Source organism: Oratosquilla oratoria, chromosome 11, assembly GCF_046742065.1.
Source record: "Oratosquilla oratoria isolate Oo_2021 chromosome 11, ASM4674206v1, whole genome shotgun sequence".
NCBI classification, from domain to species: Eukaryota; Metazoa; Arthropoda; class Malacostraca; order Stomatopoda; family Squillidae; genus Oratosquilla; species Oratosquilla oratoria.
Window position 1 is genome coordinate 5049248 of NC_134787.1, and position 72089 is coordinate 5121336.

Below are 72089 nucleotides of genomic sequence, written 5' to 3' on the forward strand. Positions count from 1 at the left end.
GCAGTGGACAAGGTGCAGGGATGACCCATCATCCAGGAGGTGGTAAGATGGGAGAGGGGTGTGGAGTGTATTTGGGGGTGGAATGGGTGGGAATGATTTTATGCCTTTTCCTTTTTGGCTACCTCTCTTGTAAGGGGGAAAAAGCCTTGGTATATGTATGTATGTGTATATATATATATATATATATATATATATATATATATATATATATATATATATATATATATATATATATATATATATACACATACATATATTACACATATATATATATATATATATCATGGAAATAAGCATATATGCTTTTTGTGTTATCCTCGGCAATTTGCTTTTATTCATTCTGATCTATGTGTTCTTGTCATTATTTGCACCTCATGTACATTGATTCATTGCCAAATAAAGTCTATCTATCTATCTATATATATATATATATATATATATATATATATATATTTAAGGTGGGGCCCTTCACTGCTCTACAACAGTAGTGGAGTGGGGCCCTAGAAATAAACACCAAATATCAAGGAAGTATCAAGTAATAATCATGATTTCAAATTTCACTAACTATAAACACACACCTCCATAAATCATAATAGCTAGTTATGTTATTCGTACACTCCCATGGATTTCTCTAGAAAGAAACACTGTACTAATTTTTTTTTTATCATTACCTGATAAGAGGCAGAGGAGGAGGAGGAGGAGAAAGAAGAGGAAGAGGAGTAGTAGGAAGAGGAGGGGAAGAAGAGAATGAAGAGGAGAAAGAATAGGAAGCAGAAGAGGAGGAGCAGGAGCAGGGGGAGGAGGAGAAATGGAGGAGGAATGAGAAGGAAAAAGAAAAGTTGGAGAAGTGGAGGAGGAAGGTGGAAGGAGGAGGAGGAGGAGGAGGTAGGAGGAAAGGGAGGAAAAGAAGAGGTTAAGAGTGAAGGGGGAGAAGGATAAGGAGGGGGAGGAGGAGGAAGAAGGGAAGAAGGAAGGGGAAGGGGTGGAAGAGGAGAAGGAAGAGAAGGAGGGGGAGGGGAGGAGGTGTATGGGGAGGAGGAAAAGGAGGGGGAGGGGAGGAGGTGTATGGGGAGGAGGAAGAGGAGGGGTAAAAGGAGGGGGAGGAGGAGGAAGACGAGGTGTATGGGGAGGAGGAAAAGGAGGGGGAGGGGAGGAGGTGTATGGGGAGGAGGAAGAGGAGGGGTAAAAGGAGGGGGAGGAGGAGGAAGACGAGGAAGAGGAGGCAGAGCAAGAGGAGGGGAGCAAGAGATGAGGGAAGGAGTAGAGTAATCTGTTGTCAGCTCTTCTCATTTGAAAAAATAATGGAAATTTAGTCGAGTCGATAAAGAGGTGATCTTAGACTCATTTTGAGGGCCAAGTGGTAACCTCTTGGGAACAATACCTCCTAGTAAGGTAAATACATTCACATTTTCTCCAAACTCAATACCAGACCAACTGGCCCTCGCGAGGAGGGACAACAGGACTGGCAGCAGCGGTAGCCCACTACGACTGTGAGGATCGACCTCAGAACTTCACTAAGTAAACTAATTAAGTAAAGTAAGTAAACTAATACCCATCTGACGTGGCCACCTTATGCAGACTCCCATCATCGGTCCCAATGGGACCCCTAATCCACAGTAAGAAAATATATAAGTTTAAACCATGCACGAGGTTAACAATTTACTCCTATTTACACTTACCTGTAATGTCTTTCCCTCTTTCTTCAAGAGGCGTAGCTGTCGTTGAAGTTGCCTTCGTTTTTCTTTCCTAAGTTGATTTTTTGATTTGTGAGGAACTATTTCTTTAGGTTCTTCAAGTTCTTCAGTGTTTTCTGACTTAACATGATCACCCGCACTCTCCTGTTCTTCACACTTTTGTTTATGTATTGCACTATCATCACCTTCTACAGTTTCACCACTGCTCCCTTCTTCAATTTTAATTTGTTTACAATCTAAGTTCTCCTCATCTTTAGATTCTTTCAATTCTTCACTTAAATTCATGTCTTTAACTTTGATGACTTCATCCATCTTCATGGCTTCGTGATCTTTAGCATCAACTTTACTGACCTCTGCCACCTCCATGCCAGCATTATTTTTTGCATCTTCAGTTTCATTGACTTCAGCCACCTTCTTCTCACTACTCTCCTTTACATCTTCAACTTTGACAACTTCAGCCATATTTGTGTCTGCCATATGGCTTGACAAGGGTTGACAAAGGATTGATAAGGCTTGACGAAGGTCAACACAATTCTCCAAAATCGAACTTGTAGTTCTACCCAAAATTTTCAGCTCAGAAACTGGGCAGAATAGCACAAACGTGCTGGGCAAAATGCTAATACCTTGTGAATTATAACTGTCAACTTCAAAATTAATGTTACTTGCAACTAGAACTGGGCAGCCATAAGGTTGCCTTTTACTATGATCACAGGAATTAACATTAATGATATTCTTGAGTACCACAGAAAAGTTAACTACCCTGACTTCCAACTGTTCTTTACGGTTTCCAATGACAACTTTGAAGACCCATGTAAATCTCTTTTGAAAGTACAGAGACCTTCCTAAATTCATTAGCCTACTTCAATATTTGGACTTGTCTTGATCAATAAAATAATAGTTGAATTATCTATCTTTCACAAAAGTCCTGAAATTGTGTCTACTGTCTATTCTGCAGTCATTAGATAGTTCAAACACTAAATCAAACTGAATAAACGAGTTATCCAAGTTGTGTCTCATACCAACACTCGTACGACCAACTCGAATGTAAACAAACTCCATGCGACCCGTATGTGTTAGATGTAAATTAACGAAATGGTAAATAAAGTATGAAGCTACCATCCCACTTTTATATGATTATAATTCTTACAGATAATCACATCAAACTGTGTCATTTTTATAATATATATATTGCAAAAAATGTATAGTTGTTATGTATAACCGATTAATGTTTACCTATGAAATCTCAGAAAACCAAGAAGCTCAGGGGTAACATTAAATTTGGCACTTTGTTAATATTCCTTAATAATTTCTCCTGTATTTTTGTGATGTATCCGAGTGATTTTCACACTTGTACTTTTTCCTGCATATATTTTCCATAGTCCTCAAGAATCACTTTTGCATTTGTATTAATGCCATGATTTCATCCGGCACCAGAACTTGTTGCCTAGTTTCTCTGACTGGAATCCACCTCCACAGTCTGGCAACAATTCTAGAGCCCTCCCATAGATCTCTCTAGGAAGAAATATTGAATTGGTGTCTGTGATGTATTAGTGTGGATCAATTTCCTTGACATTGGCTTATACATACATACATATACCAAAGGCTTTTTCACCCTTACAAGGGAGGTAGACAAAAAGAAAAAGGCATAAAAACCATTCCCATCCCTAATACACTCCACTCCCCTCCACCCTCCCTCTTATCTTGGCACCTCCTGGATGACGGGTCATCCCTGCACCTTGTCCACTGCCCTGGGTCAGAGGCAGTGTCGCAAGACACAGCACATCCACAGCAAGGCCGCTTCATTAAATTGGTGACCCCCCCTCCGTCCCCTCATGCAGAAAAGAGGACGGGGAGAAATCCCTTTGGGCTGCGTCAAATTTTTCTCACACATACTACCTCACCCCCCACCCATTCCACCTCATGCATGACATCATCCATATACAACCATTCTCCATTGGCTTATAGTAATCGGAAAAGTGTAGTAGTTCCAGGTTGTCAATTCTCCTTATGTTGAAGTTTATAGATATTTTGGGGCCAGTCCTTAGACTGATTGTCAGCCCTACGCAGCTGCACCTTGAAATAGAGGAGTTGAAGTTGACATTCTGAAGATAGGTTGCAAGGAAATGATTCTTTCCAATGTTCATCTTGCAAGACTACCACTTACATCAGACTAAAACTAATTAACATAAATTATTTTGCTGAGCATATAAAAAGCCAGATAATATTACTCTTTATTTAATTTCTGTTTACATGATATGCAGAACTCATTATCAAAATTGTAGATCAAATTTCTCCTGTAAAAAGTCTATGACACCAGAGGTGCTACCTAAAACATTAAAATACCGCCTTTCAGCCCTTGAAAATGATTTTTCACACATATAGATGAGGTGATGGTGAAAAGTGCTGAAAGGGGTACCCGACGAGAGAGAAATGTTTACCCAGTCCTTGATGCAATTCAGAGGAGTCACATCATAACCTGCATACATTGCGGGGTTTGCCAATAATCCACGAGCCGCCATCACAGCTGTGAAAAAAAATATTTTCATTTATAATATCCAAAATAAGAATTTTTCAAATCTAGAATTCTGAAGCCAACTTACTCCTTTTGTACTGATGTTTACTTTTTTACTCTAGATGTCACCAGCACAATTTCATCTAAGCACCAAAAGAAACTTATCTTGATTAAGCCTTTCTTTACTGAATGGCACCTACCTTTTCATTTTTGGGTGCCACCAGGTTATTTATTCAGCTTTTGATATTTCTGAAATTAACCACCTTCATACACTGCATGGCATCTACTCGTACAATTAATCAAGAAATCCGCTGCCTCAGATCACTTGAACATGACCAGTCTCCCAAGGAACAACAACAACAACTTTGCCATGTTCACCAGATTTTCCCATAGTTTACTCAGGGAAGAGATTAACCTCTTTAATATGAGTCAAATTCTTGTGCACAGCATCAGATGCCTACAGTAAAATGCATCACACTACACACATTATAAAATATAAGGTTACTGCTGTATTGCTTGTTCTCTTTCACTCTGAGTAATAATAAACACAGAAAATGTGATCAAACCAGTTCACAGAATTCAGGGGTCACTCAGCTACAACTACAAAATAAATATTATCAAGACACTGACACCAGCATTCTCATATACTCACTCCTGCCTCATGATACTCATGTAGGTGTCTTCATATCGAAGAGGTTAAGTTGTGCTATTTGAAACGGGTGAGTGTTGACCATGTTAACGATCTTCTGTATGGTGACTACTTGTGGCACATATGGTCTGATACCAGACCTAATCTGAGTTGTTTATAAACTGCATCTGCTGAGCTGTGTTTGTGTGATGTGATGTGAGGGTTAAGTAGACTTTAGGGCTCTTGTATACAGTTATGTGTCTCATTCTTATGTGCAGCTCTATGTGGAGGATATCAGTTTCTGAATGTAGATGTTCTATTGGTGTTGTTTTAGGGTAGACATTTATTATTTTTAAGGCTTTATTTTGTGTACTTTATAGGTTTGCTTTCTTAACTGATGAACCCCCATGCTGTGGATGAATAATTAAGTGTATTTTTTTTTTATAAATCATTTATACACATTGATTAATGTTTCCTTCTACTGATAAAATTTTATGTACACAAATGTTCTAAGCATGCTCAATCTCTTATTGAGTGTGTGTGTGTGTGTGATTCACCATAGTCTTTGGATCATGTGTTGGACTTGTGATTGACAGTTATTTCCTTCCTAGAAGAGAGCTTAGATCTTGTATATGACTGATCTATGGGTAATGCTGTGACCTTACACACACACACACACACCCTCAACTTTCTGCCCATGAGAGTTGGAGTAACAACCCACAGAACAACAATACTGAAATTATTTCAGCTCTGGGCAGGATTCGAACCCAGACCTCCGTAGTGGCAGCCGGAAACTCTACCAACTGCGCCACAAGTTGTGTGTGTGTGTATTTACCTAGTTGTATCTTATGGGAAGGGGAACTATGCTCGTGGTGTCCCATCTGTATATCTTGCAGTGTCTAGTTAGCTCTTAAATTCATGTATAGTTTTTGCACACACTATTGTTTTATCCAGTTTGTTCCAGATATCCACCACTCTTTGTGGAAAACTGTTTTTTTCAGGTCTCTTCTATACCTATCCTTTTTTTATTTTATTTTTTTCATGTCCCCTTGTATTTCTCTTATCCCAATTTAGTAAGTCCTCTCTATTAAGGACTTCCATGCCTTTCATGATTCTGTAAATGGTCAACAGGTTGCCTCTTTCTCTTCTTTGTTCCAAAGTCATTAATTTCAATTTAGCCAGTCTCTCCTCATATGACAGGTTTGAAAGTGTTGGGGTCATTCTCGTGGCTGGTCTCTGGATTCTTTCAATTTTCTTTATAGTCTTCTTGGCACTAGGTGACCATAATGTCACAGCATACTCCAGTCTAGGCCTTATTAGTGTGACTAGTATTTCTTTAACAATTTCTTCATCTAAATAGGCAAAAGTTTTAAAGCCTTTGGCAGCATCAATATCGAGATTCAAGATGTGATGCACTTCTAATAACTCATAGCTTGATGAGAGTTTTGAGACAACTTTGTTTGTTGTGAAAGATGAACTAATGGAAGCCTGAGGAATGACCTATTTTGAATGTTGAATAGTTGGAGTAGGACTAGGAACTAAATACATTGGATTATTTGAGTACATTTTTGTCAAAAAAAAAAAAAAAAAAAAAAAAAAAAAAAAAAAAAAAAAAAAAAAATTTTTTATATTATAAAAAAAAAAAAAAAAAAAAAAAAAAAAAAAACAAAAAAAAAAAAAAAAAAAAAAAAAAAAAAAAAAGAGGACCTTTGAGGCAGTTCTGTTACTACTGTTGACTCCCATGAAGTTAATCTTTTTTTTAATAAATATTGTACCATATCTTATCATACCTGCAAGTTTAAAACCATGTTGCAACATCAATATTGCAATTATTAATTAACATTTCTGATATGCCCTGGATAATGCTGACTTAACCAACAACACAAGTTACGAGGCAGTTCATGGTGTCTCCAAGCTCGCATCAAGTTGTTGGTAGTGTATCACATCTTGCTTATCTCAATATGGATGTAGCCAAATGCTTTAAAAATTAGAGGTGATAAAGTATGGCACAAATAATTCATTCATGCCTATATTAAATAAAAAAAAATTAATATCATTGGAGTTATTGGCAGTTGTTGGTAATTAGTATGACTACAAATAAACACATAATCATACAACCATGCTCTAAATCTTGATACAGTATTAATATAATATTGTTATTACTTAAAAGAATGTTCAGTAATGTAGCCCTAAGTGTATATATGAGTGCGTGGGACAGACTAAAACAACTGAAGTAATGAAAGCATTTGGTGCTGTCACACTTCTGCAGAAATTTTCGTATTTCAGTTGAAATCTTTATTTTCCAAAAGTCCATTGCTTCAGTGTCTGTAGTTTCCAGGTTCTTCTGTACTTTGTTTTGTGTCACCTATAATTCTGACTTAATGAAGTAAATATGAGTGTTTTTGGATGCTATCTTGTAGTTCCAGTACTGGGCTATTATTGTTAGGTCACCTGTGTATATCAGAGCTTTGGTGTTGTGCTCCTGGTCTGGGGTAGGAATGAGTGGGGAAGGAGTATGTGCTAGGAGTTGCATAGCTGAGACCAAAGTCATCACTTTTACTCTATGTGCTTGGACTGTTGAAGCAGGTAACAGTCACTGCTGGAAATCAGTAAGATGTAGGGTACTTCAGCCCATGACTACAACGATGTGAAACACGCATACTTCTAATGACACTACCAGCATACTCAGGGGTTTGTGTGCAAATAGATTAACTAGTCTTTGTGATAGTACTGCTGTGATTTAGCCATCTTTTTTTGAATGATTTGGTTTAACATCACAAACTCCCCCTTATCAAGAGGCTAGGATGGTGCCCCTTACAGAGGACTTTGTAGCGTACAATTTAATGAACCATGCCCTTAGTTTAACTTGCCAGCGGCAGGTTTCGAACCACCATCACCTCAACCTACAAAACCTTTACCCACTTGACCAATGATCTTCCAAAAATAGTGGAACACTTCACAATTTTGCACGTTATTCTTGTGCAGGGGCCATGTTAATCATCTCTATATCATTCCAGTTTCAGTAGATGTGCAGCCTTTTAAAAAGAGGAAAAAAATCTTTTGGTATACATATTTAAGGATCCTAAACAATTCTAAACCCCCCCCCCCACCACCACCTTTTTGTGACGTCATTATTTAGCTCCTGAGCATTTTTTTTTTTTTTTTTAGATAGTTTTTCCTCATACTAGTGTATTGACTGCATAGTAACATGCAACCAATGCTATAGGGACTGTTTTAGGGTACTCCTACGGACCAGAGCCAGATATTATTTGCCTATTTTAGAGTAAAAATCTCTACTCATAAAGAAATGGTGCAACTTTTGTACTACAGCAGTTCTTCCTTTATGCTGTTCCCTGAAATTGTCCTTTACCATTTCTATGACTACCTCTTCGGTTTCCCACTATGGTGGTGAAATATTCTACCTCCACGTTTCCCAAGCATGTCGTAAAAGGCAGCTAAGTGAGATGATGTGATGGGACTAGGGAACCTACTCTCTGTATGTTTATCCTATGAAGAGTCAAGGCACAACAGGGTCGGAGGAGAAAGGGATACCAATAGTTTTTGGGCGGGTATGGGGTTGTACATCCCTTGGCTGGCTACCTATAAAGGGAAAGAAGCCTTTTGGTACATAGATAGATAGATCTAATAGTTTTGTTCAAACCATGATGGGATTATTTCACTAAGTACTAAAATATAATACACCAGCACCAGTCCCTCATACAATATGCATTTTCCCAATATGAAAATTAACACACATATAAATAATCTATTTCTACTAAGTCCTACTTTACTGCATAAAAATCTCACATGAAGTGTGTATGTGGTGGAAGGTGTGGGGTGGTGTTCTCATTTTACACTAAATTCTGAGCTGCATCAGCCTGACCAGCTATTTGATGAACATCCTTCCTGCCATATATTAACCCATTAAACTCCGATGACAAGATGTCTTGTCATTTGGTCAAATAAAAAAAAAAAAATCATAAAACACCAAAATGTTTGATCAAACACCAGAAAAATATGACGTCAGTCCTCACTTCGCTCGTGAGCGAAGCGAGGATTGACGTCATATTTTTCTGGTGTTTGATCAAACATTTTGGTGTTTTATGATTTTTTTTTTTATTTGACCAAATGACAAGACATCTTGTCATCGGAGTTTAATGGGTTAAGTCAATGCTGGGCGGTCAAAATGTGTGGTTATGCATCTTTGCTTTCTAGTCAGATGAGAGGGAGGGTGGGAGGGGTGTGGAGTGTATGTAGGGATGAAATGGGTGGGAGTGTTTTTATGCCTTTCCCTTTTTGGCTACCTCCCTTGGAAGGGGGAAAAAGCCTTGGTATATGTATGCTTTCTAGTCACCTGCTTTTCTTGTGATTTTTATATTTGGTGTTCAGATTTTGTACCCATGTTTTTTAAATGTCCTTTTTCCAAAACTAAGGTTTCAGGAAAACACAAGAGAATTGCTTTGACTCTGGAACAAAGTCTTGAAATTATTCAGAGGGCTCAAGTAGATGAAGGCAATCATGTGAAGGCTTAGTATTACAGCACATGTGATTCCACAACCCAAAACCTAAGGAAGAACGCCGATAAATCAAGAAGCAACTGACTGATTTGTTTAAGGTGTCATCCAAGATCATAACTAGTGTGTCACTCTAATGTGAAAAAAAAATTTATCTTGCACAATGAGCATCAAAAAGTGAACCTTAGTGGCAGCACTCTTTGTATGAAAGGTTTTAAAATTCATAACAGGCTGTGTTCTAATATTTGTGAAATGCTAAGTAAAGCTGCTTCCTTCAGTGCTAATAAGGGATGGGTCTGGAACTTTATTAAGGAGCAGTATCTTCACAACTATGCTGTGCATGGTTGTTCCAATTCAACCTAAACATATAGACAGCATTCATCCTAACATAACTTTGCATTTCTAGCCCTCCAACATAATCTCACTGATAGAACTCCTTGACCAAGGTGTACTCTTAACATTCAAAGCATATATCTTATGATAAGGCATCTCTCTGATGCTGAGTTATATATGACTGATAATTCTGGCAGTGAATCTACAGTCAGAGAATGGTAGTTGTTCAACATAAACATGCCATCAACAACACAGAAGTATCTTGGAAAGAAATCAATTCTTTGCCATTCACTTTGACTGTTGAATATTTTTTTAATTCATGGTGGTCTTAGGTGAACAATAATATTGGCAATTTCTGTTGGGGATGCTGTCATTCTGTTCTATCTTAGTCAGTCATAGTTTGTCTAGGTATGCTTGGATGTTCTTGGCAGCTGTCTTGTAGTTGTTGTACTGAACTATATTGTTAATTTATCAGAACAGATGACAGCTTAGATATTATGTTCTGGATCTGAGATGTGGAGATATCTCATAAAGAATTTAAATAATGCAGGTGTACTGCTCGTAGGGGACTCCATTGCACATATTCAGGTGACAACTTAATCATACTAGAGAGATTCAAAATCATGCAATATGGTTAGAAGAGATCTATGTTAGGATAGGAGCATTTGTGCACATGTACTATCCATTAGGTATGTTGGCAATTGCTTTATTCATTGTATTTGCATTGCATTGGCTATCCCCCCATCCTAGCCTTCCGATAAGGGGGAGTTTGTGACATTAAACCAAATCATCATCCCGTCATCCAGGAGGTGCTCAGATGAGAGGGAGGGTGGGAGGGGTGTGGAGTGTATTTAGGGATGAAATGGGTGGGAGTGTTTTTATGCCTTTCCCTTTTTGGCTACCTCCCTTGAAAGGGGGAAAAAGCCTTGGTATATGATGATGATGATCATCATCATCAGATTCATACTGACAGATCTGGTTTATTCCTCACTGAAGTATTATATTTTGTATGCATTCAGCTTTGTTTAACTACAATTCAGCCTTCATAAAACTAAATGTTGATTAGTTTACTTCAATGTCTCATAGTATGTGAATTGTATACATATACCAAAGGCTTTTTTCCCCCTTACACAGGAGGTAGCCAAAACGAAAAAGGTATAGAAACCACTCCCACCCATTCCATCCCCTACATACTCCACTCCCCTCCATCCTCTTCCCTCCCTCACATCTTGGCACCTCCTGGATGACGGGTCATCCCTGCATCCCGTCCACTGCCCTGGGTCAGAAGCAGTGTCACAAGACACAGCACATCCACAGCAAGGCTGCTTTATTAATTTGACGACCCCCTTCTCCATGAATTGTGAAAATAAAATAAAAATTCCATGTGGAGTTAGCCTTTTTGGCTCTCATAATTCTACAACCTAGTGTACTTAAAGATTTTTCCCCTTGAATCCCAAGCGTGGTGAGATGAACTCTCACATTTCACCACAACAAATATGTGAAGTATATTTCTTGGTTAACATACATACAAACCATAGGGCCTTTCCCCCCTTGTAACAGATATGGCCAAATCAAAGCATACATGCACCCCACACACATCTGCATCCATCCAAACCCATTCACTGCCTCTCCCATCTTAGCAACAGAATCCCAATGATCTGGAAAATACATACATACATGTATCAAAGGCTTTTTCCCCCTTACATGGGTGGGTATCCAAAAAGAAAAAGGCATAGAAACCACTCCCACCCATTCCATTTCCTATATATTCCACTCCCCTCCACCCTCCTCCCTCCCTCTTATTTTGGCACTTCCTGGATGACAGGTCATCCCTGCATCCTGTCCACTGCTGTGGATCTGGAAAAGAGCACGTAAAATCCTGAAACCCAAACAAACCACCTGAAGACTTGGCATCACATGAACCTATCTCTTTCCTATCCACCAAGTTTAAACTGATGGAAAGACTGATCTCAGGAGGAAACAAATGACAATTACTCACCTCCTCAAATAAACATGGATTCAAAGGGAATCATTTCACCAACACATTACTTAACAAATACTGGAGAGCTTCAGCAAAATAGTGCTACCAGATTAGACAGTAATGGTAGCATTAGACACAAAAATTTGGACACTGTTCCTAGAAAATATCCTGTCACAAAGATTATAAAGATGGACAGCCACAATACTGACAAGAAATGGTTTAAAAACCTTCTTAACTGACAGTGGTAATTCTCAGAACAACCATCTATTGGAAAACAAAAGATTGTACAATACAGTTTATCAAAGAGCAATACTGTCACTCATACTTTTTAACCTATTCATGAATGATCTCAAATCAAATCCCCTATGCAGATGAGCTGATAATCATAGTCCAGCACAGCAACTATAGAATAGGCACAAAAATCACACAAATATATCTTTACAATCTGGAACTGTGGCCCCAGAAATTATCAATGATACTGCTCAACCCAGACAACCATAAATCAAAGAAACACTCAATAGTCAGATTAAATGGCTAATTTCTATCTCTGGTAAAAACAAAAAATAATAATAATAAATAAAATTATTTTGATATACATGTGTCCTTCAGCCCTCACATCAAGGACCTCACAGTGAAAAACAAACATGAAAATAATCATACTAAGATCTGTAGCAAGCACTGGCCACCAGAAAAAAACACCAATCACGGTATACAAACAACTCATAAAAACCACACTTGCCTGCACCTACACAGCATGGCTCCTAACAATCAAGAGGACTATGGCATCTTAGAAACAACATAAAATAAAGTTTAAAGAATAATAACCAAATACACTAAAACCAACCTAACATAACATCTAAAAACACAAGTCAAAACCTTCCCCATACAACCTACCCATCTTTCCCCCCACATTACAGAAGCACCACCAACTGAATTTGACAAAAAATAAATCCCAGCATTATACTAGTCAAACATCTTCAACACTCTTACCAACTGCACTTCAATATCCATACAAAAACACATACACACTCAGATCATGAAACAAACACTCTAGGAATGACTCCCAAACTCTATACTCTGACTCCACAAGATGTTAGCCCATACAAGAAATCCCTTCCATGACAAACAAGAACCACAATGGGATCACTGTGTTCAGGCCTCTACCTAGCACTGAAGTGGTACCAACATAGACTAAATCTGGCCACAGGTTCAAATTGCCCCAAATGTAATCACCAAATAGAAGACACTCTTGCCCTGCCCAAACAACACAATATTTCTTAATTTGTGGGCCAGTCTAGTGGCTGTTCCTAATAAGCTGGGAGCAATGGGTATCTTTCAAGAAACACCTGGGGTAACAGATTGATTGATCTTAGCACTTCATGAATGAAAGGTCATCCCTGACCTTTGCTACATTATGTGACAAGACAGAGTTCTTCAACAGCAGGGACTGACAGCTGGAACTGGTTTATCACTGTTTCATTATATGGAAACCCCATTCCAACGGAACATACAAGAATATCCCTTCAGAATGTGTCATTCCTTCATCTGTTTAGAACCACTTTCCATTTACTTGTATACTTTGCACTATCTCTTCCTAGCTCAACATTCCTCTTGCAATCAATACCAATTTTACCCAATCCATCAACCTCATTGAAGTGGCCTCGCTGTGGATGTGCTGTGTCTTGTGACACTGCTTCTGACCCAGGGCAGTGGACAAGGTGCAGGGATGACCCGTCATCCAGGAGGTGCTAAGGTAAGAGGGAGGGTGGAGGGGTGTGGAGTGTATTCAGGGATGGAATGGATGGGAATGATTTTATGCCTTTTCCTTTTTGGCTACCTCCCTTGTAAGGGGGAAAAAGCCTTGGTATATGTATGTATGTATCAACCTCATTCTTGGTCCCCCTCTAAAATTCACTCCATCCACTTCCATTTTCCATACTTTTTTTTGTTGATCTTTCCTCACTCACTCTCTCCATATGCTCAAACCACCTCAGCATTATTTAATCTACTCTACCTGACAGCTCTTTCGAATCACACCCTCTGTCTTACCTCCCATTTCTCACTCTATCCTTCCTTGTGACATGTAGCATATTTCTGAAATAATTCATTTCAAACACATTCAAGTTCCTTTTTCTTTAAATTCCAGGTTTCTGCTCCATACTGTGCCATGGGTCCTGTCACTCCCTCAGGCAAACTTCTCATCGTATTCATCCCCATATACCTATTTTGAATAACACTTTTTATTCCTTCAGACATTTACTTGCCTTCTTTACTCTATAATTCACCTCTATATCCACTCCTCCATTCATTGGCATATGTGACCCCAAAGTAATGACAACTCACCACTTCTTTCTCCCTCTGAACCTTCAAATTCATATCTGACCTGCCATCATCTTCTCTCCTTGCACATGTCATCATCTTACTTTTGCCCACATTTACTTTTAACTTTCTCGTATCACACACGCTGCTTCAGTCATTCCTCAGTATCAGCCACACAAGCAGTGTCATCTGCAAACAACTGGTTCACCTCTCACTTCCCACTGTTCTCACTCCCAAACTCCAAACTTCAGCCTCGTACTCTCATGTTAAGCGGCCTTGCTGTGGATGTGCCGTGTCTTGCGACACTGCCTCTGACCCAGGGCAGTGGACAAGGTGCAGGGATGACCTGTCATCCAGGAGGTGCTAAGATATGAGGGAGGTTGGAGGGTGGAAGGGGATGGAGTGTATTTAGGGATGGAATCGGTGGGAAATAGTTTTATGCTTTTTCTTCTTGGCTACCTCCCTTGTAAGGGGGAAAAAAGCCTTGGTATGTATGCATCACCCAATTCATATTCACACCATGGGGCCATCATACAATCTTGACATAACCCCACCTTCACTTCAAGCCATTCCTTCTCTTTTTCCAACCCTCAAACATGCTCTATTAACTCGAGTAAAAACTCACTCATATGAGTTCTCCCTATCCCGTGTATCTGCAACACATTCTACAATGCTTTTTGTCAACTGGGTCATGCAACTCTAAATCCATGAAAGCCTAAAAGATATCTTTACCTTTTGCCAAAAGCTTCTCACATATCTGTCTTACTGCGTATATTTGATTTGCACACCCCCTCTACCTCACCTTGGGTCTCCTGCAAGAGATACCTGGGGCCTTAGATTGATTAATTGATCATCCCATACATCATATTAGCACGTTTTAACATCTTAAAAAATATCCATTCTTCCTCTACTAACACTTTTCCTTTAACTTTTGCTATATTCCATAACTCTCTCAGTATTGCCTAATGTTTGTTTGTTTTCTCTTTCTGCTTGTTTCCTTTCAGCACCTCTCTGCCTCCTTCCCTTTTCTTTTTCTTCCATTTTACCAACACTATCAAATCTCTCTTCTACTGGATAATGATAAAATGTTCCACCATTCTCTTTTCTAAATCTAATTTTTTTGGGCACCACTACATAATTCATTTATGCCCTCTTGACATCCCTTCAATCAACCACTCTGGCCCAAATATAAATGATTACTTTCTTCTTAAACAAGCACTAAGTTCGCTATCATTATTTCCCTTTCCATACACATTTCCAACATTTCTCCACATCAGCTGACGTATATAAAGATCACTTTGACAAAATGTTGTAGCACATATGCAATTAATAATCAAGAAGAACCCACAGTCAGAATAAAAAAGGAAACTTTAGAAGAATGTGTAACTTCTATATTTTGGCTAATAGCTATAGCCCTCTTCTTCGTGATTATATATAAAGATCTTTTCAATGGTGGAGTTGTTTTATTCTGGCTGCTGTGAGGTGACTGTATCTGCCTAAGAAAACTTTCTCACTATCCAAAATATTGATACATCATATATACATCTATGTATATATATATATATACCAAGAGTTTTCCCCCCTTACAAGGGTCAGAAACAATGCAGCAAGACACAGCACATCCACAGCAAAACTGTTTCACTTAATTGGCAACCCCCCTCCATCCCCTCATCCAGAGAAAGACAAACCTACAATCATAAAATAATCTTAATCCAGTTTTAACTTTAAATCTCCATCTTTTTGCACAAACCAACAAAGGGTATTTGCAAGGAGTGATCCTGCAAGAAACAGTTCCATACCAAGACAAAACATATAACAGTTCAATTTTTTTTTTCCAAAAAAGATCAATGAAAGGGCCCAAGGCCAGTTACCAGCCACTGTGGGGCTTCAGGTTTCTAGTCAGTGAAACTCAAGGTGACAACTATTGTCATCCTTTCTTTTCTATATGACCTCTAAAACTCCTTCAGTTTTTCTTAGTGCCTCATGGTCCTTAATACATGACGCCCAAGTTTCATTCCTAAATCTATGGGCTTGGAGCTATGCTTGTGGGATGTTCACTGGCCAAGAAGGTTTGAGGATCACTACTTGTAACGGAGGTTGAGGTATTTACCTAGTTGTATTTGCACACACTGTTTCTTTATCCAAGTTATTCCATATATCCAGCACTCTGTGTGGGAAGCTATTCTTTTTCCGATCTCTTCAATAGTTAAACCTTTTTGAGCTTTTTTTTTCATGACCTCTTGTTTTCCCATTGTCATTTTTTAGTAAATCATTCCTGTCAAGGATTTCCATTCCTTTCATGATGTTAAACCGAATCATGTTTGAAGGTATCTTTTTTTTTTCTATCATACCTAGTTTTAAATTCATTTACAGTTTTAGTTTGAACTACATCATATTCTAGGTTACTCCAAGAGTTGATATATCTATATGGAAAGCTATATTTTTCACATCCTACAGACATGTGGTATTTCTTTAATCAATTTCCATGACCTCATAACCTCCCATCCAAATTCAGGAGGTCTTCTCTGTCAGTTTTATCTACCTCTTTTATTCACTTAAGCATCATGATCATATCACTTCTTTCTTTTCTTGTCTCTCCTTGTATGGTTTATCTGCTAAGCTGAGAACCAAGTTAGTTACTGCTCTTTGTATTCACTTGATACTACTTTCACGCTTCTATTCTTTTCCTACTTCCAATTTCCTCCTTTCACATATTTCTCACGTTCATCAGGTATTCATCTTCTTTCCTTTTCTTACTCAACTCACTATCAGTACCTTTCTACCTCCCTTCCTTCTCTTATTTCTCCTCCTTACAACCACTCTTGAGGCCAATGATGGTCCTCCAAGATGGATAGCGGGGCTGCCCAATTTCAAAACCCGCCAACTCCCTAACCTCCATCAAGAAGTGCACCACTCACTTCTATCTTTTGCTTTCTTTTTTGCTTGAGAGACATTCAATACTTCCTGTACCCGACCCATCCACCTCATCCTTGATCTTCCCCTCAAGTTCCCTCTATTCGTTTCTGCTTCCCACACTCATGTTTCCAATCTTACTTCATTCTCTTTCCACATGCCCAAACTATTTCATCATTATTTGATCAACTCCATCTGCCAGTTCTCTTCCAATCCCCACACTTGACCTCATCTCTATATTTTTCACTCTACCTATCCTGGAAGAATAACAGTTCAAGTTGATAAAGCAAAATCTTGGGTCTAGTCTGAAGAGTGGGTGTAAGCACCTCCAGAATAAGGTGAGAGGAAGTTGATAAGTTTTGAAAATGGGTAGCAAGGAGATAATTCCCTCTGCCAGTCTTCTTTCAGAACCATCATAAACAGGTACCAATCACTGGTCCTAGCAACTATTGTATGCACATAGTAATTTTTCATCCCGATAACTACAATGTACAAAATAGTAAACAATATCACGGTAAATATTAATCTGCTAAAATATTTAAATCTCCACTTAACATGCCATTCAATCAATCAATCAATCAATCAATCAGCCATCCTGAGTCCACTGCTGAATAAAGGCCTCTTTCATAGCATTCTAAGACTCACATGACTGTGCCAACCTCTGACAGGTCACTCCTGCAGACTTCTTTTATCTTGTTTCTCCGCCTTCTGTCTGGTCTCCCTCTTCCACGCTCCCTATCTTGCAGTGTCCACTCAGTAACACATTTGCTCCATCATTCATCAAACATGAAACTTGCTCCATCGCATCAAACATAAGATTTTTCTTATAAGAAAAAGGGATACTCACCATTGACACCTGTAGTCTCTTGCATATGCACAGCATCATCAAGTGTTTTGATGTCACCATTTGCTATAACTGGAATCCTGAGAGAATTCTTGATATCAGCCAACACTTCATAGTTGACTGGATCTGAACGCTGGTCCTTTGTACGTCCATGGACTGTTAAAAAGGATATTCCTGCTGCTTCCATTTGCCGTGCAAAGTCAACTGTGTCTCTGTTGGAATCAAATATGAAAAATGAAATTTTCTACATACCTGAATACAATGGATGAACAACAACAATAGTAATAGTTGCTCTGAGTTTCAGTGATTGGACACCTGCAACCCCATGATGGCCAGTAATGGTCCTCAGGCCCACCTATAGATCTCTCTGGAAAGAGACATTGGCCTACTCTCTGTGTTATATTAGTGTAAGACTATCTCTGTTACATTGGAGGAAGAGGGATGAACAGTTACTAGCTGTCAACTCTCTTCGTGTGGAAAGGTAAATGAAATAAGTGTCAAAGTTGATGGGGACATTGGGCTGCTGCTCCTGAGGGCATTGACAGGTGAAACCATTCTTTCTGACATCCACCTTATAGGTGTATGTTTTTTTTGGTCCTCATAGAAGAACACGTGAGCACATTATGAATTACTGGTCTGTGAAGAGGTTGGCTAAACAATTTTATAGATCTGACTACTGCCACTTACTGACACAATTATGACTTTTTTTTGGGGTACCCTACACTCTTTTTGTACACCAGAGGTTGTTGTTGTTGTTGTCGTTCCCTAGACTGTCTGTCCGAGCAGTCCCGTCTCCCCAAGGAAGGCCACAGCCGAAACTGGGTTTTCCCACAAATCCTTTATAGAGTGTATGTTGTGTTGTTTGCGTGCATGATTGTGTATAATGCAGTCTTCCATTATGTGTTGTATGGTATGGGGTGAAGTGTTACATCCTGGGCAGCTGTTCACAACACGGTCGTCCAGCCTCTTCTGGTAGCTTAGAAGTGCTGGGTGGTGACCGCATCGCAGTCTGGCCAAGTGGACTCTGTCCTTACGTGGGAGAGAGGATTCAGAAGGGTGGATATCAGGGGGTCTGGCATGCAGCAGTGTGTTGTCTTTCAGTGTGTTAATGGAGCGGTGAGTGATATGATTATGAATATGTTTCCGGAGGCTGGTATTTGGTGGTTGTGGAGGAAGAGAAGAGAGTATCTGTGTGTAATAAAGGTCTTTGGGTGTAGTTTTAATGTTTCTTGGTGTGTGTGGGTGTTCTGCTATGTAGTGTAGCGGGTGTGATGTGTTTGTGGTGGCTGCAGCAAGTGTTTGTGTGCCTCTCATGTCGAGGTGGTCCTTGACTTTGAGGACTTTTGTTTCATGGTGTAAATGGTCTGTAGGTGATGTATTTGTGCAGCCTGTAATTGTTTTAGGGCTTTGTTTTGTATGATTTGAAGGGTGTTGTGGTGTGTCTCACTGAGATTAGGAGCCCATGCAGGACTCGCATAATTCATCACTGAGCGTATGCATTGTTTGTATATTGTTATATTAGTTTCTTTGTTTTGTCCAAATGTTGTTCCAGTGATTGACTTAAGTGCGTTAAGTCTAGGTGTGCATTTGTTTTTTATGTTTGTGAGGTGTTGTTTGAAAGACATGGATGTATCGTATGTTACACCAAGAATTTTCGGTGTGTTTGTGTGTGTGGTATTAGAGTGTTGTTGATGTAGAGATGAGGTATGTATTTGTGTTCTTTTGTCCAGTTGGTGAGAAGTGTTGCTGTAGATTTGGTTGGAGCTATTTTGAGTCTGTTTGTGATGAACCATGTGTTGAGTGTGTCAAGGTAAGGCTGGATTATTTCTGCAGCTTTGTCTGTGTTACGATGTGTGCATGTGATTGTTATGTCGTCTGCGTAGGAAGAGATTTGTATTTCTGAGGTGTCTGGCGTGGGTAAGTCATGCATGTATAGATTAAATAATGTGGGGGATAGAACTGAGCCCTGTGGTACTCCGTTCTTAATGTTTCTGATGTGCGATGATTGGCCATTATATGACACATGAGCATTCCTGCCTGCCAGATAATTGGCCAGCCATCTTTTGGTGTTATTGTGCATGTCTGTGTTATATATTTTATTTGTTAGGTTGTGGCGGGGGATAGCATCAAAAGCTTTACTAATGTCCAATGTTATAAGAAGTGTTCTGTGGTGGGGCCTATCTGAATTGATGCCATCTAAAATTCTTTGTGTGAGGTTTGTCAGAAGAGTGTTTGTGGAGTGTAGTGGCCTAAAACCGTGTTGTGAGTCAGCAAGGGGAATATATGGTGTGACAAGTTTAAGTATTAGGCGTTCAATGACTTTAGAGGGGGTGCAGAGAAGTGTGATTGGGCGGTGCGATGTTGGGATTGTTGGGTCTTTGTTCGGTTTTGGAATGGTGATTATTTTACCATGCTTCCAGATGTCGGGTATAGTGTTGTGTGAATAGCTGTAGTTTGCAATGTTTGTGAGTGCGTGTATACCTTGTGGTCCAATGTGTTTTAGGTGGATGTTGCTTATGTTATCAGGGCCACAGGCAGATGAGTGCTTGAGACTATGCATTATGAGTTTTGTCTGACTGTCTATGAAGGGTGTATAGTCTGAGTCTGTGGGAAAGTCTTTCTTACGTCGAATGGTGCGTCGGTCGTCAGGGTGAGATGTAAGATGGCTCGTCTGTGCAAAATGACGTATGAGTGCGTTTGCTTGTTGTCTGTTTGAGGGTAGATTATCTGTTGTTGTGATTATTGCTGCGTGAGAGCGTGTAGTGTTAGTGTTGGATAGTGTGATGCTGTTGAGTGTTTTGTACAATTTGCTGGTGTTTGTTTTGTGATCAAGTGATAAAGTTTTGCCAATTTTGTGTTTTTTGTTCATGTATTTTATTGGCAATCACAGTGTTTAGTGTTTGTATTTGGTCTGCTATGTTTTGAGGGATAGGTGTGGGGGTATCGTGTTTAAGTGTGTCACGTTGTCTGATGAGGCCTTGGATTTCTGGTGTGAAGTTGGGGTTGTGTGATTTTCTGTTGCCTCTAGGGATGTATCTCTTGTCTGCGTTTTGTATGATTGTATTAAAAGCGTGCACAGCATTGTTTATGTTTGTGATTGGTGTACTGTTAAGTGTTTCAAAATGTTGTTCTGTCTCTTCATTAAAGGCTTCCCAGTTAGCTCTCTTGTAATTGGTGTAAGTGTGTCTGTGGCCAGCTGGGGTGCATCTTGTTTTGGTGGTGATGATGATTGGAAGGTGGTCAGAACCAAGGGCTCCGACCACTCTCCATGATGTTGTTGGGGTTAGGCAGGGGGAGCAAAAGGTGATATCAGGAGAGGAGGGAGTGTAGAGGGCTTGGTATGGGATATGTGTATGATTATGCGTGTTGTTCATGATAGTCAATGAGTCGAATTGAGTCTGTATATCAAGCCCTCTGTCTGTGTCAGGGTTGTCGACAAACCAGGCAGACGACTTGGCGTTGAAGTCACCACCCATGATCAGGTTGGGGATTGAGGTTAGTTGGCTGAGTTGAGGTCTGAAGGTGTTTGGAACTGTGGGGGATGATTGGGGGGGAATGTACATGTTAACTATTGTTAGTGTTGAATTGTTGCCTGTGCGGATACGAATGGATTGGGTTTCTGTTGTGTTATCTGTGGTAGGGAGGAGAATTTTGGTTGTGGCACTTGTGTCCACAAAACAGATGGAATGGTGGATCAGGGTGATGAGTCCACCGCCATTGCCGTCAGTCCGGTCTTGTCTGATGGTGGTGTAATTATGAAATGATGGTGTTTTGTGTGAGTGTCTTAATTTTGTTTCTTGTAGAATTGCAATGTGTATGTTGTGTTGTTTAAGAAAGTGTTCAAGTTCATGTTTTTTAGTGTTAATACCGTCAATGTTGTGTTGTAATATGTTGATGTTGTGTGTTTTGTATGTGTTGTATGTTGCCGTTTGGGGTTGAGGTTGGGGTGGTAGTGGGGAAGGTGTAGGATCTGGGTCAGAGGGGGGGAAAGGAGAGATCGGGGACAAAGGAAGGGGAGTACTAATCGGGGGTAAGGGCAAAGGGAAATTGGGAGTGGGTAAGGGTGTTGGCTGTGGTTGGGGAGGTGGGATTGGGGTTACTGGAGGGCAGGTAGAACATGTCCAAGTGTTTGTGTATTGGTTTGTGTCAGCAAGTGTTGTACAAGTGAGGTGGGCCCAGTTTTTGCACATATTGCACTGAACTGAGCCCTTTGTCTGTCTGCTCGAAGTAATGGGTTTAGAGCATGTTGGGCATGTGTATTTTGTGGTGGGCCCAGGATTGCTCTCTACATCTCCGGCTAAAAGTAGAAGAAGAGGGGTGATCGCCGGAAAATGACCCCTCAGTGCAGAAAAAACGTAACATTGTGTGTTGGAAAAAAAAGGATTGTGGTACTCCCCCAGGTAGGCGTAGCTCCTCCTTGGGGATCGGTGCCATCTGCGTAGAGCTGATGGCCAAGGGTAGTTGCTGCTGTTTGGCCCCCAACACCAGAGGTTTATGGCTGTGGTTTAGGCAAAGGGATCACCAGGGTCTTAACCCTTTCACTCTGGGCCAAAATCTCGCAGGCAGCGTTAGCTGCCAGACGTGCGATGTTGCGTCATAATACTCGCATTATAAAAAATAAAGTTACTGCTGTATTGCTCGTTCTCTTTCACCCGTGAATTTTGATAACCATAGAAAATATGATGAAGCCAGTTTACAGAGTATGGGGGTCACACAGGTACAACTACAATATATATAATCAAGACGCCAACATCGGCATCCTCGCATACCCACTTGCTCCTCATGATGCCTACATAAGTGTCATCGTATCGAAGGGGTTAAGAAACTGATTTACATTTGTCACTCAAAAATGACAAAGAAACTTGTGACTGATTCACAACTGAGACTCATGGTAATGGTCACTCCAATTCTGATGGACTATGGGTCAAATAAGTGCATTAAATGTGAACTTTCTCATACATACAGAAGAACCTCACTTTATGAATAATGAAATTCATGATCAAAAATTCATCACAGAAATTGACTGTTAATCAAGCATGCCCTAGAGTATGAACAGCTTTGATAAAGTGTACATGCATCACATGTAAGGGATATGAAAATACTATGAACTATCCAGTTCACAAACACATGTTTGTCCCAAAAATTGCCCCATTGACAAAGCTCTTATTGAATAATGAGCAGCATGTTTAAACATGAAAGTATGTTGCATGTATGGGGGGATGGAGAGGGGGGTGCAGGGATGACCCGTCATACAGGAGGTGCTAAGACAAGAGGGAGGGTGAAGGGTGGAGGAGTGTATTTAGGGATAGAATGGGTGGGAATTTATGACTTTTCTTTTTGGCCACCTCCCTTGTAAGGGGGAAAAAGCCTTGGTATAGCATAGGTCGAGGTGAGGGCAGTTCAAATCCTGCCACCAGCGAAGTTGAACTAAGGGCATGGTTCATTAAATTCCATGCTACAAAGCCCTCTGTGAGGGGCACCGTCCTAGCCTCCCGATAGGGTGGTGTGTGTGACGTTAAACCATATCATATCATATATGTATGTATGTATGTTGCATGTGGGTCCCAGAGTGTGAAGAACAAAAGGAGCAGTCAGTATGTGGTTGCATCCCACCAAGAGAATGTCCACGCTTGTAAGAGAAAGGCAACTGCTGACTAGTAATTAAGAAAAGCACCATGTGATGGCAAAGTCTTTATTGGTACAATGCTTTGCTCATTCAAGCTTTATCAAATACATAATAAAGCTCAGATGAGCAAAATGTTGTAATAATAGACTTCATCCTCACATGGTGCTTTTCCTGATCCACACTTGAATTCTTTTGTAAGAAGATTGGCCAAATCAAAGCTTATGCCCATTGAGAACCCATTCACTGCTCCTTCCATCTTGCATCTCATGGATAAAGGGTTATCCCTGACCCTCACCCCATTGTTTGGGTCAAAGGCAATGCAATAAAATGTAGCATCACCACAGCAGGGCCTGTCAACTAGATCTGGTTTATCTACACTTGAAAAATTTACAAAACAAAGAACATACCTTTTGACTGTTTCATTCCCTTATCCATTTAACCCCAATCTTCATCCACTTCTACCTCTTACACTCTCTATTCTTTGCTCAACAGACATTTCTCTTGCATCCAATGCTTCCTTTATCCTGTCCATACACCCTATTCATGGTCTTCCTCTCGAGTTCACTCCGTCTACTTCTGTTTTTCATATTCTTATTGCAAGTCTTCCCTCATTTATTCTTTCTTTATATTCAAAACACTTACGTATCACTGATTTACCATATGTGATAGCTCTCTTTCCATATCTATTCTTGTATCACTTCCACATTTCTCGTTCTGTCCATCCATGCAACACCTATCATACATCTCAAACAAAGTAAGGTTCTTCATTTCTGCCTCTCTCAAATTCCAAATATCTAGTTTACACAATGCCATGAGTACAATCACTCCTTCATACATCCCTATCTTTGCATTCATCTTGATATACATTTTCATAACACTTCATTCCCACCCAGATATATATACTTGCCTGACTTGAAACCTACAGCCCTATAATTGCCAGCAAAAATCTTTAGGTCATCCCACAGATCTCTCTGAGAAGAAATCTTTAACTGCTGTCTGTGTTGTATTAGTGTGGACGTTTCTATGTCACTGGTTATGATGAATAGGAGAAGGAGGGGAGCAATCACCACTTATTGGCTTCTTAGTGAAAAAGTGAAGGGAAAATAGGTGAAGTTGACTGACAGACATCTTGGATCTAGCCTAGAGACTGAGGGCCAAGCCATACACTACCAGATGGAGATGAAGATATTGATAGATCCTAAAGATGGAAGGCAGGGGGATGATTCTGACAAACAATTCACTGAACCACCATTAGTCCCTCTAACTGGGACATTTTGTTGGAGAGATAGAGAGATAGAGATAGAGATAGAGATGGAGAGAGAGAGAGAGAGAGAGAGAGAGAGAGAGAGAGAGAGAGAGAGAGAGAGAGAGAGAGAGAGAGAGAGAGAGAGAGAGAGAGAGAGAGAAAGAGGGCTGTTGAAAGAGTATTGGGATGGTTTGGACATATGGAAAGAATGAGTGAAAAAAGATTAGCAAAAGAGGCGTGGAAGGCAGAGGTGGATGGAGTGAACTTGAGGGGATGACCAAGAATGAGATGGATGGATGGGTAGAAAGGGGTTTTGAACAAGGAAGGGTGAAGGCAGAGGATAGGGGTGAGTGGAGAATGGCTGTGTATGAATAATACCCATGTACATTACTGCAGGCCAAAGGGATCCCCCCCCCTCCATCTTCTCTCTTTTCTATGTCTGCTGAGCAAGGAAGGGAGAGGCCAGGGGGAGTGGTTGTGTTTGGATGATTTTGGATGCAGCCTGAAGGGATTTCTCCTTATTTTCTCTAATTTCTGCAGGAGGGGACAGATATGGGGGGGGGGGGGGTCACTGATCAAGTGAAGTGGCCTTGCTGTGGATGTAATGTATCTTGCTGCATTGCTTCTAACCTGGGCAGTGGGTAGGATACAGGGATGACCCTTCATCCATGAGGAGTTAAGATGAGAGGGAAACAAGGGTGATGGATAGGAGTGGAATGGGTGGGAGTGGGTGTGTGCTTTTGACTTGGCTACCTTCCTTATATGGGGGAAGACACCCTCACTATATAGACAGCTTGGGGTCAGGGATGACTCATCATTAACAACGAGAAAAGATAGAAGGGACAATAAATGAGCATTGGATGGGAAATGAGTGAGTGTCTGCTTTGATTAGACAAAATCTTCTTTATATGGAGAAAAGGCCTTTAGTATATGTATGTATGTATGTACATAATCATATGGTATATGTATGTAAAATAAAAAACTTACTTGTTGTCTTTGTGGACTCTTATTTTAATGGACACTGTGAAATCCTCATCTGGGATCATTCTGCGAGTCTGCTTCACCATGTCTGCAACTAGCTCTGGCTTGTGGATCAAGCACGCTCCATAACCTTCTGCCATGGCCCAACGTTGAGGACATCCACAATTGAGATCCACACCATCACAAAAACTGAAGTAGTTATACAATGGCAACAAAAACAGAGTGAAGAAAATTACAATAATCACTGAATTATGAAAACAAACTAGTTTTATGAAATAATGTGTATACTTACGGTGCAACTAATCTTGTTGCATTGGCCCAGTCTTCTCCATTACTGGCAGCAAATTGGACAATCAAAGGGCTGTCACCTGTAATTCATAATCAGGTATAAGAATATAACAAGCTTCCTCCATACCTATCAATAGACTCTTACTATCCGAAATGGGCATTGCATATAAAATTTCACTTCTACAGCTCCAAGCCTACAAACACCCTCCCTTACTTTCTGCTACAGCAAATTCACAAACTCTTTGACTTATGCTGTTCTACAAACATATAGGAAAGGAGCTATGCTTCGAAGGTAATATCTATTCTCCACTGATCAAAGTTAGCTTTAAATCTGTTTTCTGTTTCTGACTGGATTATAAGAAGTACAATAGGGGTTACAAGGATGGATACTGAAAAATGTAGAGGTGATGCAGAGAGCAGGGAAAGAGAGCTGTCAGATAAGGGTAGATCAAATAGGGCTTCAGTGGTTCGGGCAAATGGAAAGAATGAGTAGAGAGAGAGAGAGAAAAAAAAAAAAAAAAAAAAAAAAAAAAAAAAAACGTGGAAAGCAGAAGCTGATGGAGTGAACTTTGGAGGAAGACCAAGAATGAAGTGGATGCAAGGGGTAAAATGAACATAAGAGGAATATCTGTTCAACAAGGAAGAGTGATAGGAAGGAATGGAGAGTGGGTGCACATGAATGAAATAAATTACAGCCTGACGGGATGCTCTTGTCTGCACCTTAATTTTTTTTTTTTGGTGGATGAGGGGGAAGGGGGGGTCACAATAAAACTGTGGGGGTAAACTAGTTCTCACTGTCATGTCCTGCTTTGGATGGTCTATAATTTGGTGCAGTGCCTATGACATAACCAGTGTGGTGAGGGACAAGGATGACTCTTCTTCCATGAGGTGCAGATGGGAGGGGTGACGAATGGATTCTTGAAAGGTGTAGGATGGGTACTGGGTGGGTGCATTATCTGACTTTGCCATTCCTTTATGAGATGGAAAGGCCTTCTGATATGTATGCCGAGCGGGTTAGGGCGTCGTTACTTGCGGCGAAGGTCGAGGTGAGGGCAGTTCAAATCCTGCCACCAGCGAAGTTGAACCAAGGACATGGTTCATTTAATTCCATGCTACAAAGCCCTCTGTGAGGGGCACTGTCCTAGCCTCCCGATAGGGGGGAGTGTGTGACATTAAACCATATCATCATCATCATCATCCATTTACGGATGCATCTGCATGGAAAACTAGCATGTAGTCTTTTTTCAGTTTGTTCCCATGACCTCATGATACCTTCCTACCCCAAAATCAAGAAATGTTGTGTCAATTTTAGCCACTTTTTTCACTGATCTGAACATTGTGACCAGCCTTTTAATGATAGCAAGTCCAATACTTCAAATATTTCCTCATATGGGTTTGTCTAATAGGCTGCGGATAGATTTGGTTACTGCTCTTTGAATTCTCTTGATCATATTCATATCCTTTATTTTGTGTAGGGACCACATCACTAATGTGTACTGTATTCTACAGATTAGGTTCTCTAACAACTTTCTTCATTATTTATCCATCAGTAGAGTGAGAAGCAACACACGACTTGGTGGCATGGTTGGTAGAGAGCCAGACTGTCAGTATGGGGGTGCTGGTGGTGCCTGGTTCAAATCCTGCCTAGGGCTGAAATTACTTCAGTATCGCTGCGCTTCGAGTCATTACTCCAACTCTCGTGGGCGGGGAGTTGGGGGTGTGTGTGCGTGTGAGGTCATAGCATTACCCATAGATCGGTCATATGAGCTCTGAGCTCTCTTCTGGGAGGAAATTAGCTGTCGATCATGAGTCCAATACGTGATCCAAAGACCAAGGTGAATCTTACATCTGTCAAGAGTCTGTATGCTTCACTCACAATCTTGCCGATTTGGACGAGAATCAATCTCTGATCCTCCTGTTTCACTTTTGTAATTGTTTTGCTTTTTGATGAATAAATCATTGATAGTCTTTTTACCCCCTTTCCAATACTTTGCATTTTTCTATCCCTTGATTTTTTTTTAACACTCAGTCTTGGTCATATATTCTGTGACAGAAGATCACAAATGAATGTGGGCAAATGTAAAGTGATGTATAAGGAACAATGAGGGCAGATTGAATGCGAGTGTGAATGGTGAAAAGAATGAGGGAATGGAGGGCATGTGGAGGAGTGGGGATAGAAGTGAATTACAAAGGAAATGGGTGAATGTCTGGTGGAATGATAAGTGTTACAAGAAATAGATATTTGGAATGAATATAAAAAAAAAAAAAAAAAAAAAAAAAAAAAAAAAAAAAAAAAAAAAAAAAAAAAAAAAAAAAAAAAAAAAAGGTAATGATTGTACCTACAGTGCTGTATGAAGCAAAGACCTGGAATATAAGGGAGGCACAAAGGAAAACTGAATATTTCTGAAATGAAGTGTCTAAGAAATATCATAAATGTTACAAGAATGGATAGAATGTGAAATGTGGAAGTAAGGCAGAGAACAGGAGTCACAAGGGAGATGTCAGATAGAGTAGAACAGTGCTAAGTGTTTTGGGCACACGGAAAGAACGAATGAAGAAAAAGCACCAAAGAAAGTGTGGAAAGCAGAAGTGGGTGTAGCGAGTTTAAGAGGAAGACCAAAGGGGGCCTTGGATGCAGAGAGAATGTAAAAGATAGGAGTATGTGGAAGGAGAATGAGAATAGATGAAGGGATGCCATGGTCCAAAATAATGTTCTCATCTGTTTCACAATTAATCTGAGTGGATGGGGAGAGAGTGGCACCATATGGTGAAGAGGTGAGTTGAAACCAGCTCTGACTGTCAGGTTTTGCTGATGAAGAGCGGTGGCTTGCTGCACTGTTTTTGACCTAAGTACAGTACTACCTCTCATTAACGGACTAAAAGGGGGGTAACGGTGTCCGTTGATGTGAATAATACATTGATTTGGAGTGGTTTTTGGGTGGCACAGTGATCGCACGCACTAAAAAACAGCACCAAAAACATAGCAAAAACACTGCAAACACAGCTAATTAACATCCATTAATGAGAGGTCTCACTGTAGTGCAGCTGGGGACAGGATAACCCTATGCCTCTGAGGTGCTGAGATGGGATGGAATATTGAATGGATTTTATTTATGGTGTAGGTGTGACTCAGCCACCACCTCATAAGGTGATCAAAGGAACTTGTAATTCCAGACGATGCATCCTGTCACTATAAACACAGAGTAAATAATTTCAACATGACGTGTTCTGGAATAAAAACATTTTCAATTCTAAATTTAAGTAAAAAACTACATTCCATATTACACTATCGCAAGGCAAAATTCATAGAATGCTCATTGCACTAATTTTTTTTTTTTTTATTAGAATGCAGAGAATGAATTAAAATTCAATACACAGATTTAACTCACCTTTTGCTGTGGTAAAATCTGAGTGTCGTGCACGATATGACTGCACAAAACAGTCTGATATTATCATTGGTGTGAAGCATATATCACACCCATATTTTCTTACCAAACTTCTGAATGCGAGCCTGAAATTACAAAAATAAGATGTAAGAAATTACATTAAATCCTACTCAACCTGTTCCTTTACTGCTGCATTGGTGGCATAATTGGAAGCAAGCAGGTCTGGAATTCTCCTATCCATGGGTTCAAGTCCTACTCTTTTCTAAGATTCTCAGCATTGATTGTTAACTGTCCATACAGTTCAAGTACACAGAACAAAGATGAAGGCTTCAGACATAGCTACATGCATATCAGTGGGGAAAATTCAACTTTCAAGAATATATGTCTTGCATTGGAAGAGCATGTACCCTCTACATATTCTGTTCTGGTTAATACCTAAATGATCTTATTCAGCTGAGAAATTGCTGTCAGATGTAAGAAATTATTTTTACAGATTTCAATCACTCCCACTCACTCACTCAATGAAAAAGATAATTCATATATACATACATACCAAAAAACCTTTTCCTTTTCATAAGGGAGGGGGTTGAGTCACACAGAGCTTTGTAAGTCTCTTGTCATACTAAGTCTGTGATGTGTCAAGCAGTGAAAGTTAATTGACAAAAAAGAAAAAGTAAATTTCTAACTTTATGCAGTATTTTCATCTAAATAAGAATAAAACTGGTGCGGGTGTGGGACAGAGGTTCAATTTGACTTGGCCATCCCTCTTCTATGGGGTAAAAGGTCCTCTGATATCAACTAATTAATCCACTGATTCATGTCTCTTGTATGAGACCCATAGCTGCCAAGAATATCAGCAACAGCCATTGGTTTGGCCCATAAGTTACTCATGGAAGAGATATGTTGTTGTCTGAGTAAGACTAGAGCAGGGCAATATAAGATGAGGTATTTAGTGGCTTCTGTGTAATGATGCATCTGGATCATTTTGCATCTGTGGTAAGACATATTGTGTGTTGGTATTGTTTTAAAGGTGGGTGATGATGGCCTGAATGATGATGTACTAGTGTGGTTTTTGCTTGCTGTGGAAGGGGTTTTTCTGTAAGGCTGATTGTGTGTGTGTGTGTGTTTGTGTGGGGAGAGGATCAATGGAGTTGGTAGTTCAGTGGTCAGTCTTGGAGTGCTTGTTTTGAGATTTGAGTGTATATGTGCTTTTGTATGGATGTATTGAGTGGTGGTAGAGGTAGGATGTTGGAGATGTTTCAGTATTATGTACCTGGAATATTTAATGGCAAAATAAAATTCAGGGTGCATTATATAAGGTTCAGACTAGTCTAAGTGGATTTACCTTATATGAACTATCATTGATTTCATGTTAAATCAAATCTAGGTCTGCATCTGTAGTAATTCTTAGGAATCTGCCTCATGACAGAGAAGTAACAAAAGGAAATCAACTCGAGATAAACACCATGACACAATGTAAAGATATCCTATTTTTCTAGTATAGTAAATGAGAAAATTAGTTTATGCAAACTTGTATAACCAAAATAGTGGGGGTCTCCTCTATAATGTTTTTACTAAAAGTGATCAGTTTCTAAGATGATGAGATTTATCATGTTGAGTTTAGCATATGAGGGTGGTGTGTGTATTTACCTAGTTGTATTTACCTAGTTGTATTTTACGGGAAGGGGAGCTATGCTCGTGGGGTCCCGTCTTCATATCTCATTTTATCTAAACTATTTTTAAATTCATGTATTGATTTTGCACACACCACTTTCTCATCTAACTTGTTCCAACTGTCTATTACTCTGTGAGGAAAGCTGTTCTTTTTCAAGTCTCTTCTATAGCTGTCTTTTTTTATTTTCTTTCCGTGTCCTCTTGTATTTCTGTTATCCCATTTTATCAGATTCTCTCTATCAGTAATTTCTATGCCTTTCATGATTCTGTAAATAGCTATCAAATCTCCTCTCTCTCTTCTTTGCTCTAGTGTCTGTAGTTCAAGTTTTTCTAGTCTTTCTTCATATGATAGTTTTGAGAGCGTTGGTGCCAGTTTTGTAATTGCTCTTTGTATTCTTTCAAGTTTTTTTATACATTTTTTTGTACTTGGTGACCATATCGTTGCTGCATATTCCAATCTTGGTCTTATCAGGGTGATTAGGATTTTCTTCACCATTTCTTCATCCAGGTATGTAAATGCAACTTTGATTGTTCTTATTAAATTATAAGTTTCTCCAAAAATCTTATTTATATGTTTCTCAGGTGACATATTATTCATAACAATGACTCCCAGATCCTTCTCATTTTCTACTTTTTTTATTCCTTCTTCTCCCAATTTATATGCTCTTGTTATTCTGTTTTTGCTTTTTCCAAATTCCATTATACTACACTTTTTTGTATTGAACTCCATCTCCCACTTCCTACTCCATTCTTGTACTTTATTTAGATCTCTCTGTAGTGATTCACAATCTTCTTCAGTTTCCACTCTTTTCAGTAGTTTTGCATCATCTGCAAAGAAGCTCATATAGCTTTCTATTCCTTCATCCATATCATTAATATATATATAGCAAACATTATTGGGGCCAGTACTGTTCCCTGCGGAACACCGCTTATTACTTCATCCCATTTTGAGTGCTTGTTTCTTATCACTACTCTCATTTTTCTTTCTTGCAAAAAGTCTTCCATCCAATTTAGTAGTTTTCCCTGTATTCCTCCTTGAGTTTCTAATTTCTTAAGCAACTTCTTATGTGATACTTTGTCAAAAGCTTTTTTTAGGTCTAGAAATGCACAGTCCGCCCATCCATCTCTTTCCTGTATTATATCTATTAGCCTTGAATAGAAACATATTAAATTGGTGACGCATGATCGTCCTTGTCTGAATCCAAATTGCCTTGGATTTAACACTGTTTTTTTCTAAATATTTTACCCATCTACTTTTGATAATTCTTTCACAAATTTTTGCTATTGTACTTGTTAGAGAGACTGGTCTATAGTTTGTAGGTTCTTCTTTATTTCCTCCTTTATATATAGGTACTATATTTGCTTTTTTCCAATCTTCTGGAACTTTTCCTTCTTTCAAGGAACTGTTTAGTATGCTATGTATTTTGTCTGCCAGTTCATTCCTGCATTCTTTCAGAATCCAGTTTGCTATCTCATCTGGTCCATGTGATTTTCTGACATCAAGATTACTCAAGTGTGTCAATATTTCATTCTTTGTTACTTCTATTTCTTCCATAGGGGGGACTTTCTCTTTCCATTCAATCTCTTCAGGTTGTATGTTCTCCCTTGTAAACACTGATTTAAAATGTTTGTTCATAATTTCCGCCATTTCCATTTCCTCAGTGTATTCAACTCCCTCTTGTCTTAATTTCTCCAAGTCTTGTTTGTTTTTCAGTTTATTGTTTACAAATCTGTAGAATAGTTTTGGTTGATCTTTACACTTTTCTATGACATCTTTTTCATATTTTCTCTTTTCCTCTCTGCACGTTTGTACATATTCATTTCTATAACCGGTATATATTTTCCATTTTTCAGGTCTTCTGTCTTTTTTCCATCTGGTCCAGGCTTTGTCTCTTTTGTCTTTAGCTCCCTACAACTTTTGTTGTACCAGCATTTTACATATTCTTTTTCTTGTTTTTGTCTTGGGACATACTTTTCCACTCCTTTTTTGTAAATTTTTGTCAAAATATTCCATTTCTCTTCCACTGTTGTTTCTTCTTTGTATATTTCTTCCCAGTTTTCTTGTTGAAAGAATTCTCTTATTTTATCAAAGTTTGTTTTTTCATACATCATTCTTCCTTTTCTATATTGCTCATTTCTTTTCATATATTTTTCTTCATTAAGTTCCAGTTCAATCAATATGTGGTCACTTTTAATTATTGGTGTTTTATATTCAATCTTGTCCACTATTCTAGGTTTAGATGTAATTATTAAGTCTAGTCTCGATGGTTCTTCTTCATTTCTATACCTGGTGTTCTCTTGTATCCATTGTGTCATTGTATGGTCAGTAATCATCTCAGGTAGAGCGTTTCCCCATGAGCCGTCTCCACCCTTTACTGTCATTTCTTCCCAGCAGATTTCTTTGCAATTAAAGTCGCCCATTATAACTATTCTTCCTCCATCTTCCATTATTTTATTTAATGTTATCTTTGTGTCCTCTAACATACTTTTATGTTCACTCTCCTCCCATGAGGCTGTTTTCGGAGGCACATAATTTATCACAAATTTTCTGCTCTTATCTCTGTCTTCCACTTCTATCATAATCATCTCTACTGTATTCTTTCCATATATGACACCCTTCACGTTTATATCCTTCTTAGTCAGGAACATAACTCCACCCCCTTGCTTTTTCTCTCTGTTTTTAATCCAATAATTATATGCATCTTGTCCTACACTGTTGGGTGGTAGTGGGCCTTTTAATTTTGTTTCTACAATTCCCATTATGTCCGGTTCTTTTTCTTTCAAATAATCATTCAGCTCATTCAATCCTGTTATTAATCCATCTATATTTGTGTAAGACACTCTTAGTTTTCTGTCACTTCCATTGTGTTCTCTGTTTCCCTTTTGTTTTTCTCTTGTATGTCGAACTGCCTTAGTTTCATATTCACTACTCTCCAATAGAATCTCTCTTTCTCTGACTCCGTTCTGTTCTCGTTTTTTGTCTTAGCTTCAAGTCTTTTCTGCTTTTCTTCCTCTCTTTCCTCTTTATTCATTTCCCTTTTTATCCATATCTTTTTATATTGTTCACTTGTTGCTAGTTTCCCTGTTTTGGATAAGATATTCTCTGCCGTCGTTTGTGACCTGAATTTAATCTTAATTGGTCTGGTCTTATATTTACTATACTTTCCGAGCCTGAATTTTTCCTCAATTTCCTTCATAATTTCTGGTTCATCTTCCTGAACTAATTTTAGTAAACTGCTTACTTTTTCATTTTCCTCATTGGTTCTTGAGGTTCTATCTGGGTTATGTTTCTCTTCCATTCCTAATATAATTATACATTTCTTTTTGTCAGCTAAGTCTCTTACTATATTCTCCTTCTGTCTCATCACTTTAATAACTGAGTCTTCAGTTTGTTCTCTCATTTGCTGTTTAATTATATCAGTAAATGCAACTTTACTGTTTTCTTTTATCGACTTCCATCCCTCTCTGTTTTCTTTACTATTCCTCTTCAATTCCTCATTCTCCACCTTTACTTCTTTTAACTGTCTTTTCAGGTTTTCTATTTCATCAGTTAAGTTTTTGTTCGCCTTCTCTAGTTCTTCCAATTTTTCAACCCTCCGTATAATATTGTTAACATGACCGAACCTACGCTCCAAGTCCTCGATCATCTTATCGACCTTCTCTTCTAGTCTTGTCAGTCGGGGGGGGGGGGGTTGTGTCCCCCCCACCCTCTTTAAATCCCTGGAAAATATTCTCATCACTTTCTACTGTATTGCTCTTATCTATACTTCTAATCTTTACATTTCTATTAGACATTTCATCGTCGTCGGGGGCCGTTTGTTTACCTTTCGCCTGTCTGCCTGGGCCAAGTCTACTCCTTCCTCATTTCCTTCCATTTCCCTCAGTAATCCCTCCCCTTCTCCTCTTTCCCTACTTTCCTACTACTCCACGAGCAATTTCCCCCCACCCTGTAAATACAATAGGCACTTCTCTTTGCGTTGGGATCCACAAAACTTCAATTTTCTTCAGAACGTCTTCTAAGCCGTCCGTTCGTTGAAGTGTGTGTGTGTGTGTATTTACCTAGTTGTATTTTACGGGAAGGGGAGCTATGCTCGTGGGGTCCCGTCTTCATATCTCATTTTATCTAAACTATTTTTAAATTCATGTATTGATTTTGCACACACCACTTTCTCATCTAACTTGTTCCAACTGTCTATTACTCTGTGAGGAAAGCTGTTCTTTTTCAAATCTCTTCTATAGCTGTCTTTTTTTATTTTCTTTCCGTGTCCTCTTGTATTTCTGTCATCCCATTTTATCAGATTCTCTCTATCAGTAATTTCTATGCCTTTCATGATTCTGTAAATAGCTATCAAATCTCCTCTCTCTCTTCTTTGCTCTAGTGTCTGTAGTTTAAGTTTTTGTAGTCTCTCTTCATATGATAGTTTTGAGAGTGTTGGTGCCAGTTTTGTGATTGCTCTTTGTATTCTTTCAAGTTTTTTTATACATTTTTTTGTACTTGGTGACCATATCGTTGCTGCATATTCCAATCTTGGTCTTATCAGGGTGATTAGGATTTTCCTCACCATTTCTTCATCCAGGTATGTAAATGCCACTTTGATTGTTCTTATTAAATTATAAGTTTCTCCAAAAATCTTATTTATATGTTTCTCAGGTGACATATTATTCATAACAATGACTCCCAGGTCCTTCTCATTTTCTACTTTTTTTATTCCTTCTTCTCCCAAATTATATGATCCTGTTATTCTGTTTTTGCTTTTTCCAAATTCCATTATACTACACTTTTTTGTATTGAATTCCATCTCCCACTTCCTACTCCATTCTTGTACTTTATTTAGATCTCTCTGTAGTGATTCACAATCTTCTTCAGTTTTCACTCTTTTCAGTAGTTTTGCATCATCTGCAAAGAAGCTCATATAGCTTTCAATTCCTTCATCCATATCATTAATATATATAGCAAACATTATTGGGGCCAGAACTGTTCCCTGCGGGACACCGCTTATTACTTCATTCCATTTTGAGTGCTGATCTCTTATCACTACTCTCATTTTTCTTTCTTGCAAAAAGTCTTCCATCCAATTTAGCAATTTACCTTGTATTCCTCCTTCATATTCTAATTTCTTAAGCAACTTCTTATGTGGTACTTTGTCAAAAGCTTTTTTTAGGTCTAGAAATGCACAATCAGCCCATCCATCTCTTTCTTGTATTATATCTATTAGCCTTGAATAGAAACATATTAAATTGGTGACGCATGATCGTCCTTGTCTGAATCCAAATTGCCTTGGATTTAGTACGTTGTTTTTTTCCAAGTATTTTACCCATCTACTTTTGATAATTCTTTCACAAATTTTTGCTATTGTACTTGTTAGAGAGACTGGTCTATAGTTTGTAGGTTCTTCTTTATTTCCTCCTTTATATATAGGTACTATATTTGCTTTTTTCCAATCTTCTGGAACTTTTCCTTCTTTTAAGGAACTGCTTATTATGCTATGTATTTTGTCTGCCAGTTCATTCCTGCATTCTTTCAGAATCCAGTTTGCTATTTCATCTGGTCCATGCGATTTTCTGACATCAAAATTACCCAAGTGTGTCAATATTTCATTCTTTGTTACTTCTATTTCTTCCATAGGGGGGACTTTTTCTTTCCACTCAATCTCTTCAGGTTGTATATTTTCCCTTGTAAACACTGATTTAAAATGTTTGTTCATAATTTCTGCCATTTCCATTTCCTCAGTGTATTCAACTCCTCCTTGTCTTAATTTCTCCAAGTCTTGTTTGTTTTTCAGTTTATTGTTTACAAATCTGTAGAATAGTTTTGGTTGATCTTTACACTTTTCTATAACATCTTTTTCATATTTTCTTTTTTCCTCTCTGCACTTTTGTACATATTCATTTCTATAACCAGTATATATTTTCCATTTTTCAGGTCTTCTGTCTTTTTTCCATCTGGTCCAGGCTTTGTCTCTTTTGTCTTTTAACTCCCTACAACTTTTGTTGTACCAGCATTTTACATATTCTTTTTCTTGTTTTTGTCTTGGGACATACTTTTCCACTCCTTTTTTGTAAATTTTTGTCAAAATATTCCATTTCTCTTCCACTGAGGTTTCTTCTTTGTATATTTCTTCCCAGTTTTCTTGTTGGAAGAATTCTCTTATTTTATCAAAGTTTGTTTTTTCATACATCATTCTTCCTCTTCTATATTGTTCATTTCTTTTCATATATTTTTCTTCATTAAGTTCCAGTTCAATCAATATGTGGTCACTTTTACCTATTGGTGTTTTATATTCAATCTTGTCCACTATTCTAGGTTCAGATGTAATTATTAAGTCTAGCCTCAATGGTTCTTCTTCATTTCTATACCTAGTGTTCTCTTGTATCCATTGTGTCATTGAATGGTCAGTAATCATCTCAAGTAGAGCATTTCCCCATGAGTCATCACCACTCTTTACTGTCATTTCTTCCCAGCAGATTTCTTTGCAATTAAAGTCGCCCATCATAACTATTCTTCCTCCGTCTTCCATTATTTTAGTTAATGCTATCTTTGTGTCCTCTAACATACTTTTATATTCACTCTCCTCCCATGAGGCTGTTTTCGGAGGCACATAATTGATCACAAATTTTCTGCTCTTCTTATCTCTGTCTTCCACTTCTATCATAATCATCTCTACTGTATTCTTTCCATATATGACACCTTTCACGTTTATATCCTTCTTAGTCAGGAACATAACTCCACCCCCTTGCTTTTTCTCTCTGTTTCTAATCCAATAATTGTATGCATCATGTCCTACACTGTTGGGTGGTAGTGGGCCTTTTAATTTTGTTTCTACAATTCCCATTATGTCCGGTTCTTTTTCTTTCAAATAATCATTCAGCTCATTCAATCCTGTTATTAATCCATCTATATTTGTGTAAGACACTCTTAGTTTTCTGCCACTTCCATTGTGTTCTCTGTTTCCCTTATGTTTTTCTTTTGTATGTCGAACTTCCTTAGTTTCATGTTCACTACTCTCCAATAGAATCTCTCTTTCTCTGACTCCGTTCTGTTCTCGTTTTTTGTCTTAGCTTCCAGTCTTTTCTGCTTTTCTTCCTCTCTTTCCTCTTTATTCATTTCTCTTTTTATCCATATCTTTTTGTATTGTTCACTTGTTGCTAGTTTCCCTGTTTTGGATAAGATATTCTCTGCCGTTGTTTGTGACTTGAATTTAATCTTAATTGGTCTGGTCTTGTCTGTGCTATACTTTCCGAGTCTAAATTTCTCTTCGATTTGTTTCATAATTCCTGGTTCATCTTCCTGAACTGATTCTAGTAATTGGCTTACTTTTTCATTTTCCTCTTTGATTCTTGTGGTTCTATCTGTGTTGTGTTTCTCTTCCATTCCTAATATAATTATACATTTCTTCTTGTCTGCTAAATCCCTTACTATATTCTCCTTTTGTCTCATCACTTTAATAACTGAGTCTTTAGTATGTTCTTTCAATTGCTGTTTGACTATGTCAGTGAATGAAACCTTATTTCCTTCTTGGGTTTTCTTCCAATTTTTACTTTCTTTAGCTATCGTTTCTCTGTTTTCTTTACTATTCTTCTTCAATTCCTCATTCTCCACCTTTACCTCTCTTAACTGTCTTTTTAGGTCTTCTATTTCATCAGTTAAGTTTTTATTCGCCTTTTCCAGTTCTTCCAATCTTTCAACCCTTTGTAAAATGGTGTTCATATGACCTAACCTACTCTCCAAGTCCTCGATCACCTTATCGACCTTCTCTTCTAGTCTTGTCAGTCGGGGTGGGGGGGGGGGGGGGGGGTTGTGTCCCCCCCACCCTCTTTAAATCCCTTGAAAATATTCTCATCACTTTCTGCTATATTGCTCCTATCTATACCTCTAATCTTCACATTCCTATTAGACATGTCGTCATCATCCAACTCGTCTTGGGGTCGTTTGTCTACCTTACGGCGGCCCGTCAGGGCCATTTCCTCCACCTCCTCATTACCTTCCATTTCCCCAGCAATCCCTCCCCCTCTCCTCTTTCCTTACTTTCCCACTACCCCACGAGCAATTTCCCCCCACCCTGCAAATACAAAAAGGCACTTCTCTTTGCGTTGGGATCCACAATCTTCACTTTTCTTCAGAACGTTCTTCAAGCCGTCCGTTCGTTGAAAGTGTGTGTGTGTGTATTCACCTCGGATCTGCTGCAGCCTCTGTTCGAGACAGCCAGACACCACCCTACGGCAGTGAGCTCAGAGCTCATTATTTGCCGATCTCTGGGTAGGTCTGAGACCACTCACACACCACACACTGGGACAGCAAGGTCACAATTCCTTGACTAACATCCCGTACCTACTCACTGCTAGGTGAACAGAGGCTACACGTGATAGGAGACAAACCCAACTTATCTCCGCCCGGCCGGGGAATCGAACCCCGGTTCTCCGGCTTGTGAGGCCAGTGCCTTACCAATCCGCCACCGAGCGTGTATTTACCTAGTTGTATTTACCTAGTTGTATTTGCACACACCACTTTCTCATCTAACTTGTTCCAACTGTCTATTGCTCTGTGAGGAAAGCTGTTCTTTTTCAAATCTCTTCTATAGTTGTCTTTTTTTATTTTCTTTCCGTGTCCTCTTGTATTTCTGTCATCCCATTTTATCAGATTCTCTCTATCAGTAATTTCTATGCCTTTCATGATTCTGTAAATAGCTATCAAATCTCCTCTCTCTCTTCTTTGCTCTAGTGTCTGTAGTTTAAGTTTTTGTAGTCTCTCTTCATATGATAGTTTTGAGAGTGTTGGTGCCAGTTTAGTAATTGCTCTTTGTATTCTTTCAAGTTTTTTTATACATTTTTTTGTACTTGGTGACCATATCGTTGCTGCATATTCCAATCTTGGTCTTATCAGGGTGACTAGGATTTTCCTCACCATTTCTTCATCCAGGTATGTAAATGCCACTTTGATTGTTCTTATTAAATTATAAGTTTCTCCAAAAATCTTATTTATATGTTTCTCAGGTGACATATTATTCATAACAATGACTCCCAGGTCCCTCTCATTTTCTACTCTTTTTATTCCTTCTTCTCCCAAATTATATGATCCTGTTATTCTGTTTTTGCTTTTTCCAAATTCCATTATACTACACTTTTTTGTATTGAACTCCATCTCCCACTTCCTACTCCATTCTTGTACTTTATTTAGATCTCTCTGTAGTGATTCACAATCTTCTTCAGTTTTCACTCTTTTCAGTAATTTTGCATCATCTGCAAAGAAGCTCATATAGCTTTCAATTCCTTCATCCATATCATTAATATATATAGCAAACATTATTGGGGCCAGAACTGTTCCCTGCGGGACACCGCTTATTACTTCATTCCATTTTGAGTGCTGATCTCTTATCACTACTCGCATTTTTCTTTCTTGCAAAAAGTCTTCCATCCAATTTAGCAATTTACCTTGTATTCCTCCTTCATATTCTAATTTCTTAAGCAACTTCTTATGTGGTACTTTGTCAAAAGCTTTTTTTAGGTCTAGAAATGCACAATCAGCCCATCCATCTCTTTCTTGTATTATATCTATTAGCCTTGAATAGAAACATATTAAATTGGTGACGCATGATCGTCCTTGTCTGAATCCAAATTGCCTTGGATTTAGTACGTTGTTTTTTTCCAAGTATTTTACCCATCTACTTTTGATAATTCTTTCACATATTTTTGCTATTGTACTTGTTAGAGAGACTGGTCTATAGTTGGTAGGTTCTTCTTTATTTCCTCCTTTATATATAGGTACTATATTTGCTTTTTTCCAATCTTCTGGAACTTTTCCTTCTTTTAAGGAACTGCTTATTATGCTATGTATTTTGTCTGCCAGTTCATTCCTACATTCTTTCAGAATCCAGTTTGCTATTTCATCTGGCCCATGCGATTTTCTGACATCAAAATTACCCAAGTGTGTCAATATTTCATTCTTCGTTACTTCTATTTCTTCCATAGGGGGAACTTTTTCCTTCCACTCAATCTCTTCAGGTTGTATATTTTCCCTTGTAAACACTGATTTAAAATGTTTGTTCATAATTTCTGCCATTTCCATTTCCTCAGTGTATTCAACTCCCCCTTGTCTTAATTTCTCCAAGTCTTGTTTGTTTTTCAGTTTATTGTTTACAAATCTGTAGAATAGTTTTGGTTGATCTTTACACTTTTCTATAACATCTTTTTCATATTTTCTTTTTTCCTCTCTGCACTTTTGTACATATTCATTTCTATAACCAGTATATATTTTCCATTTTTCAGGTCTTCTGTCTTTTTTCCATCCGGTCCAGGCTTTGTCTCTTTTGTCTTTTAACTCCCTACAACTTTTGTTGTACCAGCATTTTACATATTCTTTTTCTTGTTTTTGTCTTGGGACATACTTTTCCACTCCTTCTTTGTAAATTTTTGTCAAAATATTCCATTTCTCTTCCACTGATGTTTCTTCTTTGTATATTTCTTCCCAGTTTTCTTGTTGGAAGAATTCTCTTATTTTATCAAAGTTTGTTTTTTCATACATCATTCTTCCTTTTCTATATTGTTCATTTCTTTTCATATATTTTTCTTCATTAAGTTCCAGTTCAATCAATATGTGGTCACTTTTACCTATTGGTGTTTTATATTCAATCTTGTCCACTATTCTAGGTTCAGATGTAATTATTAAGTCTAGCCTCGATGGTTCTTCTTCATTTCTATACCTAGTGTTCTCTTGTATCCATTGTGTCATTGAATGGTCAGTAATCATCTCAAGTAGAGCATTTCCCCATGAGTCATCACCACTCTTTACTGTCATTTCTTCCCAGCAGATTTCTTTGCAATTAAAGTCGCCCATCATAACTATTCTTCCTCCGTCTTCCATTATTTTAGTTAATGCTATCTTTGTGTCCTCTAACATACTTTTATGTTCATTCTCCTCCCATGAGGCTGTTTTCGGAGGCACATAGTTGATCACAAATTTTCTGCTCTTCTTATCTCGGTCTTCCACTTCTATCATAATCATCTCTACTGTATTCTTTCCATATATGACACCTTTCACGTTTATATCCTTCTTTGTCAGGAACATAACTCCACCCCCTTGTTTTTTCTCTCTGTTTCTAATCCAATAATTGTATGTATCATGTCCTACACTGTTGGGTGGTAGTGGGCCTTTTAATTTTGTTTCTACAATTCCCATTATGTCCGGTTCTTTTTCTTTCAAATAATCATTCAGTTCATTCAATCCTGTTATCAATCCATCTATATTTGTGTAAGACACTCTTAGTTTTCTGCCACTTCCATTGTGTTCTCTGTTTCCCTTATGTTTTTCTTTAGTATGTCGAACTGCTTTATTTTCATGTTCACTACTCTCCAATAGAATCTCTCTTTCTCTGACTCCGTTCTTTCCTCGTTTTTTGCCTTAGCTTCAATTCTTTTCTGCTTTTCTGCCTCTCTTTCCTCCTTATTCATTTCTCTTTTTATCCATACCTTTTTATATTGATCATTTGTTGCTAGTTTCCCTGTCTTGGATAGAATTTTCTCTGCCGTTGTTTGTGACCTGAATTTAATCTTAATTGGTCTGGTCTTATCTGTACTATATTTTCCGAGTCTGAATTTTTCCTCAATTTCCTTTATAATTTCTGGTTCATCTTCCTGGACTAATTTTAATAAACTGCTTTTTCATTTTCCTCCTTGATTCTTGCGGTTCTATCTGGGTTATGTTTCTCTTCCATTCCTAATATAATTATACATTTCTTTTTGTCAGCTAATTCTCTTACTATATTCTCCTTCTGTCTCATCACTTTAATAACTGAGTCTTCATTATGTTCTTTCAATTGCTGTTTGACTATGTCAGTGAATGAAACCTTATTCCCTTCTTGAGTTATTCTCCAATTTTTAGCTTCTGTAGCTATTTTCTCACTGTTTTCATTACTATTCTTCTTCAATTTCTCATTCTCCTCCTTTACATTTCCTAACTGTCTTTTTAGGTCCTCTACTTCTTCAGTTAAGTTTCTGTTAGTCTTCTCTAGTTGTTCCAATCTTTCAATTCTTTGTAGAATGGAGCCTACATTACCTAACTTACGTTCCAAGTCCTCGATCACCTTATCAACTCTCTCCTCTAGTCTTATCAGTCTGGGGGGGGTTGTGTCCCCCCCACCCTCTTTAAATCCCTGGAACATATTCTCGTCACTTTCTACTGTATTTCTCCTCTCTATACTTCTAATCTTTACATTTTTATTTGCCATTTCGTCATCCGGTGGTCGTTTCATGTTGATCTTCCGCCCGTCTGCCTGGGCCAAGTCCTCCACATCCTCATTATCTTCCATTTCCCCAGTAATCCCTCCCCCTCTCCTCTTTCCTTACTTTCCCACTACCTCACGAGCAATTCCCCCCCCCCCTGCAAATACAAAAAGGCACTTCTCTTTGCGTTGGGATCCACAATCTTCACTTTTCTTCAGAACGTTCTTCAAGCCGTCCGTTCGTTGAAAGTGTGTGTGTGTGTGTGTGTGTGTGTGTGTGTGTGCAAATTGTGTTTATGGATAGGACCTCTAAGATTACTATGCCATCGTTAACAAATACCCAAAATAGACCAACTAATCAGGGAACATTACATGACCCAATACAGGCTTACTGCCCTGATCTTGGACCATTTCACTGTAACATAGAAGTGGCCTTGGTAGTTTATCAACCACTATCTTGAGTTTCAAAAGTTTCAAAGTTGGAAAACCTGCAACACCATAGTGGCTGGCAAAGGTCCTTAGAACCTCCCACAGATCTAAGAAGAAACTTTGGACTGCTATCTATGCTGTATCAATGTGGTACCATTTCTATGTCACTGGCTGAAAGTCATAGGGAGAGGAAAGGACTACTGGTCAAGTTATTCTGCTACCAACTTGTCCCAGTTGCTGGTATGTGGGTTCCAGGTGGATTGATTCTAATAAGTATCCCTGAAAAAATGAACATAGGCATCTGTTTTAAAAGAGAATAGGTTTTGATAAAGTACCCTTATGAAAATGTCTGTTTCCTGGATATATACAAAGGTGCAGGAACCTGGCCGAGGATTTTTTCTCTTTATTGACATATCTATTGTGCAGTGGCTTAGTGTGGTCTTCATCGCCAAAAAGGGCAACAGGCACAGAATTTAATAAACAACTGCCATTGCCAGATCCCTGTACAGGAACCTTCCCAAACTAGCCTCAAGGACTGACTGTATTGGCATCCATAATCATTCCATAAGAGGGATAGAATATTTCTGTCTTCCTAGAAATTAGACCCAGGTTTTGACTGTGCAGAAAAATGGCTTCCTGCTTGGCAGCCACTTTCATTGCCTCCATGGACTCTTCAGAGGCAAACTACAGTCTCTCTAATGATAAGCTATAATCAAAATCCTTGGTGTACCTGACAGAGCAACAGGAACAACACAAATAACCCAAGGACATTTCATTTAGGGCCTTAAACTCATGTGAACTTAATTGCTCGCAGCAGTTTTGTTCATTTACAACATTCACACTGAACAAGTGCTAAACTAAACACCATATGGCAGTATCTAAATAATTATATTGAGATATTATTGTTAATACATGTAATGCCGGGATGTGCTGGTACCACAAGTGGGACGAATAGGACCGGGATGTGGGACAAGTTGGCAAAGGTACAACTTGATCTGTTATCAAGGAAAGCGGTTGCCATTTGTCAGCTCTCCATGTGTTAAAGAGTGTAAGCTTGATTTGATAGAGATCTTGATTCCAGTCTGGACACTGAGTGTCAGCTCCTCTGGGTTGCACCTCTTGAGTCTTGTTGAAGGTAAAGGCACTGCCACTGACAGGGTTTGAAAATGAGCGGCTTTGCTGTTCATCTTGAAGGACCACCGGTCCCTGGCCATGGTAACTGGTCCCTGGCCATGGTTACCATGGCCAGGGACCAAACATGATCTTATATTGTCCAGATTACAAACAGCTTACCATGATGGTAAGCTGTTTATAATCTGGACAATATAAGATCATGATGACACACCAAAAGACTTCTGGAATATATGCTATTTGGTAACTTCTAATTATGTTTTAACTAAAACTTACTGTACTTTCAGAATGAATTATATTAATTAAATTAATGAAAAAACACATGTGACATGATCATGATGATGATGATGATTTTGATAATCATAATGATAATCCTGTGAACTGGTTTACTTACTTGGAATACCTGACCATAGGGGCACATACTGTTACTAATTTTTTGTTCCGTAATATTTCCATAGGTTTTTCTTTATTCTCAAAAGTTCTTCCATCCATGTTGATGGCTTATTTGTTGAAATGTTGTCTAGGAAAAGTATTAATTAGTACTGTTACACTACTACTCAGTCACACAAATATCCTGCACAAATGCTGTATAGCATATAACTGGTGTAACTAATTTATTTCCATACCCAACAATATCTGTCTCTTGGTACACTAGTCAACATTAAAAAAAACATCATTTCACACTAAGTGAACCTCGGCACTGTTGTCTGTATGTAAACAATGAAGAGCCAATTTGTAAACAAGCACTACAAAAATACTTTATCATACATTTTGTAAATAAATGTGGAAAACTATGTTAATTATTTTAATGTAAAACGTTACGAAGTAAAATATTTTACTACAAAATTGAAAATAATTGGTGCATAGCAGATTTTATAACAGCAAACTTCCCGCTCGTTTTTAAAGCGACAGAATCGGACATGGCGGAAAATTCATCGTAGATTAGAAATGACTGAAGTTACTGAAGTAGATAGTATTTCAGAAACACCTTATATTGTGTTGTCTGGGGTTCTAAACTATGCAGAAATACCTGAAGACTAGAGATGGGCGAATGTTGTCCTTGTCTTAAAAAGAACGAAGGAAGATTTTAATTACAGGACAATTAACATTTATTTTCATTATAACGAGTGCCATAAAGACTGAAGAACTAAATGAAATTAATAGAAAGGGCCAGTCTGGAAAGAATATTGCATATCTAAAGTAGAAGCGAAAGTGCCAGACATTGCTAATCCATTCGCTACCAAGTGGATGTGTCGGAGGTGAATGAAATGGCCTGGTGGAAACTAGTTAAAAGTGAAAGTGGGACCTGCATAGAGTTGGGGAGAGAGAGAGAGTAACTGTGGAGTACCAAGAAATAGCACAACACAGGTAAATGAATAAAAAAAAAAAAAAGGTGGGAGGGAAGTTTAGCCTGTACAGTGTACACAGTGATGGGATTCAGCCAAGAAAGCCGAGCACATGAATGAAGTAGGATATTTCTACGGACATTACCTGTCCCATAATGCATCGGACCAGTGAAAATACAGCTTTCGTTGTTGTTGCATTAATGCATTTTTAAAATTACATTAGATATAAGTAAACCATTGTATATACAACGTTTCACAGTTTAATCTACAAAACAAAACAAAATTATTTCAATTTCATGGGAAGCTCTGGCATATAGGAATATATTAAATCACCAACGAAAAACATATTTACATAATATGATAATTCCTGTGCATAGACTCCGTCATATTTGGTTGTCCTTTAATTCTTTCCCTGAGGTGACAATTCTTATAGATGTTATTCTAACATAAGACGATTTTATTCGGTTAAATGAGGATATTTGAGGAGTGTCACACTGTCAAAGGTGTAATGTATGACGTGGACAGATGACGTCATTGCGTGACGTGACAAAAATAAAATGGATGACTACGCTTAATTATATGGGACAATGAAAAGATGACTTAAAAACTGGAGCTGGGTCAGATTTATGTTATATTTTGTCAGGTTTGTTGAGATTTTAAGACAGTTTATTACACTCGGTTCAAGTCGTAGATTTAATGGCAGATGACTTAATTGCGGATTTTAAAGGTTAGTGATGGAACGATACCAATTTTGTTTAAGATTCCGATACAGGTCCCGATACTGTTCTTGACTTCCGATTCCGATACTAGTCCGATTTCGATACCTGTAATGATTATAGTTTATGGTTATTTTCAGACCCTGGTTTGGGAAACAAATGCTTAATGAACAAAGACGATTTTATTCAGCTGAGGGAACCGTCCCCCTGGTCAAAGATTTTTTACTCTCTAATTAATCAAAGGATGTGTAAGTTTCATTAAATCTGCAAACTGGCGATTCTATTCAGATGAGGTAAATCCCAATGGGTTCAAGTTGCCTATTATTATCAATTATTATCATCATTATTATTATCATTATTATTATTATTATTATTATTATTATTATTATTATTATTATTATTATTATTATTATTATTATTATTATTATTATTATTATTATTATTATTATTATTATTATTATTATTATTATTATTATTATTATTATTATTATTATTATTTTTATTATCATCATTACTATCATAATTATTATCATCATTACTATCATTATAATTATATATACACACACATATATATATACCGGTATTATTTTATTTTATTTTTTTGTGAGATAAATTTTTCAAATTTTCGTTTGAGTTCAGAAGACACGCGACATACGGGTAGGAGATATGGGAGATATGCATTTGGGTAGCTTTCACTACTTCATAAATATAATTTACATACAATGCGAAGAGAAGTGACCCAAGAATGAAACCCAGGGGGAACTCTACACTTAACTTCTTAGTAGGAGCTAACTTGTCGAATCAAGTCAACTTAAGTTCCCCATAATGTCATGTGACGTAAAGGTATCTAACATTACAGTATCAAATACTTTTCCATATTTAACAAATGTACACTGTCGCTTTCGCCGTATACTGTGCGCTGGTGGAATATAGTCGGAATGCTGGTCTCACATTCACTTAGTTGCAGGTTCGAATCCCGCACCTCCTCCGATTCCCAACCATCAAAGAGCATAGGGCAAAGGTCTGGCGTAAGCTTCCCACCTTGTTCTTTCGTGTAGCGTAGATTGAGACGACCGCAATCTGATGAGGATCACAATGGAACTAAGCGTACATGCTTTTTGTGTTATCCTCGGCAATTTGCATTTATTATTCCGAACTATGTGTTCTTGTCATTATTTGCACTTCATGTACATTGATTCATTGCCAAATAAAGTCTACCTATCTATCTATCTAAGATCGTTTAGTTTCGTCGCGGAGGAAATCTTGACGTCCAAAACCAAGACGCTTCTCGATGCGCGAGGGCTCTCCCGTCAGGTGTACTGACGGAGAGGTCCTGCTGGGGTTAAGTCTCAGGCGCCTCCTGGCGCCCTCCGCTGCTGCGTCGGCTGGTGCCGGATCGCCCATGAGGCACAACAGGCATAGTGCCAGAGAATCAACAAGAATTTAGGATGGGATCTTAAAAAAATACATACATACATATATACATATATATATATATATATATATATATATATATATATATATATATATATATATATATATATAGATCTGTTGAAAGGCGCAGGGAAATTAGTTCATATTAAATTAGCTGAGTTGTACACCCAGTGCTGACGTCAAGAAAGCGTTCCTGATGCGTGGTGCAATGCTATAGTGATTTTGCTTCATAAGAATGGAGACCAGAAGGACCTTAGTAACTACCGACCAATTAGCTTGCTATCAAATGTATATAAAGTATTCTCCAATATCCTTACAAATAGACTAAGTCGAGTTTTAGATGGAAACCAATCGAGAGAACAGGCAGGCTTTAGGAGCGGATAATCGACCCTAGACCATTTGCAGGCGATAAACCAACTAATCGAGAAAACGACAGAATGCAATATACCTCTGTGTTTAGCTTTTGTAGATTATGAGAAGGCCTTTGACTCGATAGAACAAATAGCAATACTAAACGGGCTATGCAAACAGGGTACAAACGAACAAATCGTAAAAGTTTTAGAAAATATTTATGCCAAAGGTACCGCAATAATTCGACTACATAAAGATACAGAAAAGATCAATATCGAGAAAGGAGTACGGCAAGGCCATACAATTTCACCGAAACTATTTACAGCTTGCTTGGAAGATATTTTCAGAAGATTGAGTTGGGAAAATAAAGGTTTAAAGGTTAATGGCGAATATTTGAACCACCTAAGATATGCGGATGACATTATTCTTATTTCAGAAAGAGCAGAAGACTTGCAAGATATGCTGAGTGATCTAAACAAGGAAAGTGTCAAAGTAGGTTTAAAAATGAATAAAAGTAAAACGAAAGTAATGTTCAACACGAAAGTTCAAAGTAAAGAGATTGTAATTGATGATGAGAGTCTTGAGGAAGTTGAAGAGTATAATTATTTAGGCCAGATGGTGAAAGTGTTGAAATATTATGATAATGAAATAAAGAGACGCATTACAATTGGTTCGAAAGTGTTTGGTAAGTATAATAAGATCCTGAGAGGCTCTCTACCTTTATGTTTGAAACGTAAAGTTTACAATCAGTGCATTCTACCAGCAATAATCTACGGGTGTGAGACTTGGAAACTAATGAAGTCAATGGAAACAAAGCTAAGGACAGCACAGAGGAGAATGGAGAGATCAATGATGGGAATAACGCTGAGAGAGCGAAAGAGAGCAATTTGGGTGAGAGAGCAGACTAGAGTGAAAGATATTGTGGAAGCAGTAAAAGAGAGGAAGTGGAGCTGGGCAGGTAAGTTAGTACGAACGACTGATGAGTGATGGAGCAAGTGTGTTACTGAATGGACGCCGCGAGATGGGAAGCGTGGAAGAGGGAGACCGGACAGAAGGTGGAGAGACGAGATTGAAAAGTTTGCAGGAGTGACGTGGCAGATGATGGCGCGGTCGTGTGAATCATGGAATACTATGAAGGAGGCCTTTGTTCAGCAGTGGACTCAGGGCTTATTTGATATATATATATATATAAATATATATACATATATATATACATATGTATATATATATATATATATATAAGTGGCCCTTTGTCAATTTTTCTTGCCGAATTATTTATGATATGCTCATATAAGTCTTTTTTTACCTACGGAATTCCTAATCCGGCCGTGTACGACGTGCCTCGTGGACTGGTAGTAGAATTTAGGGTCAAGAGAAAGGTGTCAGGGGCGGGTACAGCGTTAGGGCAGGCGGCTAGACAAAAGGGCGGAAAAAAAATCATATAGGCAGCTTATCTCGCCTTCCGTCCTTGTTACAGTAGCCAACGGGAGGGATTTGTGATGAATTAGTAAAAGGGACGATCTGGTTGCTGGTTAATGAGGCGAGGAGGAGAAAGAGGACACGAGAGGAACACTGCGGAGCAATCAATCCGATTAGCTCAATAAAACGACATGTAACTGGTATTTTCTACATTGTGTCCGGTTTGAAGAAGTCTTGGTAGGGACGAAACGTATGGGAATAGACTTGCTATTCTTCTGTGTTTACCTCAACACCTTCCTATCTCTCTCTCTCTCTCTCTTCTCCTGGCTAACGACTGACCATTTTATTCAGCTTATAGGAGCCTTGGGCTTAGCAAAGACCAATGTTCTGTGTTTGGATTTGCGTATTAACCCTTTAGCTGCATGAAGTTTCGCTGTTAGCCGAATAAAATAATCTGGCAGCAATTAAGATAAACATACCAGTCGAGTATCGGTATGCCAGGAATTATCATGATGTTTTTTAATATTTTGCCTTTAATATTATCCCTACATTCTCAGTAATACGGAGAAATGTTGGCTATTGCGCAGTATTTGTTGTAGGGGCCGGTTGAGGCGTCCACAGGGTCACCAACACGCAGAGGGGGTTAACGAACCGACGACAAGACTTTCGCTCTGTAGCCCCCTTTCTATCTCTTTCTACGCCTTCCTTTCCAGCCCCTTTGCCGAGCCCCTAAACGGAAAAGGGGCGGTGCTTGATGCCGTGCATTAGCATTCAAAGTAGGATCATTTAGCGAGTCGCGCGTGAGTTAGGGTCCACCAAGTTGTCGACATTTTTCGAGCGATCAGACTACGTCATGTCGCCATTGGCTTCAGCCCGAACGCGCCAAATGTACCGACTCCCATAATATCAATAACTACATCCTCTTTTATAATGCAGTGGCATACTATATATATTCTGTTCTGTTTTGGTCCCAAGAAAATGATCAGTAATATTACGACAATAAATCGCTTTGCACAATATTAATGACAGTGAAGGGGTAGTACTGATAGAACCCTGAAAGTAAGGGGTATTAGTGTTGAGTTGGGATGTCATGCAAATAATATTAGTTGTGTAGGACCCTTGAAATAAGATTTAAAGCAGTTGAGGATGCTTTTGAAAGAGCAAAGAATACAGAGAACTCCGAGGGGAACAATCCAGTTTTAAAGCAATATATCACGAAAGACAAAAAGGGAGCAAAGGAAAACAAAAAACAAAAACAAAAGACAAATTTTCAGGCTGTAAGTCTTACAGCAGAATAGGTTGTTTCACCTCGACAGTGAATAGTGGATAGATCTATAGCAGACATGACTCAGTGTAATGTCATTCGAAGTTTAGGTAATAATTTTCACAGAAAATTATCTAAGCTAGTTGGCAGCTACTTTTGTTTGAAAATGTCCAATTTTGTCAAAAAATTTTTTTTTCTGTACACGGGGTTTCCTTGGGCTGAACAGAATTGTCTGGCGGCATTCGGGACAAATGTGAAAGCCGCGGAATAGATCACGTTAGTGATAGGGTTAAATTTGATTTCAAGTCAATCTTGATTAATTCTCTCTCTCCGTTTGAAGACTTAAATAATTTATCTTAACTGTCGCTGGTATTGTTGTTAATGGTATTGAATGCAAAAGTTTGGATGACCCAGTGCCCTTACCAAACATAAGATCTGGTCACACGTAATAAGATAATAAGACTGACTTCTAGTTTCTCATTCATTCCATTATGAATGAAAACATAATTCTGTCTCTACTTACCAATACTGATATGTTCGTGTTGAAATTGCATATGATAATTTGGTGTTTCGGTGTGCATGGGAAGTGATGAAAAAATGTGTATTGAGTCTGATGATATTCAGTTACAGAAATATATAACCATGGATGTTGTGGTTTATCTCTAAGTGGTAAGAGCGTCGTCTGTATTAGATGTGAGTCACCGTATTTTTACATTTCTAGAAACGTCAAACCCTCTCTAAACTCGTCGCATAATTGGCAAACTCCTCTAATCAGACCAAAAGCAAATAAATTCTGATGATGATGATGATCCAACTGAACACCGTGAACTCCTCCTATCAGAAGGCTAGAACGGTGCCCTTCACAGATAACCTTGTAGCGTGGAATGTAATAAGCCATGGCCTCTGGTCCAACTCGCTGGCGGCAGGGTCGGAACCACCATCCCCTCGACCACCGCCGCAAGTAGCGACGCTCTAACCCGCTCAACCATCGATCAAATAAATTCTAACTAATCTCAAAATAAAAGTAATTGTATCAGAAATCAAGACTACATTTCGAAATATCACAAAAATGAACAAAAATGAAGATTCTAATCTGAGTGGAATCTTGACAAGGGGGTGGATTGAAAACAACCATTAATGAACGAGGACATAATTTGTGTCAGGTCCAAGTGGAATACTTAGTGAAAGACTTAGTGCTCTTTGGAGATGAAACTACGGACAAAACCGGGAGAGAACGCCCAGAAATCTCTTGTCATGATACGGGAAACGCCCGGAACAATGAGGCGCCCGGGTTGCGAGATTTATGGAAGATGTCACCAAAGCGGCTTAAAGAAAACTACGTTCTTGATCTCGGGGGCCGGGGGTGGGGGGTGGTGGCGGGGGAAGGAGTCAACAGACGACTATTCACTGAGAAACGCTTTTCCACATGTCTGATAAACTTCAATTTTAATATTATTGAAGTATTATTATTTTTTATACATTATTATTATTAGTCTCAGGTTCCTGAGTGATCAGTTTTGTTCCAGGCCTGAAAGTTGGGTTTGCATAGGTGGTCCTTTTTTGGAAGCCAAAGATCTAAAAGGTCTATAATGTTTCTATTTAATTTATCTATCTATCCATCTATCCATCTATCTATCTATCTATCTATCTATCTATCTATCTATCTATCTATCTATATATATATATATATATATATATATATATATATATATATATGAGAAAATTCACTAGTGACAGCGACATTAATCTGATAATTTGCATGACTCACATGTAGGATTCGAACCCTTTGCTTTCGGTCACCGTAAGATTACCTTCACTGAGCCTTTACCCATTCCTCCACAGAGACTATAAAAACATCGAAACCTGGAATCCTTCTGATTCCCGAGAATAGGAAAAATCACTAATCTGCGGCCCCGGATCCTGTTTTACACAAGACCCAAGCCCACCAGTGGAAGCGGGTAAGGATCGGAACAAATCCCTTTTACGCTTTTCGCCATTGTAATCATGAGAGAAATTCGCTTGTGACAGCGACATTAATCTAATAATTCTCTATGACAGTCACTTGGGCCTTGTGTAAAACAGGAACTGGGGTCTTCCCTATTCTCTGGAATCAGAACGATTTCAGGTTTCGAAGCTGTTATAGTCTCTGTGGAAGAAAGGGCAAAGGCTCTGTGAAGGTAATCTCACGGTGACCGAAACCAGTGGGTTCGAATCCTACATGCGACTGTCATGAAAATTTATAATGTATATATATATATATATATATATATAGATATATATATATATATATATCGATCTATTTATATCTCTCTATCTATATGTCTATCTATCTATCTATCTATCTATCTATCTATCTATCTATCTATATATATATATATATATATATGTATGTTTATATATATAATATTATTATCTTTTATTTATCTTTCTACTTATTCGTTTATTTGTTTGTTTGTTTATTCATTTACCTATCTATCTATTTACTTATTATTTTTCATCAATTAATTTTTCTCTTATTCATTCATCTATTTGATCATCTAACTATCTATATATTTATTTATTTATTTATTCTTGTCTATTTATTCACTGATATATTTATCTACATTTTATCTATTTGTATATTTGTCTATTTATTTACGTATTTATTCATTCATTTATGTTCTTTGTTTCTACCATTTTATTTATTAATTAATTTGCTTACTTATTCATTCATTTATGTATATATTTATTTACGATCATTATCATCTTAAATGTGACAGCAAGAGTTGGCTATGTAAACTCACGAGATTCGCTTACGTAATGTCGTATCGTAAATAAAAAAAATTCGACTTGAAATAAATATTTATGTACCGATTTTTTCTTCATTTGCTATTACATTTGTCTAGCTCAACAATGCATCCTCCGTGTCTGATTAAATCTTAAGCAGGACTGAGGTTAATTAATTTTTGTCAGTTCGATTCAATTGCACAAATCCTTATGAAGTTTTAATAAACCAATTCTAGTTTGGTTAAATTTAATCGTAGATAAAAGAAATTTTAGATTCTAGTTTTTCAGATTTTTTTTCATTTCCAGTTCGATTCAGTTCAGTATTATTGGAATTTTATTGAATTAACTTTTTTTAGTTTAATCTACCCAGGACCATTAAACTAACAGAAATAGATAAAAATGAGGTTTAAAATTAACATTTTTATTAATTATCATAACTACTCTACGACACAATCTAATCAAATTCTTTAGCAACTAGAAGTTCAAATTGATTAATTCTTTGTACTTTTAAACAAAACAACAATGGAGTTCAAGTTAAGATTACATGTGATCACTATTTATATTTCTAACATTTTTTTTGTGATAGCAAATTATATGTTCTCCTGTTTCTTTGAGTGCTGTATACTATTGATTAATCATTACACAATAAGGAATTCGAATATTGCAATCACGAATTTATATAATTTCATTAATATCTATTCCGATTAAATTATAACAATCTAATTTCTACGTTTTTTCTCAATTCCAATGCAATTCCAGTTCACACACCAATTCAATTAAATTCATAATTGACCCTCACCCTGGTTAACAATCTTCTCATTTAAACATAACTAAGCTTTCGTCTTGATAAGGTATAGAATAAATTGCCATTATAGTTTTCAACATGATATACATGCATAAACACTCATCCGCATACACACACAAACAGACGCAAACATACATTCTTGGACCTCAAGAAGGCATCTGGAAGGATACCGCAAAAGAGGTCATCGAGAGGGTGCAATTTGTAGTAGTAGCGGCCTGGCGGAAGCCAAAATAAAGAGGCAAGTGCCATCCAGTACGAAAGGGATTCAATTATAGAATCGGAGGTACATACATACATATACCAAGGCTTTTTCCCCCTTACAAGGGAGGTAGCCAAAAAGAAAAAGGCATAAAATCATTCCCACCCATTCCATCCCTAAATACACTCCACTCCCCTCCACCCTCCCTCCCATCTTAGCACCTCCTGGATGACGGGTCATCCAGGAGGTAAGATGCTGAAATAAATGAGCGGGGTCTTGGGCGAAATGCAACCAGAGCATCAAATCTTCAAAACAAATGTGCTAATGCTTCAGATGAGAGAGAGAGAGAGAGAGAGAGAGAGAGAGAGAGAGAGAGAGAGAGAGAGAGAGAGAGAGAGAGAGAGAGAGAGAGAGAGAGAGAGAGAGAGAGAGAGAGAGAGAGAGAGAGAGAGAGAGAGAGAGAGAGAGAGAGAGAGAGAGAGAGAGAGAGAGAGAGAGAGTTTTATTAAACAAGCTCTCTCCTGGAGAACTCAACCAGATAAGAAGTAAACATTCACACCTGTGTAGCTGCTTCGAAGCGTGGTCTCGATCTGTTCTTCAAGCTCCATAGAAAAGAATTTCCATAGAAAAGAATTTTCCTTCTCCATGCCCGTGTTTTGTCGACGCTTGCAAGAGCGTGGTTGATTTCTTGGGAGACTTTTGATGTTTGCGAGTTCTTTTTAAGCTAATATGCGTTCTACACTTCACTGTGTGAGTTACAAAGAAAACACGTAGACTAAGACAACAGTATCACTTCGTCTAACAAAGTGACAAACAGGATCATTAAACGATTTTCTCAATAAAGGGATGGATGGTACATTTCTTGAGTTTAATACTTTTGCCTAAAATGTTGGGACTGCCAGGCTGTATCCGATAAATACGGATACAGTAAAAAAAAATGGTGTGGTTGTTCCTCGTTGTCCACCTGTCTTCAAAAACGACATCCCTTGATTTTTTTCTCTGTGGGGTGGGGTGAGGGTAGAGATGACGGTTTATATATACAAAATCTGAAACTCTCACAGGGCATTAGAACAACAACAAAAAGAACACCAGCGTTCCACCCTTGATATAGTGGAGTCTTGTTATGACGGCCCTGGGTAGCGGATTTGTCGCCGCCGTCTCCGTGACGTCATGTCGCGCGCGATAATGTCTGAGCCTCTCGTGACCGGTCAACCCATCGCGGGACATTGTGTCTCAGCCGCCGAGGGGACATCGGCGTCATCAAGAACAACAATGGCTTGTGTGCACTATTTGCTTGTTTTGTACGTAGTCGCCGGCAGGAATGTGTGTGCCATTGTGTACATTCTGTCGTAGTTTTTCTAAGTGTCTGGGGAAACGAAGTCGGGATTTGGAGTTTTAAGATCAGGCGAGATGCGTATTTGTAAGATGGGTGTCCCGGAAGACATGTTGATGTGCGTTTTTTTTTTTTTTAGTTCCATCTAAGCTTATGCGATCTTTTGAGCTGAAGGGGGGGGGTTAACTCCCCCCATGAAGAAATTCTCAAGAGATCGAGACCCCATCAGACCAATAATAATCCCCTTTAATCCAACAGAATCGTTTGGCAGTAGACCATACACCATGTTAACATAATGACAGAGTCCAAACGTAAATGAGACAATCTCCAAAGACTTTGGGTTATTTCTTGACCAAATTACCATCACATAGACGACTCATTTAGATGACCATAATGGTAAATTACATATAATGGTATGTATTGTCATTAAGGTTGAATCGGCATATCACATGCCCAAATAGTATAATGTCATGCACGATTTGCATATGAATCCATCAGTACAGGGTTTTGCCGTCTATTGAAAAAAAAAAAAAATCTAAAGATATCCAAAAGAGAATCTGTTACTTGATCCACCATAACTGAGTAAGCTCTTCAATACGAAGTCTTTCCTTCAACTGAATAAAATTGTCTGATATAATCAAGAATACAACCAACAGAATACGTTATTGTAGCAGAGTTTTTAGCCGTTAAATACAGATTTTTACTTAGTTACTTCGGCTACCAGTTAGAGATGATTATCTGTCAGTCGGTCTAACCTCTTTTTCCATTCCACTCCGTCCTGTAGAGGCTGGTGTCCTTGACAGGCTGTGTTCATGTCTCGACAACATCACTCCATCTTTTCTTCGGCCTTCCTATGGGCCTTTTTTCCTTTTCGGTGTTCAATTCCACCTTCTCTTTGCTATCCTTCCTTCATCCATTCTTTCGATACGCCCTGACCACCTCAACTTCGTTGTATCTATTTTTCTCAATATTTGCCTGACTCGTATGTCTTTTAATGTTTCTAATTCAACCCATGTTTTCCTTTCACATTTTCTTTCCAAGTACCTTCTTTAGTATTCTTATGTATTGTTATCATTTGTTTGTTTGATTCTCATTTATCATTAGTTATATGTCAATTTATTATTATTTACTATTTACCTGTTTGTTTATTATTCAACTATACCTATGCATTTATTTAAGTGTTTTATTTATTATTTACATTATTATAGTTTTTATTTATTCATTTATTATTATTATTATGATTTTTTTCGCATCCGACCTAGATATGGACCAAAAGGTCTCCTGTCAGCATGCTCCGCCTTTGTAATCCTTTGTAATGTTACTACGATAAGTATAAGAAGGTATGAGTTAATACATATTTTGTTTTGGAATAAGATTTTATGTTACAACAATCATGATACTGCACACGTTCAGCACGTTATATTATCTTTCCCGAATACGTAAGGATTAATCACCGTAGCAAATCTAAAGATTAATCTCGTCTTAGGCAGAGGTTTGCCCAAAGCTGAATAAAACTGCCTGGTGATGGGAAGAAAAGGGTTCTTAAATGTCTTCAGAGGGAAAGAAAACTCCCTCATGTAAATAAGATAAGTGAGCACAAACAAAAATAAAAACACACAGGACAACAACACTTAGGGTGAGACCAATCAAACTAGGATCTAATCACATGGAGAGTGAAGATTTCCCCAGCTTCAGGTGAATAAAATCACCTGGCGACAGACAAACGACGATCGGAAAAGAGCTCAATCAACCAACTAATCCCTTGCCCCAGGTCTCTCTTGCAGAAGACCCGCAAACCCTAGTAAACCGGCAACGGTCACAAGTTTGGATAACAAATCACTCGGAGAAGAAATTTTGCATTGTTGTCTGGATAGGATGAGAGTAGGGCAGTGTAGAATGAGGTGTTCATTGTCTTCTGTGTTGTGGTCGCATCTGGGGCAGTTCGTGTCTGTGGCCAGTCTGGTTCTGTGTTGGTATTGTTCTCATCCAAGGTTAAACAATCATCAACATTGTATGGGTTACATGCTCTTGTTCGAACCTTCATCATTCTATTCTGACGTTTGGACTACAAGTCTTCAATCTGAAGATGATTTATTCATAGTCGAAATGTTAGACTAAATTAGTGTTTCTGATTCAGCCCGTTTTTTCTTTCCGGCTTTTCTTCTAGTATGAGAATTTAGAAAGAGTTGGAAGACAGAGGTTTGCGTCAGACTTGCTAGTATAAGTCAAAAGGCGTGATTTTCTTTTTTCTTTCATATCTTTTTTTGCGACTGACCTCTTCCGATTTGGATGGCATTTTTTTCTTTCTTTTTGATATCACCAGACTGTTCTATTCATTTCCATGTGCGTTCACAGCATTTTGACAAAGCGGTAGAGAGTATTGTGGCACGTATCCCTGATGGTGATACTATTCAGCGTTGTCTCCACAAGAGGCAACACTCGATGGAGGAGATGAAGAAGGGGACGCTCACGGAATTCATAATTGGTGCAAGTTGATCAAACCTGTCGAGAGTTGTTTGGAGTGGGATGGGAAGGGTGTTTGCATGAGAGCTTGCTCGGAGAGACCGTTGGGGACTGGCACTGGCGTGTGAGTGAAGCAACGCGACCCCTGGCGTGTGACCCCAAATGGTGATGATGATGGTAGGTGAGTGTTCGTTTGTGCCTTAAGCTGATTAAAATCCTCTAAACCAAATATAATCGTCTGATTGTAAACAGAATAAAATTTCTAATGTACACCACAATACAGAAGTTCTTCTTTTTTACTTCCGAATGACCAGAAATATGTCAAAATCCAAATCTATAAACCAACATATTCTGACAATCGCTAAACGATTTTATTCAGCTTAAACGGGGATCCTTCTCTTTTCCGTAATGTCTAAATTAAGGCTTAATTGCATTCTTTTTTTTAACCTGAGAGAACCCACCCTCTGTTTTTTTTGCATAATCTCGAGGACATCATCATCATTAAGTGTGCTGGTGGCGTCATCGGAAGCGTGATGGTCTCGTATTCGCTTAGTTGTGTGTTCGAATCTCGCTCTCGTTTTCGATTCCCAGCAGTGACTGTTACCTGGCCTAACAGTCCAAGTGCATAGGGCAAAGGTGACGGCTTCGGCCGCAGCTACGTGAATCCTGGGGTAGGCGCTTTACTTTCTTCTATCATTATTGTAGACCTAAGGTAAAGAGGTCTCACCAATGAAGAATTATATTAATGTCCATAAAAACTTAAAGTTCACAGAAGATTAATAAAAAAAAACATAACGATATTTGTTAGAAAACAGTAAATGATACGTAGGCTTATGTAACAAACATTAGTTCTTTGTGTAGACAAAGAACATTACCAGACTATGAAAGAGTATGTTAGTGCTCACGAGCAACTGTTTGGGAATTCTTCAACCCCGACTCCCAAGTACTGATAGATTAAGGAACAGTGACATATAGTTAAGAAAAAACAACTTCTTTCCGTAACTAATGACATAATAGTAAGAGTGTTTTTTTTTTTTACTTGAATGGAAGGAGTGGGGGGGGGGGCTAGATTTACTTACAAGATCGAGAGCTTATTTTCTTCTCTTCCAACTCTGGCTTACACGCTTTTGGAAGAAAGTGTTCATTATCCTCATGTTGTAGTTCTCCGCAAAATTGACTAACATCTCGCCTCTGTCATTTCTTTCACCTACTCCAAACTTCCCAATGCACGACTCATCTCCCATCTTCTTTCCCACTTTAGCATTAAATTCGCCTATTACCATTCATTGCATCATTATTTATCATCTTCATGAAAATTAAAGAGGAAATACGTTTGTGTTGAATCCAGGAAATCACAGTGCACATGAAATATAAAGTTTGTTCATTGTTTCTTTGTTCGTGGTCTTGTTGAGGAAGTAACAGTGGAAAGAAGAAAAAGACTATGTCAACAATTGATTGTTGGGTGAAATAATTTTAGAATTACTTATAAGGGCGTTATATCCTCACAACCTAACCTAACCTAACCTAATCTCTGACAAAAAAAATGTAGAAATAGGGGTGTTCCTGTCTCATAACCCCAAAATTAGTATGAGTAATAAAATATTTAAAAAAAAAAAAAATAAAAAAAAACGCAAGGAATTTGAAAAAAAAAATAAAGAAAGCAGGTGGAAACATCATCATTGTATAACGTCGTTTTATTAATTGCTAGTTTGTATTCTTGGCTGGATTTTGAGAAAAAAATCTGAAGAACCAGGACTAGATGTCAAAACAAAGCAAACCTGACGCAGAGCATTAAGATAAAAACGAAAGAAAGGAAAACAAAAACAAAAGACCCTCAGAGCAAGAGACGAGATGGACGGATCTCAGAAGAAAACAAAAACTATGAATGACTCAGGCGTCGATCGACATTTGATAAGCAGACCGGGGCTCGCCGTGACGCAGACCATACGAGACGTCGCCGACACAATGAACAGACGAAAGAAAAAAAAAAGGACTTCGCATCTCTGTCAGGTGAAGGGCGTCTAGAGATGCTACACTCCGGGTGCCTTTCTCTAACCTCCCCCCATCTCCCCCTTCCCCCTGCCCCCTTCCCCATCCCCCCTCCCCCCTACCTACCTCCTAAAATCGCCGTCTCGAAGTAATTAACGCCCCCACGAACACGCACGTAGGATCGAGTGATCTCGCCTTACGTGTAAGAAACTCGGCCCCTTGGTTCCGGGTCTTCTGGACATCATAATAATCGAAGCAGGGTGAGCGACAGATGCCTGATCACGTGGTCGCGTGCAGCTGGTCCTCTTCAGCTGGAAAGCACAGCAGACTCAGGCGACGGGGTAGAGAGAGAGAAAGAGAGAGAGAGACAGCTGTGTAGAGGTGCAGTGACAGACCCGCTCTCTCCTCCGGCCTTGCCTCCGCATTGTTAGTAAACAACGGAGAGGTAGTTCGCAGAGAAACGGAGGTTCCTGATGCTCCAGTCTTTCCCATCAAGCTGGGAATGGTGGCGTCTGCTGGAATGGGCAATGAACCAAATTCTGTTCAACTCTAGGATAACACACACAACACACACACACACACACACACACACACACACACACACACACACACACACACACACACACACACACACACACACACACACACACACACACACACACACACACACACACACACACACACACACACACACACACACACACACCACACACACACACACACACACACACACACACACACACACACACACACACACACACACACACACACACACACACACACACACACACACACACACACACACACACACACACACAGCATTACCCATAGATCGGTCATACGAGCTCTGAGCTCTCTTCCGGGAGGGAAATAGCTGTCGTCCATGAGTCCAACACGTGATCCAAAGACCAAGGTGAATTACACACACTGGAACAGAGAAGAGAAAGAGGAGATTTGTTGACCATTTTCAGAATTATGAAAGGGAAGGAAATTCTCGACAGAGACGACTTATTAAAGAGGGACAGAAGAGAAACAAGAGGACACGAAAAGAAACTAAAGAAAGACAGCTACAGAAGAGACCTGAAAAAGAATAGCTTCCCACATAGAGTGATTGATGTGTGGAACAAACTGAACGGAGAAACAGTGAATGCCAAAACTATACACGATTTTATGAATAAACAGGATGTGGAGAGATATGAAAACGGGTCACTACGAGCATAGCTCTCGTCCCGTAAAATACAACTAAGTAAATACACACACACACACACACACACACACACACACACACACACACACACACACACACACACACACACACACACACACACACACACACACACACACACACACACACACACACACATATATATATATATATATATATACACACACATATATATGTCTCTATGTGTATATATATATATATATATATATATATATATATATATATATATATATATATATATATATATATATATTACACACAGGAACCCACAGTCGGAGAAAGAATAACCTTCGAATAAAGAAAAATCCTATATTTCGGCTATCAACTGTAGCCCTCTTCAGGAAAGTACATAAGATAGAGAACAGAGGGGACTTATAAACTACAGTAAGAAGAGATGTGGACAGTTGACCACACTCAGGCGCGGGGCAAACTGGGGTGGCGGAGGAGGGAGGAGGTGAGGAGAGGGGAGGATGTAGCGTCCGCACCAACTTGGCTACTGCTGCGCGTGAGATTATGTCAGGTGTCCACTGCCCTTTAGAAATACTAATATTAGGGCATTCCTCAATTAATGCTGATTCGACTATTTTCCTCCTGAAACCGCAGTGGGACTTGAACACTAATCTGGCCTTACCCCAGTCGAAAGAATGATTCTTATTTTTGACATGAAGAAATACAGCCGAATTTTCTTGCCCATACCTAATTGACCTTTTATGTTCTGCCAATCTAGTGTTCAGGTCTCTCCCGGTTTGACCCAAGTAAACCAAATCACAATCTTTGCAGGGCAAACAATAAACACCAGGTGACTCAACTTCCTTCGGTTTTTGTTGAACGTTCACAATTTGCTTACGCACGGTGTTAGGATAGTGATAGGCAATAGTGAGACGTTCATGAGGAAACAATTTAGTAGAAGAACTGATGGTATTATTAAATGGAATTTTTAAAATGTCCTTAAAGGAGCGGTGAAAACTTGAGGGGACGGAAGTTTTAAAATGGTTGGCCCTAGCCTTACTGAGGGCTTGATCCAGAAACCAAGGTGGATAAGCCAACTTCTCAAGTTGACATTTGATCACCTCAATCTCATGGTCCAGAAGTTGGGGACTGCAAATCCTGAAAGCCCTCAAGAAAAGGCCAGAGGCAACACTTTTCTTAAGATTGTCAGGGTGATTGCTAAAAAAGTGGAGATAACTGCCTGAATGGGTGGGCTTACGGTACACTGTAAAGAATAAATTATCATCAGTTCTTCTTAACAAAATATCCAAGAAAGGGATTTGGTGTCCTTCTTCCCATTCAACTTTAAATTTAAGATTCGGGGTCAATTGGTTCAATTTATCATGGAACACTTCAAATGGGCCCCAACTGTCATCCCACGCCGAAAAGATATCGTCTACGTACCTGAGCCAAATAATTTCGGGCGGTTTGATGCTGGGCAAAAGGGTACACTCAAAATACTCCATGTACAAATTGGCCAAAACAGGAGACAAATTGGAACCCATACTGCAACCGAATTTTTGACGGAAGAATTGGTCTTGAAAGGAGAAAACATTTGAAGAAACACACAGGCGAACTAAAGCAAGAATTTTGTTGACAGGGAGGGGGAAAAAGTCTTGAAACGGTTGCAGTTTGGATTCCAAAAAAGTAAGTACATCATCAACATTAATATTCGTAAATAACGAGGACACATCCAGGCTGGACCATGAGATTGAGGTGATCAAATGTCAACTTGAGAAGTTGGCTTATCCACCTTGGTTTCTGGATCAAGCCCTCAGTAAGGCTAGGGCAACCATTTTAAAACTTCCGTCCCCTCAAGTTTTCACCGCTCCTTTAAGGACATTTTAAAAATTCCATTTAATAATACCATCAGTTCTTCTACTAAATTGTTTCCTCATGAACGTCTCACTATTGCCTATCACTATCCTAACACCGTGCGTAAGCAAATTGTGAACGTTCAACAAAAACCGAAGGAAGTTGAGTCACCTGGTGTTTATTGTTTGCCCTGCAAAGATTGTGATTTGGTTTACTTGGGTCAAACCGGGAGAGACCTGAACACTAGATTGGCAGAACATAAAAGGTCAATTAGGTATGGGCAAGAAAATTCGGCTGTATTTCTTCATGTCAAAAATAAGAATCATTCTTTCGACTGGGGTAAGGCCAGATTAGTGTTCAAGTCCCACTGCGGTTTCAGGAGGAAAATAGTCGAATCAGCATTAATTGAGGAATGCCCTAATATTAGTATTTCTAAAGGGCAGTGGACACCTGACATAATCTCACGCGCAGCAGTAGCCAAGTTGGTGCGGACGCTACATCCTCCCCTCTCCTCACCTCCTCCCTCCTCCGCCACCCCAGTTTGCCCCGCGCCTGAGTGTGGTCAACTGTCCACATCTCTTCTTACTGTAGTTTATAAGTCCCCTCTGTTCTCTATCTTATGTACTTTCCTGAAGAGGGCTACAGTTGATAGCCGAAATATAGGATTTTTCTTTATTCGAAGTTTATTCTTTCTCCGACTGTGGGTTCCTGTGTGTAATTTACAAATGTGCTACTACATTTCTGTTTAGAAATATATATATATATATATATATATATATATATATATATATATATATATATATATATATATGTATATATATACATATATATATATATATATATATATATATATGTATATATATATATTAAACTTAGAACCCACTGTCGGTGGAAAAAGATAAAAAGTGAGATGATTGTTCCTGTATATTTCGACCACTCTCTGTGGTCCTCTTCAGCAGAATGATTACAAAGGTATAGTACAAGAATATATACATAGTAATGAGGTACATGAAGGGGGACATGGGAAGACACAGGTGAATATACCCTAAGGAGGGTGATCGTTGTTGGAACCAATAATGTTTGAACATATTTTATTAACTGCTAATGATGTAATACAGTCCGGAATCCAATGACCTTTTGAGATGTTGAAATTCGAGACATCTTTGATGAAAGAAGATTCTATTATTTTTCTCTTGAAGCTACAATTTGATTTAAAAAATATATCTGCGTTGTCCCAGTCTATGCGGTGGTCTTTGTTGGATGGGTGAAGAAACACTGCAGAGTTCTCGTATGCATATTTAACCGAGTTTTTGTATTCTTTAATCCTGGTGGTGAGGTTTCGTCCGGTTTGACCCCAGTACACTTGATCACAATCCTTGCATGGTAATTTATAAACTCCTGGGTTGTTATTATCTTGGGTTCTTCTACGGACATTAACTACTTTAGAAAATAGGCTGTTGGGATAATTAAAAGTGAATTTTATTTGTTCAGGAGGAAGTAGTTTAGAAGCTTTGTGGATGGAGTCATGGTATGCTAATTTTATACATTTTTTGTCCCAATTATGTATGTTATGAGTGGTGGAGTTATCTTTGTAATGGCTGGTTTTTGCTTTACTAAGGGCTTTGAGTAAGAACCAGTCTGGATATTCTATTTTCTTTAATTGTGAGCTTACTTCCTCTAGTTCTTCTTCAAGGTACTGTGGACTACATAGTCTAAGGGCTCTTAGGTACAGACCTGAAGCTACACTGTACTTAACTTTTTCTGGATGGTGGCTAAAGAAGTGTAGATAACTACCTGTGTGGGTTGGTTTCCGGTAAACTGAGAAGGACAGTTGGTCACAATTCCTAATCACTAGAATGTCTAAAAAGGGTAATTTATTGTTATATTCCCATTCCACTTTAAATTCAATGCTATTTGCTAAATTGTTAATTCTGGCAAGAAATTCATCAGTGGGTTCTAAGTTTAAATTTTACCAATGTGTTACGACATTAGTGCAACCATATATATATATGTATATATATATAATATATATATATATATATATATATATATATATATATATATATATATATATATATATATATATATGAGATGAGAGAAATTCGCTAGTGACAGCGACATTTCCCTGATAGTTTTTATGACAGTCGCATGTAGGCGTGCGTATCACGATTATACTGATAGTAATACGAACAAAATTCCATTTGGTGATTAAAGTCGACGTTTAATTACTAAATATGCAATGAAGGGTACTGTAGACTGCTCATGCACGCCTTAACATGCTCGCAATCTTACGAACAAGCATTAGTATTTCGTTGTCAAAAACCATCGCTTCTATCCTTGATGACAATGTTGCACCGAGGACAGAAGGAGTAATAGAGTTGATAATGTGATCAGCATTCTTCTCTGAGTGGATGATAGTTTTCCGGTCACAAAACAAAGCTACGTAGCTCTGCTCCGTAGGGGTATAGGCAAAAATCCCCAAAATATCGACTACATAGAACTAAAGTTCTTTTTCTTTTCCTAGACGAGTTCTGGTTAGATATAATTTGTTCTTAGACACATTTTACATCAGATATGTGTGTGTGTGTGTGTGTGTGTGTGTGCGTATGCGTGTCTGTGTGTGTGTGTGTGTGTGTGTGCGTGTGTGTGTGTGTGTGTGTGTGTGTGTGTGTGTGTGTGTGTGTGTGTGTATGTGTGAATGTGATTAGCCACGGTCTTATATCACGTGCTGGACTCGTGATCGTCATCTATTACAATTTGGATGAGAGCTCAGAGCTCATGTATTGCCCGATCTATGGATAATGTTGTGTGTCTATGTATGTGTGCGAGCGTGTGTGTGTGTGTGTATTCACTTGGTCTTTGGATCACGTGTTGGACTCGTGATCGACAGCTATTTCCCTCCTGGAAGAGAGCTCAGAGCTCGTAGGTCCGATCTATGGGTAATGCTATGACCTTGCACACACACACACCCCCAACTCCCCGCCCACGAGAGTTGGAGTAACACCCCTCAGCGCTGCGATACTGATATTTTTTCAGCCCCGGGCGAGGATCGAACCCGGACCTCCGTAGTGGCAGGCCAGAGCTCTAACCACAGCGCCATGTGTGTGTGTGTGTGTGTGTGTGTGTGTGTGTGTATGTGTGTGTGTGTGTACATGAATGTCAGTATGCTCTGTGTACCTACTTCACCGTAGTGAATTCTTTCTCAACCAATATTACTACCAAACACGCAACATCATTTCATTAAATACATTTACCCCCAACCGTGCTATGCCATTGTTAATAACGTTGTTTATTTATATGGTGATGCTCTTGAAAGGCTTTACCCAGGTTAGCGCCAAGTTGTTTTATTCGGCAGAGGGGCCGTCACCGTTGTAGCAAAGACGGCCTCAATTAGTTTCCTCACCAAAACGATTCTCTTTACACATTTTATTCTTGTTAGTCCCAGACAATTTCATTTATACGAGGTGACGTCAACGCAGTGCATATTTTATACAGAAAAATATGCGACTTCTCTCCATGATATGTTTGAAGAACGAGTAACTTATCAAAGCCCAGTGGCGACTTTAATGACTTTGTTCTGGCTGCCTGCGAGCGATTTTATTCAGTCTGAAGGGATTGAAGGGGTCTCTGGGCATATACATTTAACCCGGTAAAACCCAGGGCTTGCTTTATTGGGTTTGATGCTGACTAACACCAAACAATTTGTATCAAGTTAGAAATGGACCCCTGTGCCTTAAAGGGTTACCTTTTGCAATTAATCAAATTAAATGTCCGATCACATTTGTAAGATGAACTGTAGATCCCTGTGACTTTGTACAACATTCTTTTCTTCGATAGTGGGATCTACAGTTCTTCTGTAATAAAAAAAAAAAGGATTATTAGTATTTTGTTGAATTCATTATGCTGTGTGTGAAGGCTTAATTCACCATCTGGAAACATTTTCCTCGACGAAGACTCTACGAACCTGTCTGGTTCTTAAGGGCCATTTGCACGGTCAAACAGTTTGACAAACCCGGTTTGTCAGACAAGTGTTTGAATTGATGTTTGACCGTATGAATGGGGTATTTGGTCGTCAAACACGTTTGTCGAACGTGTTTGACAAACAAATACCCTATTCACACGGTCAAACATCACTTCAAACACTTGTTTGACAAACCGGGTTTGCCAAACCGTTTGGCCGTCTAAATGCCCCTTTAGACTGAGGGACTCTTGAGGGAAGAGCGCGGAAAGGGACCTGCCCGCTGGGGGAACCAGGATAAGAAAAGGACTGACAGGCTGGGTTGAGGTGGAAGAAAGGACCCGGCTGGCCGGGATGGGTTGAAGAAATGGATCGGCCGGCTAGGATGAGTTGAAGAAAAGGAATAAGGAACGGACCGGCCGACCGGGGACAAACCTTAAGGAAAAGGACCGGGCGGCATGGGGCCGATCTTTAGAAAATGAACCGGCCGTCTGAAAGGAATCTTTAGGAAAAGCCCCGGCCGTCTAAGTTACCAGGATGAGAAATGAACCGTATAACCGGGGTCTAGGATAAGAAATGGACCGGCCGGCCAGGGTCGAGGTAAGTTAAGAAGAAGACCGGCCGACAGAGGGCGAGTTGAGGAAAGGGATCAGCCGTAGGTGAGTTTAGGAAAATACCCGGCCAGCCGGGGGACCAAGATAAGTAATGGACCGGCAGGTTGGAGGAGCGCACATGCCTGGATGTACACGACCATTGGCAATGGTATATACGATCTCTTAGTCTGATGAGACAGAGAACCATTGGATCAATTATCTGCAAAGTACGTCATCATGCATGAGAAGCTCTTGCAATGCTAGGCTGATGTGCCTGAATCGTAGGTCTAAGCATTATTGCCAAGAATTTCTGTTTAGTTCTATATTTATGTTTTACTGCCTTTGTCTCCTGTTTTTCAAATTCCCCTATGTTTCTGTCGGGCTCTCCAAGACCTCTTCTGTACGTTTATCTCTTGTGAAATCTGTAATTCGTCTACGTCTGTCTCCGTCTGTCTCCGTCTGTCTCCGTCTGTCTCCGTCTGTCGGAGTCTATCCGAGTCCTCGTGTTGACTTGAATTTAAGATACCTGCCAAGAAGACATATCTTGGTGGCTTTCCAGAGTCTGTCAGTCTTCCAGAGTCTTTCGTAATATGTCAGAGTCTGTCGAAGTCTGTCAGAAACTGTTGGAACCTGTAAGAGTCTGTCGAACCCCTCGTGTTCACCTGACACTAAAATTCATTTCACGAAGAATTTCTGAATACAGGCCCTCTTGATTCTGTCTCCTGTTTATACAGAACTCCCTGTCAGACTTTGGAAGACACCACTAGCCTGTTTATCAGTCTGTCAAAGTCTGCCAGATCCTGTCATTCGTCTCTCCTCCGTGCTAAGCTTTGGCAGACTGTTGTGCCCATGTATGGTGCTGACACAAAAGCATACACAAACTTGACGCATTGATCAAATATTGTAATGAGACTCTGCCACCACAAACACTCTCGGCCCTCCAACACCCAACATACACACAGGCTCACCGAAATCCCTCTTCAACCTTGAGAAGTCTAACCGAGGTCGTCCACTTTTGCCCTATGTACTTGTACTCAGATTTCTAGGGCAAGAGGAAGTCAACTCTGTCGGATTCGAACTCGGGACCACGTTGTGAGAAGCGCGATTGATACCGGCCTACTAATCGGTATGAGATAGATAGATAGATAGATAGATAGATAGATAGATAAATAGAGAAAGAAATATAGATGGGTTATGTAAGATATTCACTATATTTTCACAGAGGGTGACCAAACCTACTAATCGGTATGAGACAGATAGATAGATAGATAGATAGACAGATAGATAAAGAGTTATAGATGGACTATGCAAGATATTCACTATATTTCCATAGAGGGGGACCAAACCGTGCAGAAGTGCCAAAGAGTCAGTTGTGTAAAAAAAAAAAAAAATCCATAACTAGAAAGTCGTCAAGCAGTACAAAGTCTAATAGGTGGTGAGGAGCATACACCAAAACCATCCCCTGTACCCTACGTACTTGGACTGTTGGGGAAGGTGAGAGTCACTGCGGGGAATCGGAGAGAAGCGTGGGGCTCGAACCCGCGAATAGGAAAATGCGAAACCCGAGCGCTTTCAGTTGCGCCAGAAGAGCAGACGAAATTCAACAGAAACTCCACCACCAAAAGGAGTCTCTCGGTGAACAGGAAAATGTGCTGCGGACGAAATAGAGCAAGGTCAAAGAGAGGAAAACCGAAGAGGAATTTGGTCAGGTAAAGAATAAGTACCAACGTCAGTAGTGAGTGTGACACAGCAGAACAAAGTGTAGAGTACGTACACCCTACGAGAATGATCCAGGGGTCTCATTGTTAAACAGACCATGACCTGTTAAACGTTTGCGGCATGTCGCTATTGCGGCTATACTTCTGCTGCGAATAGATATAATGGAAGTCCACTGGTTACTTTATGATGCTTTTCTTCTTCATGAAATGTACCTATTTTCCATCCTGTATGCGTAAGACATACCCTGCAAACTCGTAGTCTATCTTGAGCTGGGATTATGGACTTTTTTTTTTGTCGTATGTTTCAAATCCCTCTGGATCATCACTTAACTTTGGTAATCGTTAGGGGATTCAGAACGCCTGTTTTTATATATAAATCTGTCACTTTACAGCACTTTTCTGTTTTTTTTTTTTTCCTATCAAGTCAATTTGGACGAAATTGAATCAGAGGTCACTTTTCTCTACATGGAATATAAATATGAATACTTTCAGTGAACACGTTTTGAAAAAAATTCCACGTGTCTTCCATTGGCTTTTCTCCTAATCTTGACTTCTAGTCTACAGTATGGGGTGAAGCTCGTGTCGTAAGCCAGTAATTTTTTCCCGAAGTTAGATATTAAAGATATGTATTTTTTTTGTACGTTACAAAAAGGATTACAAAGGCGGAACATTCCGACAGGAGACCTTTTGGTCCATATCTAGGTCGGATGCGAAAAATCATAATAATGATAAACAAATAAATGAACAAATAAAAACAGTAATAATGTAAATAATAAAGTCAGAACCGGTCTCTGAGAGCGTTACCGTTTCTCCAGTGAGTGATTTCCCCGAATCTCATATTCCTTCTGCCCAAGACGTCACTTATTTCTACATTTTGCTGCTGTTGACATCGTATTCGCCCAACTTCATAAGAACAAGAATGAAGGAGACTGAAAGAGAACATAATGCCTACATTAGGCATATGCGGTACCTTACCAAATGCTTTCTGGGGGTCGAGATATACGAATTTTATTCACTTTTTTCTTTTATTTGTAATGTGTTTGTAACTGTCACAAAAACTTAGCAGGCAGAAGATACTGACGTTTCTATCCTGAAGTTAAATTTTGTACCTGATATCAGCTTATTCCCTTTGCAATCCTCCTCTCTACTGCCTTGCTTATCACGTTTGTCTGTAACACTGGTCAGTAATTAGATAAAATCTTTTTGCTTCCATTTCTTTAATAAAATAGTGTTTGTCATTTTTACTTTTAGTCACCGAGTTTTTGTATTAGCTTTCATGAGATTCTTCCATCAGCAATATCTATCGCCCTCTTCTTAGTCAAGTTCGTCTGTCTACCGTTTCAATTTCTTACTTCGAAATTGTAAGGTTCCTAATCTTTTTCATTCGTCCAGTCCCTTCTTATAGGGTTTTCCTTATGTCTTTTCTTATGTGACCACTGGGTGAAAACACTTGCGCATATTATATATATATATATATATACATATATATATATATATATATATATATATATATATACATATATATGTATATGATATATGATATATATATGTATATGTATATGTATATGTATATGTATATGTATATGTATATGTATATATGTATATGTATATGCAAGGTAACCAATTTAGAAAAACAAACGGAGCAGAGCGTTTTGTATATTATATCCAGTGTAATTTACACTGGATGTAATATACGAAAGCGCTCTGCTCCGTTTGTTTATTTTCTAAAGTGGTTACCTTGCATTTATAAAACACACGTTCCCAGTGTTTTTATTGCATATATATATATATATATATATATATATATATATATATATATATATACACGTATGTATGTATATATATATATTTTATATATATATATATACATATATATATATATATAAATATATACATGCACATATATACATATACATATATACATTAATATATATGTATATATATATATATATATATATATATATATATATATATATATATGTATATATATATT

The 72089-nt window shown here is 38.7% G+C and overlaps 1 protein-coding gene and 1 non-coding gene across 4 annotated transcripts; both read right to left on the bottom strand.

The window, feature by feature from the left end:
- Positions 1–3913: 3913 nt before the first annotated feature.
- Dus4 (Dihydrouridine synthase 4) lies at positions 3914–45469 on the bottom strand. 3 transcript variants are annotated; one of them, XM_076192264.1, is made up of 7 exons: positions 45341–45469; positions 45109–45234; positions 29269–29390; positions 25884–25959; positions 25598–25780; positions 17742–17950; positions 3914–4218 (listed from the first exon to the last, which is right to left on the bottom strand). In XM_076192264.1, the coding sequence occupies exons 2-7, from the start codon at positions 45204–45206 to the stop codon at positions 3965–3967; spliced, it is 942 nt and encodes a 313-aa protein (XP_076048379.1). In that variant the 5' UTR covers positions 45207–45234; positions 45341–45469; the 3' UTR covers positions 3914–3964. The 3 variants fall into 3 exon arrangements, with proteins under 3 accessions (XP_076048379.1, XP_076048378.1, XP_076048380.1); XM_076192263.1 differs by having other exon boundaries at positions 45109–45441; XM_076192265.1 differs by lacking the exon at positions 45109–45234 and having other exon boundaries at positions 45341–45409.
- LOC143030109 (U6 spliceosomal RNA) lies at positions 7775–7878 on the bottom strand. The gene has a single exon (XR_012966898.1). It is a non-coding gene; the product is annotated as a U6 spliceosomal RNA (small nuclear RNA).
- Positions 45470–72089: the final 26620 nt, after the last annotated feature.

What these genes read in the sequence shown, in the direction of transcription:
- Dus4 (XM_076192264.1), bottom strand. Translation starts at nt 45,206, where the DNA reads ATGGATGGAAGAACTTTTGAGAATAAAGAAAAACCTATGGAAATATTA. An exon ending in CCTATGGTCAGGTATTCCAA is followed by an intron (nt 29,391 to 45,108) that starts GTAAGTAAACCA and finishes TTGTAATTTCAG; the next exon opens with GCTCGCATTCAGAAGTTTGG. An exon ending in AGAGTCCACAAAGACAACAA is followed by an intron (nt 17,951 to 25,597) that starts GTAAGTTTTTTA and finishes TGATTCCAACAG; the next exon opens with AGACACAGTTGACTTTGCAC.